The sequence below is a fragment of the Hyalella azteca genome, unplaced genomic scaffold (assembly GCF_000764305.2).
Source record: "Hyalella azteca isolate HAZT.00-mixed unplaced genomic scaffold, Hazt_2.0.2 contig8613, whole genome shotgun sequence".
Taxonomy (NCBI): Eukaryota; Metazoa; Arthropoda; class Malacostraca; order Amphipoda; family Hyalellidae; genus Hyalella; species Hyalella azteca.
This window is the reverse complement of record NW_025938702.1, coordinates 95,060-167,148: the sequence shown is the minus strand read 5'-3', so window position 1 is coordinate 167,148 and position 72,089 is coordinate 95,060. Positions and strand designations below refer to the sequence as shown.

The following is a 72,089-nucleotide window of genomic DNA, read 5'->3' as shown; positions in this document are numbered from 1 at the left end:
AAGGAATACATCTTTGCCATTAACTGTTTTTGTGACATCCCAGTAACATACGCACCTCGGCCAGGGTCGCTTTCTATTTTGATTTATTCCCTATATACGTAACGCATGGAAAAAACATAATGACGCACACTGGGTGAGAGTTTGGCTTAGCGCATTTTCTCATTTATGTAAAAAATGTTATATTGTGCTCGTCATGTCCGTCCGTCCGTCTGTCCGTGACTTCACGTTTTCGTCGACGAGAAAATGCTCTCTCTGTCACTCACTGCAGTGAGTACTGAGTTATATTTTTTATTTTATTGTTGGCATTAAAGCCACATGACTCGTGGCAAGTCTCTGACGTACAAAGACGCGCCACAGGACATGCGTAAGTCTCGGTGACCGGATACGCGGGGGACTTTGGATACGGTTGCCCGCCATCCTGTCACGGGCAGCAAGTCTTGCTGCAGACCGTCCACTTAGTGTGCGTTCTGATCCTGGTCTGTAGGTTGGTCTTGGGCTTTCTTCATAAAAATTTATTTTACCATTAACATTAATTGTGGCATAGTCAAACTTTTTTAATTTGCGCATATATTTTAATAAATTTTCGTAAGGAGGAATCACTCAGTGGGCATAAGGCCAGAGTTTATAACTTTTTTTTCAATTCATCACATCTTTCCAAACACAATCAATTGAAGTGTTTCATGTTCATAATGTATACAACAAACGAATCCACTTCTAATAATCCTAGAGTGTCCTAAATTTTACCTAATTTTCAGTAAAATGCATAAATATTATTTCAATATAATTTTTAATCTTTCAATAAAAATTTTATAGCTTGTCTGGTAGTTATCATAATCTCTAAAGTAGCTACTTCTTGTTTCTTTCTTGCGTCAAATTACATTTACTCTGAAACAAAGGCTTTTAATGTTGTTGTCTAAATGCTATTGGTTTATACTGTAGATTGCACTGCAAAGGTAGTGAAGATGAGGCTGATGTGATGGTATCTAACTAATAGTAATGTCTTGGGTGTGACGTACTTGAACGAATTTTAGCAAAGATCTTTCTTTATCGTTCGAAATTTTTTGTGAGATAATTCTTCAGAGTTCGAAAATTCACGATTGATTTCTGCATAGATGGTTGCAGACTCTAATCAATGGTAAATCATAATATATATTGATATTTATTATTTCTTTATTTTAAACGAATTTATTTGTACCTAAGTTTTCTTACTTCTATGTTCATTCACTTTGTTTTGTGCGAATTTCGTCCAAAGATTTATCACTAATTAAAGCGAAGATGCTCAACAATTAGACTGTTTTCCATAAAACTTATATTACAAAAAGTTTGATATTTTACTGATCTTGTATGTCAAGATATCACTCATCCACCATCATTTATTTCTGTTTTTGCAATTTTTTGAAGTAAATTGGTTTATTGTAGCATTATTATTTTGACCTACATTTTTTATTGGAGAAAATTCTCCCTAAATGTTCATAAAAGTTCTCCTTTTCGTACAATATTGTAGGAATAAAATATTAAGTATAAATTATTGAGCTCCCTGAAGTAATACATTTTGGCCAGAGGCTCTTGAATTCTGTTGTACATCAGGCTGATGTAATATTAATAGGCCTATGTTAGTTCGTTATGGGTCTACGGACTCATCCATCACCAGTGCACGTGTCATGTATACGTCAATCTTACACTGAACTCAATGACAAAAAAGGGACCAATAGAAATGGTTTATTTATTTATAATAACTTGCAATAAAAAGGACAGCTATGCTATTTGTTGTCAGCCAGTCCAATTATTCTCAAATATTGAGGCGTGAATCAAATATTCATAAATAATATACATTATGTATGCCTAAAAGTGATCACTAAAGATTTAAATTGACATTGTTTTGACAACTTTCATTATTTCAATATTTAACTTTTTTAAACTAAGCGCAATAATGTGAAGCGGTGAATCATTGCTCAGCAAGCCCGTATATAAGTTTTGAATTATAATATATTGTTGTGCTCGTAATAATAAATTTAATTCTTTAATATTGATTGTTGTATAATGAATAAATGAATAATTTACGTGCATTGCACACTTAGAAAAAGATTTCATTCTAAAAAAAATTAAATATTGCATTGAAAAAATTATAAACCTTATAATATTTCACTAGCAGAGGAGGCAAGGGTTTGTTGGGTAGACGTTCCCCGAGAGCCATAATACCACATTAAATAACCCATGCAAGAATATAGAAAAGTTATGCAATTTACGTTTATAAATTTGGCTAGTATATTTTATTAGTGACGTCACTGAAGAATAGGCCATGCTTGGACTGTCGCTGATTTCTATAATTTTCGTGGCTTGTTCAAAGAAAATCTACAATCCTTTAGGACTTTTGGCAGGTCTATGAGGACGTATTTTTTAATGCATATCAAGCATACTTATGTAGTGGATTTTTGTGCTTCAGAATCTCATGTTAAGGATGCGTGGATTTTCCGATGATCATGAAAATTATAAATCGATAATTAGTTTAATCGATATACTTCGAATAATATTATATTAATTAATAAACTGGAGGCTCCATCAAAACAAGATTCATGATGAGGGAAAATTCATCACAAATTTACATACCCAGACTCATTGTACATGGTTGGAAAATGAGGAGACAAATGAACCTCTTACTGGATAAAGTTAACGATATACGAAAATGAGTTAATTTGGAAATATCAATCTATTGAAAATAATCCAATAGCCTCAACATTAAACAGTTGAACTTCCTTTTATTTTCCCTGCAATGACCATTGTTATTTCACATTGTTATCCTCATGCAGTATGTTTACTTATTAATTAGTTTATTCGATTATTCATTAGTTATTTGCTGCAATATATAACACTTTTCGCACAGTATATTGACTGTGAGCAATTACGTTAGGACTAACTCTCTCTCTCTCTGCGCACCTACGGCTACCAGATGGAGATACGCAGCCATAATTAATTAAAATTATTGATTAATGACTATAAATATTTTACTAGCTTCAAAATGCTGCTTCTCAAAGTATACGGCATACTTTTGATGACGTTTGGGGTCTTAACACGCCCATATTTTAAAAATAATTCAAACATTTCTTCAACGGCTTCTCATGGTTCAGTTGAAACAACCTTCCAACCAAGGCCACTTCCTCATCCTGCAGGTAACGAAGCAGTTCTTCAAGGTAACTATAATAAATTACAGCTTGTATTGAATTATTGAATGCAAAATCAGTTCCTATTGAATTTTATTTCGTTGATTATAATGGTTCAGTAGGTAGTGATACTTGTCCCAGTTCCACTTAAATTATTGATTTTTCATAAAATAAAGTACATCGATTTTTTAAATTTTATTCTACATTGAATATATTCTTCAGCAATTAGCTTATGCTCGAATACATCATCAGTGCTAAAAAAATTCTCGGACCTTCTTAGACAATGTGAGTGTAAATTTATCTTGCTTCTATGCATCCAGAAATGATTAACAATGAACATTTATTGAAACACACTGAACGATACAAATCGCGATGAACACTCTTGACCAGCTGCAAGGAACCAATAAATGAACTACTGGAAGACAATCTTGAAAACAAACGAAATAAGCATTAGGAGAAAAATGTCAAGAATTTTTTTAACAAAAAAATTTTTGATAATAAATGAAGACTCAAAGTAAACTACCGCAGCCCCTAAAATAATTTAGATAGTCTCCTACATTAAGTGTAAATCTCATGTCGTCACAAACTCATTCAGTTCCATTCAATACTTTAATAAAAAATAACTAACTTTATATTTGTTATATACAAAATTATTCATCATCGTTTCGTCACAGGCTTATAGAAAATGTAAGAAATTTATTCTAAATTACATTTCAGAATAAAATGACTCTGTATATCGTAAAATTCGCATATTTCTGTATAATAATAGGAACATTATTCCTCAGGAAGTGACTCGGTGATTCAGCGAGAGCGTGTTATTGAACAACGCATGTTCTTTTTGTACTTCCAGGAGTAACTGGTGACGGGAGACAACCCACAACGACAGTAATTGAACAAAATCATAGTCATGCGAGTGCAACAGCCAGTTCTCCGAGCGAAGAATCGAGAACAACGAGTACAATAACCAGTTCTCCGAGCGAAGAATCGAGAATAACGAGTGCAACAGCCAGTTCTCCGAGCGAAGAATCGAGAACGAGTACAATAGCCAGTTCTCCGAGCGAAGAATCGAGAACAACGAGTACAACAGCCAGTTCTTCGAGCGAAAAATCGAGAGCAACGAGAACAACAGCTAGCTCTTCGAGCGGAGAATCAAGAACAACGAGCTCAACAGCTAGTTCTTCGAGTGAAGAATCTAGAATATTGAATGCAAAAGCTAGTTTTTCGAGCAAAGAATCGAGAGCTTCAAATATAACCCTCAATTCCACGAGCGATAAAATAAGTAGCTTGAATATAACAATCTCTCCTCTGAAGTATGAGGTACGGCCTCGGAACTCAATAGCCCCTTCAGTGACAGATGGCTCCATGCCTTCCAATAAAACGGTTACTTCTTCAAGCTCTGCTGGTAATCAATCAAGCTCAATTTCTTTGTATTCGAATGGTGTCTTCGGTGTAATCCAAAGTACATCGAGAAATCCAGCTGCGTTGTTGAGAGGAATTATAAATTCATCGAGAAATATAACTAAAATGCCATATGTTAACCAGATTCCCGCAAACAGCTCATTTAATCCGCCAATCCAAAGTTTCCGCTATCCTGATTCTCATACGTCATTCAAAAATGAAGAAGGCTCGGAAAGCGTACGAGCTCATGCCATCTTGCACAACCGAGATGGAAATAATACAAGGAGTTCTCCCTATAGGACGGTTCCTTGGTCAATTAGGCCGGTATATTCTTTTCCTAAGGGAGTGGATAATGTTATGGATAATCGACCTGACAATTCAGCCGGATTCAGAAATTCATATATTTCTAGGGTTCCATCAAGTGAGGATAAGGGCCAGCCTCACAGATCACCGCCAAGCAATCTTGAGACCAGCGGAAACCCGTCTAGTGTACCAACATCCTTTGAAGACAAAACAATGACTTCACCCAACGACGTTGAACCAAAATATCATCATAGAAATCATCCTAATATTCCTACCGTTTTTAACACTATGGAAGCCATTACTGAGCCTGTGACTACGTTATTTTATCCTATTGCAGGCACTGTCGTCAGTGACGCTATGAATATGGTTACCCCGGATGATGTAGCATTGCCAATAATAACCTTGCCCTCATTTGACTTAATGGGCATACATGACGTGCTACCCGATCTCGATAATGATCCACCTGATTATGTAGATCATCAAGCAAACAGAAATTTTTCCTACTCATTGCGAGATTTGAACGAAACGAACATCGGAGATACACCAGAAGTAACTGACGGCAAGCCTACGAGCTCAACGGAAGCTACGATTTTCACTTCAAAACCTCAGCGGAACGCGACACGAATCGATAATATGTTTTTAACTCCCATAGGTCCCATGACCAAAGAAAAAACAAATATGATGCTCTATCTCTTGCTTATTGTTTGTGGAATTTTAATAGTAGGCTTGATTGTAGTTTTAGTTTCGTGGTGCAGAGCAAGAATAGAGGTGCGTAGACTGGACATGGAGATGCGGAGAGCGTGTTTACAAGGTCTCGATCACAGATACGTGGCAAGAGACTAGGGCTAGAATAAGCTGTTATTTGTTTTGCTATCATTATATAGTTGTTAATTTTATGTCAATAATGTGGATCAATGACCCTGTTATTAATGATATGAGGTGTCTCAGAAGTGAAGGAATATATTTTTTTAATTTCAGTTATATATTTCTAAGAATATCGCGAAATTCATATTAAATACTGTAATGCCCCGTATGAGGTTCAAATATAATGTTTTGCATAAAAAATTAAAAATTATAAGAACTCTATAATTGTAATTTTTCTCTATTGCGGATTATCCATCAATACGGCTAATTCGATTTCTTTCTCTATTTTCCTGAAAAAAATGAATACGGAAAAACATAAAACGCAGTACATTAGCGATGGCTTCCTTTAGTATGGAATAAGTTAGGATCAATGTAGGAGTCCGGTTTAATCGAATACAGTTGTGAAGATGTATATAAATTTGCATTATGGATACTTCTACCTTTTGAGATGTAAATTTCCTCATTTTTCTGATTTGTTATTTGCTTACTGCTAATCGCTTGATTGTTATTTGTAACATTTGTAAATTGTTTCCAAGTACTATTAACCAATCCGTCGATCAGTTCTAGCACCATCCAGTTACATACGGAGGTATAAAATAGAAAAGAATAGAAGTGTCGGCGCTGAAGAAATAGGCCCATGGCCTGTTGCCGATTCTTGAACTTTTCGTGACTTGATTCACAAGGGATCCGGCCTTTGGAACCCGCTCTTTCCATATAGACTGAACATATGCTCCTGCATAGCTTCGTCTGGACTTATTGCCTGGTCCGTAATTTGCTAGGCATTTTAAGACTGAACATATGCTTCTCCGTATAAATCTAAAGGAATTAAATGCATCTCGAGACCTTGTTCTGAAACGTTCTCTCGACCGGCCTGAGGGCAGATATAGGAGCTGCTGTGACCGATAAAATATAATTTTTCAATTGCTCGTTGCTCTGTTTTCAAGAATACCTCTCTTCAAGAATCAGGATTTAAAATTGCCGTAATTTCGTGGAAACTGGATTTGTGCAGCTATCCACAAAAAAAATTTTTCAGTGGAAACAGTGTTCAGCAAGCATTCCTTGAGCTCGGCTGTTCTTTCGACAGCCGAGGTCACGCGATTCTCTCTCTAGGAGCTCAATCAGGAGTTCGAATGTCTCTTCCCTAGAACTTTGACTCAAGATTTGACAGTCTAGACTGTTCGTTGCTAAACACTTTTTTTTTTGTTCTATTTTTAGCGCATTTTCTCATTTATGGAAAAAATGCACTATTGTGCTCGCCATGTCCGTCTGCCCGTCCGTCTGTCCGTCCGTCTGTCCGTCCGTGACCACGTTTTCGTCGAAGAGAAAATGCGCTCTCTGTCACTCACTGCAGCGAGTACTGAGTTATATTTTGTTCTATTTTTCGCAAGAAGCCGTGAAAGAACCTATTGAATAACCAAGCATTATTGCAGTTTCTGTAACTCGAGCGCCTGTCACGCATGCAAGCGCCTCTAATTTGCAGTCTGATTGGTTTGAGAGATTCATCATGTGAACAAGTAAATTTATGAATATTTTTAAAAACTGTACGAAATAAACTCGAAATCTGCTGGGCGTTTGTTCTGTCCAACCTTTGAGCAACTCAAAGAATTTGGTTCCGCGACAATGTCAATAGAATAAATCTCAGGACACCTCTTGAAGTAAATAAATGTGTAAATTATAAATCTTCATTATTTCAACAGCATCTTCTTTTTATTAGTACCATATGAATGACTTTTTAGCTTTTTATACATGAACTTTTTGTCGCATAATTTTCCGAAATTTAGGGTTCAAATTATTTATTTTTTCCCTCATTATGCCTAAATTATAAACATTCAAACGCGTGATAAGTATCAACAATTTTTAGTCTTATAAATATCAACAATTTCCGGAAGCGGGCCTGTTCTAAGCAGCGCATCCAGAATAAAAGTTAGCGCAAGGCAAGTTAAGAACATAGATCAAATTAATTATCAAGGCCTCTTAACATAAAATTGTTCTTGTGTCTTCGTACATTTGAAACGGCATAACTTTCAAATTCGACTCCAATTTGTGCAAGTTAAGAAATTAATTAAATTTTAATTCGACCTATCGTATACATGTGACTAGTTGTTCTACTGTGCAGTGCAAGTAAATTAACTTTCAAATTAACTTGCACGTTATTTATCACGTGATTGAAAATTTTACTCTATGTGTTTGTCAATTTATTGAAAAAAACACGTAGCTAACAAAAACTCATGGAACAACGTATTTATATTAATCGATAAATTCTTTTGAACATAAATACACAGACAATTTAATGAAAATAATTATTATAAAATTAATTTGAAATATTTAACTTTGTTTGTATTCAAAACGAGAAAACATTTTCTTTGTTGCTTCCCAAGAAGTTGCCAGGGATAAATTTCGTGAAAAACGGCAAATTTATAACGTAGACTTTCCCGAATTTAAATTTCAATATTTTTTTAGTTTGTCTGCCAGAGACTATAAAGATCAGATAACCGACAACAATGTGCAATTCTACCAAACGTTATGGCCGTAGAAAAAAAACAGCAACAGAGGTTTAATATTAGATTAAATAAGCGATTTTTACGACCTTAATCATCCGAGATACAAATCTCAAGATCGAAAGTTCTCTCATCACGAATCAATTGTTCTTCCTCCGATCCAAAAACTTTAGTGCGCCTTGAACGAAGATGTGCTGGTAATTTTTGTGTCACATTTTTTAATATGACATTACAGGCAGGAGAAATACTTATTACCAAACATTACTTTCATAGCGCCTAAAATATAGTAGTAATTCGAAAACTTTCCTAATGTTAAGTCGTAAGGATAACATGACCATTTAGACGAGTTAAATAGGCTATGTGCTTTATGTTCAAATATTTAGTAATTCAATCAGTCCTAAATTAGTAATTAGCGCACGAGAACTAAAAATTGAAACATAAATTAGGTTTTGACTTCATTTATCCTTCGCTAATTTTTTGACACAACTCAAACTTAACCCTCCTGTTGTCTTCGGGTCAAAATGACCTACAATTGCGACCCTATGCCCGGAGAGCATAAGGCTTATACCGAAATTTAAGACAACAGTAGGGTTAGTAAGGCAATCGTGGATAATTAGTGATCAGTGTTATCTCAAGTGCAGCTTGTCTTTTGAACTGATTAAGGGCAAGTAAATATGTTTCAGAAAATTTTGTGCAGCAGTGTCATTTCAATCTAATGCAATAGGCTTTGTATAGAAGTTATTTAGTTAGTTAGTTGTTATGTTTGTTTCTTGTCTATTAATTTTTATTGGTGAAGCAAGAGTTTAATTAACAAGTCTGCAGTCTAATAGGACGGCGTCAGCTTGCTAAGATATCGAAATTCTCTGAAATTTCCCTGCCCATAAAGAGTGTTACTGGGGCTATGACGAACTATTGATATGATGTGTGACTTAGACTCATTAGAATTAGTCTAATTCCTAACAAATACAATGATTGAAATCGAATATTTGTAACTTTGTAGAGAACGAATTGAGTTGTTCGCTTATTCTCCTATCAGGAGGGAGGCTTGTTTACACCAAAATATGCATGTAACGATTCCTGTATTCATCAGAGGTAACTGTTTATCTTTATAATAATTCATTTAATCTCTGAATTGCTACATATAACTGTCATTTTCGAAAATTTTTATATATAGTTTAATTTATTAGTTACACCAACTCACTCGTACATTCTACCAGACTAGAATTCATACTCTGTATTTAAATGAACGTTCTTTGATTCTATTATTCTTTGGCATCGACTACTGAACATATTTTCAATGAATATGCTATGGTATATTTCAGCGCGTATAATGCACTCGCCTCAGTGAAAGTGGCGCCCGCTGGATTCTGATGCAGGAAATTCCGCTCGCCTCCTGCGTGTGTACCGAGCTCTCCTGTTCAGTGATACTTGGTAGCGTAGTGAACCATTTTGTTTAGTTTATACAAGTAATCGGAATACATTTTTTATTTACTGATAATATTGCCGAAATACAATGAATACATTTGGGAGAATACTATTTATCAATGAAAAATGCTAACTGGATTGATGCTCTTGGTTTATTAAATGTAAGTTTCTCTCATAGTAGACAGACTGGCACTGATAGGAATAGTAGGTGATATGAATACAACAGATTTTACGGCCTAATGGAGAAATAATGGGAAAGCATCTTTAAATAACTGCATTTAATTCACTTAAACCAAATACCGTTCGAAATGTCAATAGATTTGTTTGATGCTAATAAACTCGCTATATATAAGATGAGACACCACTTAATAGGGCCGACCTCAAGCATAAGATTACGAACGGACGACATTGCCTCCAATAGGACCATTGTTTCGAGACTGGACTAACATGATTCAGTGATCGTTCAAAAGCGATCAAATGTAAACGGTGTGCATATGGAACAAAATAGTTCCAGAAATTCGTTACGCTATAAATGTTTGAGACTTTCTGTTAACACAGCTTGGCGGGTTCTCCATCTTAACCCTCTTAGGAGTGCGGACTCGGTAACTCTCCGATGCTGGGACTTCACAGTTGAAACGGTCTGGCGAGGTCAATCGTCCAAATGGCGTAATAATATTCTTAATATTTGAATGAGTTTACACTAATAACATTTCGTGGTCCGGTTACCCTAATAACCCTGCATGGAAAGGTTATCCATAAATTGCCTGGAGAGGTCATCTCTTGAGACTGTAATCGTCGGTGAAAGTCTTGCACAGGATGGCCTGATGGTGCAGCACAAACGCTATAATGGACCAGTGGGAGGAAGGCTGCAGGAATGTTTTGGTTGAGGAATGGCTTCGTGGGCGAAGGGCTTGGTGGAGGAATGGCTTGGTTGAGGAATGGCTTGGTGGGCGAATGGTTTTTTGAGGGAAGGCCTTGGTGGAAGACTGGCTTAGTGGGGAATGAATTCTATTGAAAATGTGGCTAAGGACATGTTCGATAAATGCATTGATCAAAGGCATGAAAAAGGAGTAATACACAGATACTAGTTTTGTTAATGTTGGTGGAGACTTTTCCGTCGAAGAGGAACTGGTTTAACAGTAAATGTTGCACCATTTTAAAATGTTTTATGAATATCTATTCAATAAATAATCTTATGAACCTAATAGTATCTCGTTGAAAAATGACGAGGTATTGCTACTGCCTGTTGGAGGTAGCTTGGTAAAAATGGAGTATCCGAACGCACAGGGGTTAGCAAAAATAAGGAAAACACCCAAAATATCCATAAAATATATTTGAGTATGGAAAAAATCCACTTATTACGACTACATTCGCAATTCTCGGAGGTATTGTTTCATAAAAAATTTGAATTGCTTTCAAAGGAATTTAATCCATTCTTCAGTTGAAACTCCGTCCAGCTTGTTTACAGACGATGACACGGGAAGCGACTTCTGACCTGCATCAGTAAAGTCGACCATAAATGGTCGATAATATTTAGTTCTGGTGATTGTGGTGGCCAAATGAGATACTCAACTTCATTCGAATATTCATCGTGCCATTTTTAACAATTCCAGCTGCATGGATCGGAGCATTTTCATCTTGACAGATGATGTTACACTGCGGTAACTGTGCTTGAAGCATTGGATGAACTTGGTCCTCCAAAATTCCTAAATAGTTGCGGCTGTTGATTCTTCCATGAAGAGAAATCATTGGTCCGCCAGATTTTCAAGAAATTGCGCCCAAAATCATTTCAGTTTCCCTGCTAAGTTTTACGGCTGGGAGGAGGCAGTCGGGATTAAGAGACTGTCTTACTCTATAGACTGTCTTACTCTGACAGTAACTCTATATGCGTCATGCATTCGGGAAATTTCTGTCACACTATGCACCTGCCATACGAGCACCAATAATTTCGCCTCTTTGAAAGTCAGAGAGGTTTGCCACTTATAGGTTATAGGTTAGGTTATAGACACAGACATTTACTAAAAATATTGGCGCAACTATAAAATATCAATTATCAGCGAAAATAAACAATGAAACCTAAAAATATTTCACCTTTTTATTCTTTACGAAGTACTACGAAATCAAAATGACTAGCGTTTCCCTTATTTTATCGAACCCCTGTAGATATTGACATCTGATATAAGTGGCAGTACTTCACTGCATGAGTTGCCACGAGAAGCAGGTAATAAAAAGATTCATAATCAGTTATAAACTTTCTAGCCTTAGACAGAACTCGCGCAGCCCAAAGTTAGTCACGGAAATGACACGCAGTAACCTCCTCACACGATTTAACCCCAAACAATTGAACACAAAATTACTATTCTACATGATTGCCGCTTCGGGAGATTGTGTACGAACCTGAGGGCTCGAAATTATGGCCAAGCTCTGGTCGGCATTTCTGAACTCGCTCTGAGCGCCTCAGGTTAATTCAAGTCTAAAAATTTGTTCGCAATCCGCGTATTCACTTATTAGTTATTATTAGTACAATAAGCATGTTATAATACGATTCAAATGGCTCTAATGTCCTATTCTGTCCTAGGTACAACAACGACATTAATTATTCCGAAATCGTTATGCTTCATCATTTTCTCTCGAAAGTCTTAATAGTTCATGTCAGTTTATTAGAGCCAAGCTCGGACTCAATCTCATCAAAAAGCTATAGAACTTGTTTTTTAAGGCTCTATAACTCAACCATTCAACGCTCCATAACGTAGGACTGAAGCCACTGCAGGAATTGAGGGTGTTATTTATCAAATAAGCCAATAGGGCTCTCAGGCCAAGGGACTCAAGCATTTATAACTCACGCCTTCTGGATTCCAGCGTTTAGGAATACAACCTCTGGTACTTTAGTCTCTAGTAGTTAACTCTAGAACTCCAACCTCTAGAACTCCAACTTCTAGAACTCCAACCTCTAGAACTCCAACTTCTAGAACTCCATCCTCTATAACTCCAACCTCTAGAACTCCAACCTCTAGAACTCCAATCTCTAGAACTCCAACCTCTAGAACTCCAACCTCTAGAACTCCAATCTCTAGAACTCCAACCTCTAGAACTCCAACCTTTAGAACTCCAACTTCTGGAACTCCAACCTCTGGAGCTTCAACCTCTAGAACTCCACCCAAGGTTCCAGGAGTTTGCGGTATCCATGCTACGTAATGTTACCCATCAATCCCTTCAGTTCGGGACTGACATCGTCGCGATTACAATATTTTGTCTCGGCAAAACATGTCCTTGTTTGTGAGCTTTCCTTTGCAGTGCACGAGCGGCTGAGCTGATCGTTCAGTAGACACGAACTTGCATTCAATACAATGCATGTAATTTAGCATTCATGTTCAGATTATTTTAGTAGTGGGTCACTCAACCGGCAACAAAGAAAACGATATTAGGCTTGTAAATTTATGCATCGCTTCTTCTTGAATAGAACAGAAAAAAATGTTAAGGAATATCAAAATAATTTCTCATTCTCCAAGCGAACTTTACTAGTTTAAGAAAGAGCCATTCTCCAAGTAAACATTTTCTTTTTTTTTGTCAATAATTCCAATAACAGAGTTAGTAAAGGAGTATAACAGTGAAGCTTAGCACTTAAAAACTTATTTTAAACTTGAATAAAACCTAATTTTGGCTCAGTAACGTGATTATCGAATTATGACATTTCATTTATATGATGGAGAATGTCATAGTTCTTAGTGGGAGAGCGTAATTTTCCACAAAATGGGACCGGAATTTGTAAAACTTATTTTACAAGTTTTTGTTTTACGTTCTATTAGAATAATCGAAATCTGTGAAATTCGTCCCATGAATCAATAAAGAATTCAACTGATCACACGTGCTTCACCAGGCTGTAAGCTTTGGCAGGACCAAGTTCCATAAGATTTTTAATCATACATGAGTTGGTAATGACATGTATTTAATTAATAATTATTTAAACCGATTTTGAGGCCACATTATATTGAATTTATTGGCATGTATTTTGTTAAAAGAATAATTTTATTAAAACCTATTGCCACATTATATTGAATTTATTGGCATGTATTCTAATAAAAGAAAAAAATTTTATAAATGAACGTAAAATTATTTAGGAGGGCTCAATAATATTTTAGAAAGTCTGAAGCTCTCCTAAAATAAATGACAACAATTATTGGACGATGAAGAGAAAGGGAGGAATAGAGGAAACGACCTGTTAAAGAGAAAGCCAAACACTAAACAAAATTGAAAGGTAGAGAATGAAGAGAGCAGAAAAGGATCCGTAGTTCGGAAAGGAGAAATTAATGAGAAGAATTGGAATAATTGAAAAAGAGGGGCGGGAACAGGCATGGAGAGATGAAGTGATATAAGGATGGATGAACAGGGACAGGGAGGGATAAAGAAGTTAACGGTATAGGAGGGAGGGACAGAGAGGAGTGAAGGGAGAGAGAGGGATGAAGGGACAGAGTAAGAGGATAGAAGAATAGAGGGATGAATTGGGACAGGGAGGGATGAAGAGGGACATAGATGGATGAAGAGGGACAGAGAGTGATGAACATGGACAAAGAGGGATGGACAGGAACAGAAAGGGATGAAGAAGGACAGGGAGGGATGAACAGAGACAAGGAGGGATGAACAGGGACAGGGAGGGATGAAGGGACAGAGAGGGATGAAGGGACAGGGACGGCTGAGTAGAGAGGTTATGTCGTGACTGAAGGAAGACGTTATGTCTCTCATAAGTGCAGGGGAGGCTGCCTAACCACCGCGACAGGGCTTGGCGCATCCAACGAGAAGAATCGCTGGGAACTGAGTACAAAATATCCTCGAGGCTCTCATTGCATTACGGAATATGAAATCAACAGAAGTTATCGAAAAAATATAACTCAGTGACAAATATAACTCAGTGTCACTAAGTGGGTGATAGATAGAGCATTTTATCGTCGACGAAAACGTGAAGGCACGGACGGACAGACAGATGGATGGACGAACAGAGGTCAGACAGACAGACGGACAGACGGACGGCAGACAGACGGACAGACGGACGGCAGACAGACGGACAGACGGACGGACGGACGGACAGACAGACGGACAGACGGACGGACAGACGGTCGTAGTGCGCACAATAGTGCATTTTTTCATAAATGAGAAAATGCGTTAAAAATATCGTGGTGAAATTTAGGCCAAGATATCTCACCTTAGTATATGAATTTTCTGCAGTAGACAAACTTGGAGGAGCTGGGAAAAAAATTGTGACCTCTATATCAGGTCCAAAAGTCTGAAAATGATTTAAAAATTCTAAAAAAAAAACATCTCTTGTGCGTGCAAAATAGTTTGTAGTAATTTGCAGTCGACTATATTAAAGATAAAAATTACCGTTGACTCGTGTTTAACTTCTTTTACAATGAAAAATGTTGCAAGAAATGCTTTCGAATTTTGAAAAATGAAGAAGGAATGATATAATTATGAGCTCATTCGTGGAATGCATGTATAAGAGGTATTTTAATAATTACGGGTATTATAGTTTCCTTGCATGAACATATAAAACGAATGGATCCTAAATTGATTATATTTTACAGCGGTTTACAGACAAGTGTATTCAGACTGTAATGACAAATTGAAATGAAAGTTTCATTTTAACCGATGTATTCCAACCTTTAGTTGGTTGCAACCATCCCAGGCGATGGTCTTTACGTTTTCTGACTATAGTTTATTTCACACAAGTTCATGGCCAAAGAAAACTGTTTAAACGTAAGGAGAAAATTAATTTCAATGAACAGAAAACATATATTCGTCAACAAAGTCACAGGCCTCCAGCCACAGCTGTCATATTGGCCTCAAGCCGTAGCTATAATTATGGAGAAAATGCTATATTTCTAGGGCCCAAAACCACTGTCACAGGTCGGAATCAGTTTGCAATTTAGATCTGCAAAATTTAAGATAGACAATTGCGTATAGTACTAATTCCTATTACAAATTGATATCAGACATTGTAGCTTAATACTAACACAATGTGTTAGAGTAATATACATTTTGTCAGTATAGTAACCTAAACTATGTACTATATATTAGTACTATTAGTAATTATTTCTAATAGTAGTAATACTAATAATAGTAGGAATACTATTCATTAGTATTAGTAATTGTAGTATACTATTTGTCATAAATGTGTTTCTCGTGATTTTTTTTTAAACTTGCATAGAATAATTTTTTTACGTTGGGAATAATTTAAAGTTTGATAATTTTTTGATGCAGGAAATGGAAGGTTGACCGACTCACTGTCAGATTAAAAGGCCATGAGAAGCTAAGCGTTCCACTTTCAACTTTTAAGACCAGAAGTCTGTGTGCTTACAAGTTGGGCAAGCTTATTATGCAACTCAAAAGCTAGTTCCTTGAATCAACCTTTCACACCGACGGGACAACTTTTTTATCTTATTCAGGCACGATATTCTGGGACCGATATCAGGCAACCATTGCAGTTTATTGCAAGTCATCCACAGACACGCGAAAAATGCTGTATTTTTATGATAACTGTAATTCATTGCGTGTGACTCTCTGAGGTTTATAAACTATTAAATTAAGATCCTTTGAAAATATTTCTCCAGTACTTTGAATGGTCCTAGTTTCCATATCGCTGCACAATTCCAGGAACCCATGATAAATTCATGGAATTATACCACACATTTCGATCTATCTGATCTTCGAAGGATTTTTCAAAATTATAGTTAGTATAAAATGAGAATTTTATTGATCAATCGATGTACGAGTTTTCAATATATAATAAATGTTGAGTCATTCATTATCACCTCATCTGTCAATATGTGCCAAAAAGTTAGATACTTGGTCAGAAGCCAAAGAATTCTTATCTATCAAGCGTAGTTCAACTGAGACAAAAAATTATCATTTTGATTTGAACATTTTTGAAGATGAACATTTTTGACCACCATATTGGGGATGAGATATACCCATCGGCTGAAAATATGCTAATAAAATCGTTAGGGTTTCAATAAATACAAGAGGTAATGTTAGATACATGTCTTCTCGCTCTCATCATAAAATGTGAGATATGGAGAGACAAAATGTGACCCATCAAGTCAGTAAACCTGCATATGGTCCCTAAATTTTCGGCAAAATATTTTGTTGATTTTTTTGTCTCCTTTCTACGTATTTCTCGAATTTTAGATCAAAGTAATCTGTTATTGCAAGTAATTCTCAATAAAATAAAAAAAACACACCATGTCAATCAAAGAGCGACCTCTGAGTGGGTCAAAGAGATCGAACTCCGTTCAGAATTTGGCCTGACAATTCCTTGTTCATTGACGCCAGTGCAGCTGTAATAACGGAGACCCTGATGATATTGTGTTCGTTCTGTTCAATTTCATCGTTCTGTGTCCGTTCTGTTCACAGATGCAAACTAATCGGTTTCCTCGTATGCAGACTCAGCGGCTACCACAGTACAGACCAATCGGTAGCCACAGATTCAGATTCACACATTTATGCAGACTCAGCGGCTACCGCAGTGCAGACCAATCGGTAGCCACAGATTCAGAGTCACACATTTATGCAGACTCAGCGGCTACCACATGTACAGACTCATCGATAGCCACAGATTCAGATCCACACATTTATGCAGACTCAGCGGCAATAACAGATTCGACTCATCAGTCACCACGGAATTAATGCATCACATTATACGATCAAATCGGTAACCGCCGCAGACGCTGCCCCGTATCATGTCACTTGTATCGTGCCAGGCGCCGATATATCAGCCACATTTCACAACATGGGATCATGTACACCGACCAGAAATCGACGCACAGTTAACAAAAAAGCCCAGGGTTCAGCTGGCGCAAAAAAGCAGTGAGAGTACTGAGAGTTGGCAGGAATATCCTTCAATAATTCCGGTTATCTCGGCAGGACCTGTCCCTTGCTGCGGCCAATCGCAGTCCCGCTTCACTTTCTTATCCTTTGGTCGAGGTCCTGCTGCTGGCACAGCCTCATTGCCTTATTGTTTCTTGTGTGGTGGTGTAGTGAGGTGGTGTGGTGGGGTATAGTGTGGTGTGCTTGTTTCTTGGTGTGATGGTGTGGTAATGTAATGTGGTGGTGGATATGTGGTGCAATGGTAGGTATATTGGTGTAGCGTGGTTGTAATGCGTTGGTGCATTATAGTATATGGTGTGGCACAATGATGTAGTGTGGGGTATAGTGTAGTGGTGTCGTGTGATTGTATTTTAATGACTGTAGTGCGGTGTTGTAGTATAGGATGTGTTTTGGTGACGTATCGGGTTGTGGTGCAGTGTATTATGGTGATGCGATGTGGGAGATGTGATAAGGTTGTGGTGGTGTAGCGGTAAAGTCCGGTCATGATGGTGCAGAGGATTGGTGTAGTAAAGTATAGTGTGATGAGGGCCAGGGTTGCTCATGCAGTAGTGATGAGAGACAATCCAAGCGTGAAAGCCAAAATAAAAGTTAAACGAAGAAATTGAGTGATTTTGAACTGATATTTGCTGCTACGATCTTTTTTTGGCATGAGTCACGTATATTTAATTCCGAAGACAATTTAATTTTAGCGTATAAATATACCGGTTAGGCAGGTACTAAATTAATTTCGAAATAATGAGTAGGGTGAGCATATTAGATGATCGATGATGACAATTCAAATTTTTCAGTTCAAATTTCTGCATGACCTATCGTGCACAGGGCAAATTAAAGTAAAAGTTTTAATTAATGTTCTTGACTAAAATTTAAAAATAAAATCAATTATTCACGTAAGTTTAACTGATGAAAATTATTTAATTCTCATTTAAAAAATTAATTAATTATTCTCAATTCAATACACATTATTGTCCGAGAAACTTGGATTCTGCAGTTTGTCTTGCATCCCAACTAACAGCGTATAAGCTTCCATACTTTAAAACATTTCCACATTCTACTCGGAAGCTTTCGCCTTCGAATAAATATGGAATTAAGATATGCGAATCAAAACTTAAATACATGCAGTTCAAATATCGTTCTAAATATATTTTTAATTAGTAATTTAAATTAATGATATTCCATGTATATATATGATATTTAATTCTGGTAATCAAAAATTTCATTGCATTTGTTATCCCTAAAATATAAAAACATGATGAAATGAGTTTAAGAATTTTTTTTTATTCCAGGCACTAAAATATGAAGAATGTGACATTATCCCAAATGCAGACAATTTTGCTAATAACGAATTAGAGCACAACTAGTGAACGCATCCACAGTGAAGACAAAATCAAGTTATCAGTGCAACCAAACAGCACCAGCACCATGCAGTCCATAGGTGAGTGGGTAGATGGTACTTATACATCTAGATGGTAGAACTTATGCATCTAGTTGAAAGATGTTACTTATACGTACTTGTATGTACACACATATCTGTAGTTAATACATTCACACAAGATTTTGCATCTCAGATCTGGGATCTGCTATACACAAGGCAAGCATGCATGATAGCCACAAAAGATATTTCATAGCTACAGATTTGATTGCGGAACGAGATAATACTCGTTTAATCATAAATAAGCTATAATGATGCTCTTATCATAAATAAGCCAAGTTAATTTATTAATATAAGATCAAAGTGATCATAAAATATGCTAGTATTGATGAATTTTTTATTTTGTTTCCCGAGGCTGTGCAGTCCTTCATAAAATTTATTCCTTGAGTAGTATAATTAATGACGGTCCCAGAGATGATTGGTGTTCAGTTGATAGGATGCATGCAATTAAACGAGAGCATCAGATAATTGAAAACGTTTAATAGTTCCTACCATTCTTTTGTGATAAGAGCATCAGTAATTTTCTTGTTAGTAGCTTGAGCGCATCGAACTTCACCTAAAGGACTAAAGAACTAGCAGCGTTCCTGCTAGTCCCCTAAAGCTTAACGTACTTCACCTAAAGAACTAGCTGCGTTCGTGCTAGTCCCCTAAAGCTTAACGTACTTCACCTAAAAGACTAGCAGCGTTCGTGCTAGTGCCCTAAAGCTTAACATACTTCACCTAAAGAACTAGCAGCGTTCGAGCTAGTGCCCTAAAGCTTTACATACTTCACCTAAAGAACTAGCAGCGTTCGAGCTAGTCCCCTAAAGGCTAACACACTTCACCTAAAGAACTGGCAGCGTTCGAGCTAGTCCCCTAAAGGCTAACACACTTCACCTAAAGAACTGGCAGCGTTCGAGCTAGTCCCCTAAAGGCTAACATACTCCAACTAAAGCACTAGCAGCGGTCGAGCTAGTCCCCTAAAGCTTAACACACTTCACCTAAAGAACTGGCAGCCGCCGAGCTAGTCCCCTAAAGCTTAACATACTTCACCTAAAGAACTAGCAGCGTTCGTGCTAGTCCCCTAAAGCTTTACATACTCCACCTAAAGACCTAGCAGCGGTCGAGCTAGTCCCGTATGGCGTCAGCTTCAAGACGCGGTTTCTGGTGACACTAACAAGTCATTGTGAGTCAACTCGGGAATTAATTCTGCGCATCAGCGACTCAGTAGATCCTTATCTGCTTTTAAGGGACTTTAATAAGTAATAAAAAGTCAGTTGTAGCTCAATTTGGTTTTTGAGCGGAGCCTATTATGCTAATTTATTTTTATTTGTGACGTTAATTGGACTTGGAATGTCCAGTTAAGCATAAATTGGTGCCTAGCCGCTCAAAGGTGCTGTTAATAAAGCCAAGATTTTCATTTAAGGTGTAAGAAAAGTAGGTGTATTGCAGGAATTTTCTTGCTTCTCATGTATCAACAGTATATACTCACCGATTCACTGTGGGCCAAATGTTTTCTGGTCAATCTGGTAGGATGAAGCCTATTGCTTACATAGGTTCATGATCTATGTGGTTACATACATTATAGCCTCGTCATATGTTGGGATATATACACGATTTGCTGCATGGAAGAAGAATTAAATTCTGTAGCCGCGATGCGTCAATATCTAAGTCTTATATAATTTCAAACTAAATGAACGTAAGCGAAAGACGCTCCTACCCAACGTCGTGCAAGCAGTTTTCGGAACACGAGATCTGAGAGCGATCGTTAGATGTAATTACTTCGCAATCGAGAAACAACTAACTATTGTTGGCTTCCAGTGGGCCTATACTTTCAAAAAAAGTTAAGAGATCGTAAGTTCATCAGCCAATCATTGACGGTATATCGAGCAAAATCCACCAATCATTGATAAGAAAATAGGTCGTAAGTACTTACGTTCACTTAGCGAGTTTTGAAAGTATGGCCCTGTAGTAAGTTTTATCGAAAAATTTTCAAAGTTAAGATTATTCGATGGAAGGGTTCACGTGGAAGGCATGTTTAGAGAATAGAAAGGGTTCGACTACAAGTATGTAGTGTAAACAAATAACGCTTAAAATGTAGTTTATAACCTGCCAGCTATTTACACGTGAAAGCACGTGTAAATATACGCAAATGTAGAAACGCGGCGATGATAAATATTGATAATTCAATAATCTTTTTGAAATCCACTGATGATACAGATGACTAGGTCATTCACATATTTAAAGAAAAATTTTAGACAAATATAAATATTTCACTTGAGAAGAATAACAGTGAATAAATTAAAAAAATTATCAAGCCATAACATGATGCTGAACATTTGTAGAATCAACAGTAAATTGTATTGTCAGCAGTATACTGCATTCTCCATTGTGTACTTCAAGATATGTATACTGTATTTTCAACGGAATCACAGAGGTTTAGAATAAGCATAATGAAGAGAAACGAAGGAATGTTTTGGCATACGAAAAAATTTACTAATTTTATCATTAATTTCCTAATTGGCTTACTTCTAGTTAACACTTGCGGAAAATTAAAAGGAATCAGAGATTAGCGCAGGAAGAGTTGAAGACTGCTGGTGTAACGGTAGCGACCAACTGAAAACATCGCACGACGTTAATCAGGCTTACAAATACACAATTCTTTATTCCAGGCTAGATATTTTTCTAAAGTCTAGGCAATAAGCAGCACCGTCATACCTTGAAAAAAGCATGAGCAGCATTGGCATACCTCAAAGAAAGCAGTGAGCAGAACCACCATACCTTTAAAAAGGTAATGAGCAGCATTGACATACCTCAAAGAAAGCAGTGAGCAGCACGTCAAAGAGCAAACTATATTAAGAAAGAAAATGCACACACTCGAATTTCGAAATAAATAAGTTATTTGCTGCATTTGGAGTTGACCGAAAAACTTCTCCGATGGTACACTCAATAATTGTAACCTGTTAAGCTGATCTAAATTGAAAAAATACTTCAAATTACAAAGTTTCAATCTCAAGTTTATTTTTTAATGTCCAAAGTTAACCAAAAAAGTTATTGAATCAGTAGAATCAAACTGAACGTATTTTTCAATTGAAACCGAAAAGAAATTGCCTCGTATCTTCTCTGAAGAGACCGTATGTCGGCAGTAGAAGCCAGACTTTCATCCTTAGGGGCTGAATAAATTGCAGGACCGTGTTTTAAAGGCCAATCCTTCAGACCACCAGACCTGTCCTTATTGACAGAAACCTGTCCTAGTCGATCCTCAAACTGCAGCTTGCTGCGACTTCTCTATTTTCAGAATCATATGTTGCCTCTGTACTTCTAACCAAACTTGTTATCCTCTTTGCATTATTTTTTAATCTAAACCGAAATTTGTGTGGCTTTTTATCTGTATGATTTTTTATGTGAAAAAACTTCCCACGATGCGGCAAAATTCAACTTCGGTTGTTTGATAGATTTATTACGGAATTTGCTTGAAAGATTATTTTCAAGCGTTATTCACTAACACACAGTTTGCTAAAAAACATAATAATCTGCAAAAACATTAATCATTACTAACACAACGACTTCAGAACGTTTCTATTAACATGCCTCACCACGACCAATGCTCAAAGGCCTATAGTATCTACTGCTATTAATAAGATAACGACTCGACAACGATTTAAAAACCACACTATTGCTAGTATTCGGAGGCCACACCACATTCAATATCTAAAGGCCATATTTTATGGTCACTATTTAAATACCACACTATTTAAGTATTTAAGGACAGTATTATATAAAGGTCCGCTATTTTAAAGACTAAACTTCTGCCGCTATTTGAAGGATGCGCTAAGGCTCGCCGCATTTGAAGGCCGCCTTAAGGGTACTACTTAAAAGACCGATATGATTTAAAGACCACTCAGAGGCCAGGACTGGAGGCAGGATAAGCTGGCGGCTCACAAGACATGCTAATATCCTGCATATCAAACCAAGGCTTCACTTTCTATTCTTAAGACTGAGCCTCGCCTTATATGTCCCGCACTCCAGATGATTCACTTCTTCTTCGTATCTGAATTGAGCTTTGATTGCGAATTGTTGTTATTTTTTATAATAGTAGATGAGAATGTATTGTTGTGCTGAATCATGAGAACCTCAAATGTAATTGCGTTAGAGCAAAACTTGCTGTAGGTGATGGAACAATGCGCGTCAACTTTTACTTGACGGAAAATAGTTATACTAGTAACATAAAATGATTAAAAATGGATTAAATATTTCAATATATTATTAGTGGGGAACAAAAACATGAGTAAAAATACTCCACGGAATTTCTTTCGTGGACAGATATATTATACTAGACTGCGTTCATTATACTGGATTACGTATATTATTCTAGACTGCATATATTATACCAAACTTCGTATATGATACTAGATTGCGTATATATCACTAGACTGCGTATGCTGGACTGCGTATATCATACTAGACTGCGTATATTTTATAGACTGCGTATAATATGCCAGACTGCGTATAATATGCTAGACTGCGTATAATATGCTAGACTGCGTATACTGCTAAACCCAATCATATAGCAATAATGAATACGCATATTTTACTTGATTTTATTGTTGTAACGTGAATGAATTTCGTGATAAGAACTTTTAGCGAACTAACCATCTATTACGAGATTTTTGCACATATATTCCGCACTATGAATATTTCTTCAGGATAAAGGTTATGCATTATTCATGGCTTTTGCGCAGTAATAACAAACAATAATTATCAACTTGCTTCTGATGAAAGCAATTAAGGCACCGCAGAATATTGCCTCGCTACACCAACAAATTATTGACTATAATATTGATAATTCCTTGCAAGTGGAACTGTAGGTAAATTTCCTGGGAGAGATGAATCAGATCCCAGATAATTAAAAATAAAAGAAGAGAATAATTAAGACAACAAATCGGTTGAAAATCTAAGAAGAAGATCGGCATGATCAGTTAAGCTTGTTTAATTCACGCCAGAAAAAAAAACATATTTTCTGAGTAAAAACTAATATTAAACATCAAATTCAGCACTTGATGAGAAATAATGCATGGGGATTATAAAGATACATAAAATATATTTATAAAGGTAATGGCTCTGGTAGTGAAGGTAGGGTAAAGTAGTGGTGTCTGGTAGTGAGGGTAGGGTAAAGTAGTGGTGTCTGGTAGTGAGGGTAGGGTAAAGTAGTGATGTCTGGTAGTGAGGGTAGGGTAAAGTAGTGGTGTCTGGTAGTGAAGGTAGGGTAAAGTAGTGGTGTCTGGTAGTGCGGGTAGGGTAAATTAGTGGTGTCTGGTAGTGAGGGTAGGGTAATGTAGTGGTGTCTGGTAGTGAGGGTAGGGTGAAGTAGTGGTGTCTGGTAATAAGAGTTTCAGTATCAGAAGTATGAGATTCGGGAATTCAGGCAGGAATAGCTCCGGTCGGCAGCAAATTGGTATGTTCAGTTTATCATTGCATCACCAAGTGAATTTAAGTGAGAGAAAGCACGTGCCAACTTCATGGCGCTCGGCTCTGCGCGTAAACATCCGTCACAATTAATAACTAATTTCACAGTTGACTTAGCCGCGATTATTACATGACATCAAATTTCATGCAACAAAAATTGAATTTCATGCTGAATAATTTAAAAAGTTGATTAGCAAAATTCGACGATTATTCGAATTAGTTATGGTCAGTGAACTTCTGTTGGCTCACCAAAACCTGTTTCAGATTCTGCATACGATGCAATGGACCGTGATAATTGAGAAAAAGCTATACTAGTGTGAGGGAAAATAAGGTACAATTCCCTAAGAAAATTCACAACGAACGAAACTTGAAAATTATCTCTAGCGAAAGAATTGGAAATTTTTTAGCGGAATCCAAAATCTTTTAATAGAATTACACTAAATGTTGTCTTCAATTCCTTGCTTCTAACACCAAATATAGACGACAGATGCAAAAGATTCACGTTAAATATTATTTTGTATTTGTTAGATACCACAACAAGCCAGGCAATAAGTTCAGACGATTAACATACAAGCATGAAAACAAAACTAAATGCCCATTGAAGCGCAGTGAAAATAACCCATGCATAAAATTGAAAAAAATCAAAGGCCATAAAAAAAGCTGCCTACACACCTTAAAACGAAATAAAATACTGAAAAGGCTCGCAGCGCTGTAAAAACTTACTCTTATCTAATTTATTCTTATCAAAACGTACCGAAAAAGAATAAAATCTAGCCCAAGATTCAACTAAACGTTCGAAACTCCTCATAAAATCGGATGAAAATCAATCGAGATAAATATAATATAAGAAGCAAGACCTGAGGTAATGGCGCGTTTTACATAGCGCGGCTCGAGACCCACGTAAGCCGAGGAGGAGTAATGGTCTTAATGATACGATCTGTACTCCGCAAATCCTTGTATCGAATTAATTAGCATTCGTAAGCTTTGGATCAGCATTCGTAAGCCCAGTCTCTGGAGAGCAGAGAGACAGGGAAAGGCTGCTAGTGAGGAGATCTCAATATTGTCCGAGTCACGGGTCCAGAGCACAGTATCACTCTGCATGGTTCGGGCTTCTTAAAAGTATCAGGGTTAAACACGAAAATAAATTTTGTCTACTTATTATTTTCTGCTGATAATTACTGGCAAATTGACGGGAGAAGGAATTCTGATTAGAGTGTATAAATTGAATATGCTTATTTGTGTATAATGTATTTCCAAAATGTCACCATTTGATATAGTAAAAAACACTTTGCGCATCTAAGGAGTTATTAGAATTTCAATTGGCATTTCCTTAGAAGGAAAGCAATAAATCACCAGTACGTTTTAAATAGAATACAGTCGTATTATAATGATTTAATTTAAAAAGTTAATCTTCACTATCTAGATGCTCGTGTAACCAGTGCCACCGTATAATTATCGTTAAAACACCGCATAATTATTGTACCATCAGTGACCATCACAAAACCAAATTACTTTTTAATGTTTATATCCGGCATATGCATTTAGGCAAAAGTTTGCTACATATTTTGTATGCAATATGGTGACGCTTGAGCTCATTCAGGGGTCGTTGGTAACGGTGATGAACGGCTTAGTAAGTTGAGATTAATAAATATTGTTCTTAGTAAATCATTTGCAATGTACCATTTTTAAAGTCGTCTTTATCTAATTGCGTGATCGCTCATAATTAATCGATTCAACCCTTGAATAAAAATTAATACCATTTACAACTTCAAAAAATATTAAATCTGATAAATTATGTACAAAATTTTCAGACACTAACATAGGCCTCTCAAAACTTTTGTCATACAAATGAAAATGTTTTAAACATTTTTTTAGTGTATTTCATTTTTGTAATGAAATGTCTCAACATTTTTACGGGGAATACCAAATGCTAACGGTTATTGAAAAAATCAAGTCTTGAATTTAAATACACTTTTAAATTCAGTCTTAGTTCAAGGACAGCAAGTCCTGCCTTCATTCGCGTGGCCCAGCTCCCTCCTTCATAATTTGCACGGCAGGACAACTGCCCGTAGAAACTTTCCCTGCCCCAACTGGCGGCCAGCAGCCACTGGCCTGGAACGCTGCATGCATGGAAATGCTGAACGCTGTTATTAGGGACGCGATTTGTATGTAATTGTTGTAATTTGTAATTCAATACAATGTATTTGTATGTAATTGTTGTAATTTGTAATTCAATTCAATGTATTTGTATGTAATTGTTGTAATTNCTGTCTCTTATACACATCTAGATGTGTATAAGAGACAGGTTATTAGGGATGCAATTTGTATGTAATTAGCAGCGTTTGTATGATCTTTCTAAGATAACTTAAACGCTGTTATTAGGGACGCGATTTGTATGTAATTAGCAGCGTTTGTATGATCTTTCTATGGTAACTTAAACGCTGTTATTAGGCACGCGATTTGCATGTATGTAATTAGCAAGGTTTGCAAGATATTTCTAAGATAACTTAAACGCTGTTATTAGGAAAGCTATTTGTATAAAATTAGCAACGTTAGTGCGATCTGAATAGATGTTTCTATCCTGTAGATAATTAGCGTGATCAGTTGAAAGTTTTTAGCAGCTAGAATCTTAGTGGGAAAAATGTTTGAATTGCAGCGAAAACAATGACAATTGTGGCGAAAATAATCAGTAGAAAACTGTAATAAAACATGAACTTAAATTAAAGTTCATCAACGACGTTTTTCTACTAAATCTCTGAAGCAAGTTTTTATTCGCAGCACTCTGTTAGTAAATTAAGTTAATCGGGATCAATTTCACCTCTAAATATTCGAGGGGCATTCGTAATTCAATTCAATTGATTCATATTCGCGTTAATTCACTTCGCATTTGATATTTTTACAATACAGGTAAGAAAATTCAATTTAATCTCTAATTTTTACAAATGTATACGTTTTCAAATTAAGACGGTGATTTCATTGAACAAATTCTGGAAAATCACACCTTTTTGATTTTAATCCGTGCAAAATTTTTAAGAAAACGTTACAAATTGGTCCATTTCTTTCGTTTTTATCGACATGAAAAAAGACAGATGATCTCTGAGTTTAGAGTATTCGCTATCTATAATACAATTTTTTTTAATAAAATTCGAGGGATTTTTTCAGTAAAACTCCAATTAATATTCCTATATCCCAATTCACAAAGTTTCTCCCAACAACGATGCTATAGACTTTAAACAACCACACACTCTTAACACAATATAATATAGAAAAACTCAGGGCTGAGTATTTACATTTTATTTTCATGGATATCTTACAATAATACCTAATTACTGCTTCCAGCATCGAAATATGATAATATTTGTGCTTATAGAATTACAGCAAAATGATCTTGACTGCTTGTATATTAGAGAAAAAAACATTTTGCCTTATCATAATATTTTAGTGGAAGAAATTATGTACTATATCGTTAAATGCAATACATTTATCCCAGAATTTACTGAGAATAATTACCATGTCGTTTTTATAACTGAAGGTTTATATTCACAAGTGTACGTCAATTTCTCAGATAAATTTTATTTTATAACTTATTGAGAGATAGTAAGAGGTTTTCATTACTCACAGAGGTCACTCGATACATTCAACAAGTCAAATTCAACTCATGAATTTAAATGAATAATTTATGACAACGAATGCGATACTGACCACGAAAACTTTTTTTTACCGACATTTCAGTTGAAGAATCTCATAACATATTTAGAATTTGAATAAATCGTTCTATTAAAGAATTATATTAGATTACAATTAATCTTCACAGTCATGCTCGCCGTATGCATTAAACAAAATCATGGATTGGTTGGCTTTGCGCTATAGAAACATTTCAACATTTATATTGAAGCTACAAATGTTATTATTCACAACAGTAGCGCACAGACGTTCAATATTATTTGATTATTAATAGAAGAATCACAGCGTCGCGTGATTATTGGAATATTTAAATGACTTGCATAAATCTCGAGAGACTTCTGTTCATATTGAAACATACTATGATAATTTCGATACTTTTTATTCTCAAGTAATGTCTTCAATAAGTATTTAAATTTAAAATTTCTTACATGCTTCTGTGAACACTAAAATTGATTTGATGACTTGAATGATATTCAGATGATTTGCAAAACTGTGGCAGAGCAAGAACACACTTTAAAATAAATCAATATTCGAGAGATCAATAAAATTGATTGGATACTCAACTGCTTAACTTTTTAAAAATTTCCATTAACACCCATTCGGAAAAATACTCAGAAATTCAGTAAGTCCGGTCTTGCGACGAATATCAGACATCAATGAATTTCTTGCCCGAACAATAATATAAATCTTTGAATAATAGACAATGAAGTATAAAATATATCATGGACACTTGCCATAATGATTTGATGGATAACTACATTAAATCATGTATACCGAGCATAGAAATAACAGAAAACGGCAACTAAATAAATTGCTCTTGGCGGACAAGCAAGCGGAAAACAATTCGGGCAATGCTAATAAATAACTAGTTACTTAATGGAATTCATTGCCTAATAAATGTCTTGTACTAAACTGCGGCTGAATAAATTACGTGTTGCATGCCAAGCATAAATGCGATCTGCGCCGAATGACTTCCAGGAATCCTGGAATGCTGCTGCTGGTATCGCTGCCGCAATCAAGGCATAAAACATGAATAAATTGCCGGCGCTGAACGGCTGGAATTCTGCTGTCGTCGCCATATTGCAACACTGCCCCACCGACGCTCTGCAGTCAACTAATTGAAGGGGACATGTTATGCTCTGCAGTCAACTAATTGAAGGGGACATGTTATGCTCTGCAGTCAACTAATTGAAGGGGACATGTTATGCTCTGCAGTCAACTAATTGAAGGGGACTTCACTATTGAGAATATCTTCACTATTGAGATTAGTGAAGATTTTAGCACTGATAAGTACTTTTGCTGGGGTAAACTGGGTCAGGATTACCCACACAGGTGGAAAAAAGTGCTTCACTTTTTACACATTTATTATTCATATTACTGAGCATGTGCAGGGCTGCGTACCACGAAGAAAGGTTTTATCGTCGATGTTATTTACCTAATATTTAATCTCTAGAAAGATGAGGAAATATGTTGCTCTATAATTTAGATTTGCAATAACATTTGCTGTGGGAAACTTCTTTAAAGAACGTGATAACCTTTTTATAGCGCGTTGATAATTTTTTATGATGAATACTTGTTTTTTGTGCGTGAATAATATTCGTACTGAAGATGAAACATCTTTTATTATTTATTTGAAGAAAACTTACTTGAGATGAACATTTATTTTGTCTCTTCCAACACATAATTTGATAACAATGAATACTGTTGTTACTTTATTTTAAATGTGAGCTTCCTTATCTCGCGAAATATTTTTGGGGTAGAGAGACCTCGGGCGGCGTTTAACCTTGGTATTTTATGATGATTAACTTTAATCACTACATATAATTACATATTAGAACTAGAGACGATTAGAACTTTAATCGATATTTTACAATTTAAGATTAGAGACGATTTTTAACCTTGGTGTTTTATGGTGATAAACTTTACTCGATATTTTACAAATTAAGATGTTCTCTTCAGTTTGATATGATTTTTTTCGAACCATGCAACTTAATAGATATAAAGGAAACTTTTGTAATTATTCCTTATTTCACCGCCCACAATATTTAAATTTGGTAAGTATTTGAATGCAGATCAGAAATTTAGGTAAGTTGAATGTAGAGCAGAAACTAAACTTCTCTGCGCTGACGTTCAATTCTTTCAATATTTTAACAAATTTTAGCATAAGATTAAAAATATAACTCAGTACTCACTGCAGTGAGTGACAGAGAGCGCATTTTCTCGTCGACGAAAACTTGAGGTCACGGACGGACGGACAGACGGACGGACGGACAAACTGACATGGACAATAGTGTATTTTTTCCATACAATGAGAAAATGCGCTAAAAAGACGTGGTTCGCCTTCTATTCTTGGTCAAACCTCATATAAAATTATACTTCTATAGGTTTGTAAGAAAAAAAATCGTTTTTCGAATTCATGATCAGTTCAGTTTTGTTACCAACTCTTCATCAATACTCATAATAACCCAAAAAATCTCTATAAATGTGCAGAAGAATTTTCTCTCGATCCGACAGGAGGCCGGCTATACTCCAGTGAATTCCTAGCCGCTTTCTTGTCCTATGCAAATTTGTCCCTAACAAGACATGGACGGCGCAGATTAAGGGAGGTGTCGAGAGGCTACACTTGCTCTGTAGATAACAACAACCTCATAAACGCGAGAGAAAGCATTTAAAATAATGTTAAACTTACTTAAATAACATGTTAAAACAACAAGTGGCATTAATAGAAAGAGATATATCAGTATTGAAGTATTTTGTAATAGTTTCAAATATCCATTGATAAATCTAAATTAGAAACATTATGGTAAGCTCTCGTAATAACCATGAATTTGCTGTTGAGAATTGTTAAGTTTTATTTAAATTAAGCATACACAATAAATCGTTTAAATCTAATAAAACCGTCGTCCGCCATCATTAAAGTCACAAAAAGTCGATAAACTCGTCAGCTGTTACCATGAAATTCTACTTAAGCGATAAAGCCTGACAATTTCTTGCCTCGAAAGCGTTTTGATATCAAACTTTCGATGGGTCGGAATAAACGTTTTAAAGTTAAAGCATTGAGTGTCCCTGTGCAGAGGCAGGGAATATATTAAATGACGAATAAACCACAACGCAAACGTTAACAATGTAAGAAGTAAAGAAGTATGTGTACAAAAGATGACCAAAATACTGGGTTTATGGATAGGGTCAACCAATGCTTGCATAAGGTAAAGAATGGTGAAAGTCTACTAAAAAAATGAGTGAATGAATGAACGGGCACGATTCAAACGGGAGTTAGGGTTCCACTCGTACAATACACAAAAAGCTTACATGAATATATACAGGACAGGCGAGAGAGTTACAGTGAATAATGGGATCTGTTCGACGAAAGTGTTGGACAAAAATACAGACCCTTCCCCCACAATTGCGAACAAACATACAAAAACCAAATGCAAAGAAATCTCCGTATCTGCTGGCAATGATTGATTGATTAAATAAATACAAAATACAACCTTTAAATGGGATAAAATAGGACCCTTAACGCAAAGGATGAAGTATAAAGGAATAAAATCGTTGGCTGGACATTACGCCGAGGTAGACAAGCTAGGCGCTCATTGGTAGATGTCGTAGCAGGACTTTCACCCGGACGGTGAAACCTGCGGCCACTCGGCCTGCCCATGCTTTTACTCACCAACGATTTCCTCTCTCAGTTTAAAAATAAGTTGAAACATTTCGAATTTAAGTTGTATTACAAGTTTTTCTGAACTTTCAGAACTTGTTATAAGTGTTTGATAATATGATTTTGTTCAGAATTTTGAAGTGAATGTGAAATTTAAAAATGTCTGTTGGTAGCTGAGAAAAAATAGATAGACTCATGTATTTATCTGTATAAAATTGAGCTCAAAATTTCTAATTTTTTTTTTACACTCGAATCGACAAATGGCAAAATGGTGAGTGGAATTTGTGAGGAAAACATCCTGCGATCCTGTAACTGATGTGATTAAAATTACGCGACTTAGAGAATATAGTTTGAATTCGCGCAGATTTAAGGATTTCAAAACTTTTTTCCTGAAAAGACAGCCTCGTGGGGCAAAAGTTTGCAGGCGAGTAGTGGCGATACGCATGCAAGATGATTGATCGAATTTTCGACGACATTGTCAGTGTTCAAACATGTTACATGTAGAATATATAACTTGTTATATGCACCGTACATATAATTAACACCAACATATATGTAAAATGTTGCATGTAACTGACTTTCATGTAGGCTGATCTTTTGAGAACGTTTACTAAGAAATTCGAAGACGACCTGCCATGACTGGATAAAAAACAAGCGGTCCAAGACATTCGCTTTCTAAAAAGAAATGACAAAAAATACACAAGACAAATATACAATCATACGGTAATTAATAAATAAATCTAATAATCAGAGCTAAATCACACGAACCGAACAACTTGATTCCTCGCTGTGCAAACAGGCATCTCTGGCAAGATCTTTACAATTAATGGTGCCGGAGTCTAAGACGTTAACTACGTTCGAAAGTACTTCTTTCTACGAGATTAATAATTCCCAGCATGGAAAATTAAATTAAGCTTGCTGAAACAGCGGCTGCATTACATATTTTGGGATTAACCAAGTGATTATATACACTTGAACAAAAGACATCAAACAGGACATTACAAAATTGCACTGTTAATGGTAAAAGCATCAGGCATCGCAAAACGAAGGTTAGGTGAAATTAAGTTTTAGGTAGTTCTTAATTTACTTCAGTATTTATGTACAATGAGTGTTGAATATACACATATACTTTAAAAGATGATATTCCTATTTCTGAAAAATTTCGAAATGGGACAGAATGGAGCTTTGTAAAATAAATGGTTTGAACAAGCCTATCTTACGTCGAATGAATGCAGTTGGGAAATTATTAGGACAGCAGGAACAACGATTATTAATAGTATGGTGAATATCAAATCCATTGCGCCAGAAGAGGTCTGCTTTATCTAGAGGGTCATCTATACCTAATAACACTGAGGTCAAATACCACCACATTTTAATATCTGGTGAACGAAAAACTTAAAAATATCGAACGAAGTTATTTGCATTTAGGTGTATAATAGTTTCTCACGTAACAGAAGTATATCAATTCAATGGAAGATTTGTAGATTCAAGACTTCAATTAGGATGAAAGCAAATTCCAAAATGGGCGGCAAATCTGGATGCAGTTAAGAGTTGTCGCGCTGTCGCTCCTTTACAAGCGGTGGTCGGTACGTGGACCACAAAGAAACAATACAGAGATTGCAATAGATGATGCAAGTCCGTAGGAATTCTAATGAGATCGTAAGTCACACCTCCTCAGTAACGTTCACTTTTAGACCTTGGGACATCATTTATGTTTACTATAACAGTTATTAGGTTACGATTGTACGATGCCACGTTAATTAACAACACACTTTTTGTTAAATTAGTAATTGTAGTTGCATTAATGATTTGAGGCCGCCATTGATCAGTCTACTTCTCCACCGACAGTAAAGGAGTCAAGAAAAAGAAGTAATCGTAGTAAGAAAGAAGATGCATGGTTCCGGGGGACTTTTATAGTGTACACGAGGCTCCAGTTATCTTGCGTTGGCACACATCGAAGGCATACACGGACAGAAGCGGTAATTATGGTGCATTGAACAATTAAATTGCAGCTATAGTTGAACGTCAAGTATAATTGTACGTCGAGTACAGAAGAACATCAAGCACAATAGTATTTTAATTACAATTGAATTTCAAACATAATTGAACTTCTAGCACAATTGTATTTCAAGTACAGATGAAATTTGGTGAAATAAATCCGTAAAAAAACAGTGGCACGCTTCCAACACTCGCAGACATACAGGGTAATCATGTATTTTTTAAAACATGAAATAGGAAAAATAAATGAATTTTGAATGTATTTCATCGTTTCGATGGTTAAAATCCTGGCTAGTAATAGATATTAACAATTAGATGTCTTACAATAACATTTTATTAATTTTCACCAGGTAATCTCTCTCTTAGATATAGGAATAACACAACAAGACAAAAACATTAAAACACACTATAATATCACTAATATCATGTATATAAATGGGATTATTTTTTGTTCGTGTTACCGAGATAGTTTCAGCATGGAAATAAAGTGCATTCATTTTTTCAGATCGCCTCGTGGTGTGGGCACTGCTGGTCGTGTGCCTGCTGCTAGTGTCAGCCCACGTCAAGGCGGATTCTTTATTTGGTGGCGGCAGAAAACTGTCCGTAAGCCTGACGGAAATCACGGATCACGGATCAAGAATCACGATCGATGAGTCACCGTCACTTAAAAATCGTGGGCAGAAAAGTCTGCAACCCGAATCCCGGACTTCAAATCTTCGACCAGCAATGAGAAGCAAAATCTCCAGAGGCAACGCAGGAGGAAACTCTAACAAAGAAGGATCGCTTTTCGACGATATCGCGCCTCAGATGCCAGTGGACTATGAAATTGTGAAGCTTTCTGATAATTTGAAGGATAACGGAAAAGTTGAAACTAAGTCCCTCTTTGATGAGATCAGCACCACAGGAAAAGAAATAAATAATTCAAAAATTTCATCATCAAATCGGCTTCCCAAACGACCATCTACAAGCTCCTCACAACAGCACAAATCATCTTTATTTGATCAAATTCATGCCCAAAAGGGCAAAACACCCTCATTACCGAACGGAAATACCAAAACAACCGAAAGGAATAACCTACGCAACGAAGTTGCTCGCACAAAGATTAATTCGATTCGAGAAAACAAAAAGCAGGATGTGGCTAAGCCCACCAGGTTCGACGAACACACAATCAATGATCAAGAGCAAAAAGCGGGAACTCTCTTCACCAAATCAAACACATTTCAAGACAAGGAAACTGAAGATTTGAATGTCAAAATGATGCAACTGCCTGGAGAAGTTTGGAATGAAATACTGAACGTTAGTTACCGAAACATTACCTATACTATCGTATTGATACCAACTGAAATTAACTAACCTTCCTAAAAGTTTTCTATCTATCTATTATGTAGAGTTTTTATGTGAAGTTTTCTTTGCATCTTTCAACAATCATGCATGAAAAATTGAATATTTTATTGCACAAAGCGTTTTAGCACAAAGAAAAATGTGTTGGCATCATTCCTGCTAGAAACAAATATAGTACAAATTTATACAAAGTATTTCCTTACAATTAAGGCTGTTTTTCATTTATATTATTATGTATTAATTGTTTTTAAACTGCAGGGATCTTGGATTGGTTCTCATGGACCGAATAACAAAGACACAGCGGCTCTCGAAACACTGGCCAGATCGGCGTTGGAACTTCGGTCCAAGCGCGGATCTTCATCTCTACCAGACGGTCTAGAAGAATCACTGAGAAAATTTCTAGAGGAATCAAGAACAATAGATCCATCAAATAAAGATGACAACAGACGTACAGATCTCTTTGATAGATCTAGACTGCGAGATTTGTCTGATATCCTCCAGCTGTTCCAAGAAGCGGAAAGTGAAACAGATGACCTCGATATTGGAAGAAGTGATGAATTTTTTTCAATGGATTTCACGAACAGGGACTCCTTCGACCGAATTCGTAGACGTCGCTTGGAGGACCTAAAATTAGCCTTGGAATTGATACAGGTTCTGGAATCTCCAAAGAAAGGTTCGTCAAGGCCGAGGCAAAAGAACAAGTTGCGAGACAGAGATTTTGAACTCATGATGGCTCGAGCTTTGTTTGGCGATTCCTTACGCAGCTTGAATAGCTTGAGTCGACGCCAAAGAGGTACTCTGTCATCGGTGATGGCAACTATGGCGAGGTTCCAAGATTCACGAGAAAGTTTTGAGGATGACGACGATCATGACTTTGATCTTCCAGATAATTTTGATATTTCAGGTTTATCTTTTCCGCTAACAAGATTTCCTCCTGTATCACCGTCACCTCCGGCTCCTCCACCTTCAATTATCCCCTCTTCTGTTCGTCCTCCAACAGTGGGGCCTCCCAGTATTACTGGTCGTCCCGGCCCAGTAGGTCCACCTGGCCCACCTCAGCAGCTCTATCAGCTTCCAGTTGAAAATCAAGTATTTCAATCACCGCCTTCTATTTCTCCCCCATCGCCTCCAGTTCAGCCTCCATCACCACCTCCGTCTATTCCTTCGCCGCCAAATGGCCTTTACTCTCTGCCAGCTCAGAGCAATCCTCCAAGTTCGCGTCCATTTGACTCTACGTCAGATCCTGTACATTCCCTACCAACTCTATATGTTCAACCAGATGGAAGCTTGGACGTCAACCCACCCACCACGTTTGTTGATCCTCTGCCTCCATTACACCAGCTAGCAGACGGTACATTATCTCTTAATCCTCCAACGTCTATTCACAATCCGTCAACTAATCCAGTAATCACTCAGAGCAGCCCAACGATTACCGTAAGTGATCCAGTAAACACCTACCAGATTCCTACAAGGAACCCAGTTTCTCCTATAACCTCAGTAAAGGAACCAGTTAATTTATATCAGACACCTTCAAGAAGACCTACAGGTGACACATTTAGCGTCTCAAACTTCATACATCCTTCATTGTTAGATTCAAATACAGCTTCGCCGCCATCGTTTAATCTTCTGCCGCTTGAAAGTGCCGAAGATGATAACCCATGGACTCCAATTAGTCAGAAGCCGACTGTGCCTAATCCACCTGCTTCAAATCCACCGAATAACGACAAAGAAGTTTATAACTACCATTATCATTATCACCTATCTGGGTCCCATGGTGGAATACTAGCAAGTTTACTAGGTCAATCTAACGTCACAGCAAGCTCTCCCTCTTCACCCACGTCTTCGGACAACATCGGTGGTAGATATGGGGGTGTGCGAGATGTCAGACGAGGTCCCGCACAATCATCACCGGCGAATCCCCCTTCGATAAGCTTTTCGCTAGTCAATCCTTCACAGTCTTCATATTCCTCTGTAGAATCAAGCGATAACAATGTAAATTCTTTCAGAGACCCTCTTCCTCCTGCTCCACCTCCTTCTTCTCCATCAATTCAATCGTACGTCACTCCACGGCCAGCAAGTCCGCAGATGGAGCCGCCTCCTCCACGGACGATGTACGGGTCTCCACCAGTTCGCACTCCTCCTTCCATACCTCCAGAAACTTACGGTCCTCCTCCACCGCGTGGTCCTCCTGCTTCCCCTCCTGAATCTTATAGTCCTCCACCAAGACCTCCTCCTCGTGACCCTCTACCTCCAGCAACTTACGGGCCTCCTCCACCACTTGATCCTCCGGCTCCACCTCCTGCTTCTTATGGTCCTCCACCAACACCTCCTCCAAGTGATCCCCTTCCTCCAGCAAGTTATCGGTCTCCTCCTCCTCGTGATCCTCCAGCTCAACCACCTGTATCGTATGGTACTATAAATTTCGATCCCCCACCTTCTGCATACAGTTTTCCAACGGCTCGTGATCCTCTTCCTCCTATGCAAGTTAATATCCGGGTTGAAAGAGATCGGCCAGTTGCTTCGCCCATCGCACCTGCTCCTCCTCCGTTTCCAGCACCAGCTCCTCCACCACCTCCTCTTCCACCACGACCTGCACCTTTGCCGACTTATGGCACACCTACTTTTGATCCAGTTCCTGCACCAGCCACTCCAGTTCAATCGTATGCACCACCCCCAGCTGAACCCACCCAGTCATATGGACCTCCACCTGCTGTTCCACCTCAGTCATACGGACCCCCTCCTGCTACTCCACCTCAGTCATACGGACCTCCTCCTGCCGCTCCACCTACGTCATACGGACCTCCGCCTGCTGAACCTACCCAGTCATACGGACCTCCACCTGCTGCTCCACCTCAGTCATACGGACCTCCTCCTGCCGCTCCACCAATGTCATACGGACCTCCACCTGCTGCTCCACCTGCATCTCCTCCATCTTTGGCTCCAATTTATCTACTCAGAGAAGAAAGGACCAAAAAGAAGGAAAAGAAGGAGAAAGAAGATGGATTCTTCAAGAAGATGATTAAAAAGTATATCGGGAAACACAAGGACAGCAAAGAGAAAACTGAAGTTCGGACCACGATATTACAAGCCATACCTCTAGTTCCGGGAACTCCTAGGGATTCACAAAGAGATTCATTTTCCAGCGATGTTTACAGGCAGCAAGATGATCTACAAAGGGAGTATATACGGAACCGGAATGAGCTGCGACAGCAAGAGCAGCGCTTACTTGAGGTCTCCAGATTAGAAGACCAGATCAGACTTCAAGAATTGCAGCGGGAGAATCTAAAGAAGAAACTCTTGAAAGGACTTTCTGAAGACAAGAAACATGACAAGAAGTTCAAAGACTTGTTCTATACGGGAGCCATGGCTTTAGGAGCCATGTCTTTAGCACCTATGGCTATGGGTTACGGCAGGAAGAAGCGAGATATCATGAACGAGAACAGTACTCCAGTCCAAACGATATTTCTTGATGCCGGAGGATCGTTTACTTTCACAAATTCCCTCTCTGAGGGCACAAGATATTTTCCCGCGCAGACAACTGATTTCATCAATGGAAATGCATATTCGATCGCCCCGAATCTCACTTCATTATTTATATCTAACAATACACTAGCTAGTGATATTATCCCCAACAATCATGCGCATGCTAGAAAATTGCCCTCCCAGCATAAAGAAATTATTTCAGCATCTTCCGCTGTTGGTAAATCAGTAACATCGGGAACGCGTGACATGGATACTCATGAAATTCAAATGCTTCAGAAGCTGTACTTGGGTTACACTGATATTTCGCCGTCAGTTCTTCAGGACTTGAGGTCTGCCATGCCACCGAAGTCTATCATAGGTAAACCTTCGTGTCTTCTCAAATCTTTCTGTCTGCTGATGGAGTCTGCGGCGCGCACGGTTTACTTCGACGAGCTACTCCTGGAGTTTAGCATGTGAGTTATGGAACGCCGCAACAAAAAAAATAGTTGCTGCTAACATTAAAATCGCCATTTTTATAGTGAGCATTTTTCATTGGAAGTTTTAGAAATTGATCATTATGTTTGACCATGATTCATATCGTTACGTACACTAACTATCGCAAAATAATTTCCACCATAACATGAGATTATTCACCGACACATCGCTTTCTTTCTTAAATTTATGTTTTAAAATGTTTTTAACTGAAGTGACCAACTTTCTCTCAATTTCCAGGTTATACCCTGAAGTGATGAGCAGCTCGCCAATCCAAAAAGTTTTCCGTCAAGTCAACGAAGATTTGGAAGCTGAAGACGACATTCATCAGAAAGAAGACTCAAAGACGCCGGTAATTCACCCACGACTTATGATCTCTAAAAACTTTTCCTCGGCATCTCATGAAATCCAAAATGCTTTTCCTGCCTACCATGGACGACATGATGGTTTCTATGGTGAAACATGGAATTTTACAAACAACTTAGAGGATTTTTACCTTAAAGCGGCAAATTCTACGATAAAATCATATTATTTTCCAGTTGATCCCTTGAATTCGACTACCAATTTAGAAGGGCGTGTTTATGGGAAATCTTCCGAAGTTCCAAAGAACTTTGCTGGAAAGAAGAAATTCAACTCCAGTAATGAAAATTGTTCAACGTTTGATTGTGACGTTCCCAACTCTGTGCTGATCAAAGGCATCGGCACTTATTAATGAATCTTCACAAATGTATACAAAAAGTTTTTTAAAATTATTTATTAATGAATCTTCACAAATGTATACAAAAAAGTTTTTTAAATTATTTTTATTTAAATAAAAACGCAAGATGATGCAATAACAGCCATGAAGGAAATTTATATCAATAGTAAATAAAATTGAACGATCGTCTCTATGGATTAACGTATACATTATTATTAGTTTTCTAAATAATATCTCTACACAATTGGATTTATTGGTTGTTTATAAGTTCATTTTTCATGTAAAAATAAATAGACCTGTTATAAATTAATAGCTCTTAAACAGATCTATTTGTCGGAAGAACTTCGATGAATGAAAGTATAAGTCAACTCTTGTTTAATTAGAAGCCTGAAATAATATAGGTTCGTAGTGTAGTGTTGAGTACCTCACCATATATGTTTAAGGAAAACGTATAATACTTTAGGAAACTCTGGAACAAAACTATGACCGCTAAAATATCAAGTAAAGTTAAATTCGTGAGATTTATGTTTGAAGACAATCAAGTGTAACGTTTAATATTTTTTATAGAGACTTGAGGACCGCAATTACTATATCAGAATCTATAATATATATTATATTTATAATTCAATTTACGTTTCATCAGCGTTACCGTAAATTAACGTAACGCAAAAATCGATGTGTAAATTTTGCCAGCTACAAAACGTCACTAAGCGAAAGATTTGAAGGATTTATCGTAAATCTTTAGCTTAGTATCGTAAATCGTAAAACACTTAAAGATTTATCGTAACAAATCATTATTCCACTAGTGCTTGTCAGAAGCAACTAAGACCAGAAAATACCCAAACATGACACAATTCCAAAGGCCATATTTAAATTGATCCAGATAATAAATTAATTATAATGATATTATAGGAGCGTTTTTCTGTAAGTGTTCGATTTTTTCCATGTGGAGTGAAATTAGCGATGAAATGAGTTGAATATTCCTTCGAAGTTGAGATGAAATTTCATATTTAGTGAAATAGGTTAAATCCAAAGCCCCTATCATTGCTTCAACGAATGTTTTTTTTTTTCAATTCGTTTTGTAATAATTGCATACAGAAATATTTGGGAAATAACGAGGTGTCAAATTTTTCAACGTGATTATTTTTATTAAATAGGTATTTAAAGGTTGATCTGTTCACGTGCGTATAATGTTTAAATTAAAATAATTTTAATTACAATCTATATTTTTATACAATAAAAATGTTTTGAGTATTTTCTAGTCCTTTTAATTAAATTCCTGGGAATGAAGTATACAAAATGAAGTTTATTTGTTTATTATCTGATCGATTATAAGAAGTAATTAATAAAAAAATATTTTAGCTATTTAAACAATCGTGTCCTGAATTTACAAATAATCCTAATGGTTACAGTTAACCTTATCTACTGGTAATAATTGGCTATATGGTTAAATTTGAACGCCTTATTTACACAATTAAATTAAAATTCGAAGAATTCGAAGTTATGAATACTTAATGAGATAAATAAAAACTTTGGAAGCTATCCAACGTACAAGCAATAGAATAACTTCTTATATGCAAACAGCACTCGTCGAACTAAACAAATAAAGTATTTCGCCGATAATGAAATGTTTTTGTCACGCTTCTTTTCAATCGAAGAACCAAATTCCAATAAATCATTACTCGAAATTACCAAAAAATTATCAACGAGCAGCAAGAAATTCAAACACTTTATCGTGTTTTTGCAATAGAACACCGACGAGCAATAACTAAGAATAAGTAATTAATTAACGATCCTCAGTCTCACCGATGTCTGGTATCCTTCTCACCAGACATAGACCTTCTGGTATCGAAGGATACCAGAAGGATACCATGATAAAACTTAGACTTTATTTATGGCTATAAGATGGGTTCAGCTTCATAAAGAGCATGCCTGTTGCATGCTGACGCCTAGAGTACTGCTAACTAAATTTTTCTCTTTCTCAATAAGATGAAATTAATTAATATCGGACACATAAATGATTAAAGTATTGTCCTTACTCTTCCAATTTCCATTGATATTATCATGAAAATAAATTATGTAATGTACAGAATCTGTCCAACTTATTTATTACTAACTTTATTAAATTATTGGACCTTTGAATCATTGGAATATTCATAACAATCTTAAAATTCAAGAAATTTTACACGATTTTTGCAATTCTAGTTAATTAAAACTTTTATATTTTCTCACAGGCGGTAAAAAAAGTTTTCCTTAATTTAATCTTATCATAATTTCAGCTACAACTTTTCAAGATCACATAAATTCCTGGAGGGCTTTCGTTGGCCATACCCAATTTAACCCTCGATTCGTAATTCTCAGTTTAGCGCATTTACTTTCGTTAATAAATTTATTTATAAGTTCATCGGGAATAAATAAATATTTGTGGAATGCTGCATACATGGAATTAGCGGTATCGAAGTAATGAGAGACTCTATATCGTATATATATGTGAACAATAGAAGGCAGCATTTCTCCATTCCTCGCTGACGTGGCACCACTCATGGAGACGCGAGACGCAGGTTCATTTCTGAAAAAGAAAAAAATTAGCTTAATTTGTCTTTTCAATATTGCGAGTGATTGAAATGAAGTTAAATCAAAGTCAAACTGATTAAATATTTCAATATTGCGAGTAATTGAAATGAAGTTAAATCAAAGTCAAAATAATTAATAATCGATGTCATAGCCTATATGTATTTAAATATCATGAATTTTTACATTTTAATTCCACTCGTTTTATTTATTTAATTAATACAGAAAAAAATCAATTGCTAGCAAATCAAAATGATGAATAGCTTAAGCTGTGAATTTGTTTTTAGAATTTATTAGCTATTATTTTATTTATTTTTAGATTGACGAAAAGTCTTTAATTCATAGCTTTTCCTTTAGCCAACTCTCGGGCATTTGCCATGAAGCAAATGACTTGATCTTTTTGATTAATATCTAAAAGAATTATTTTACAACAGCAATAATCTTCAATTCCATAAACTGTCGAATGAATTGCAAGTTAATACATTATCTTTCAGTTAGCTGAAGCCATCCTTTAGTTTGCTGAAGCTTCTTTCAGTTAAATGAATTTATCTTTCGGGTAGCTGAAGCTATCTTTCTTCCAGTTAGCTGAAGCTCTCTAAGGTAACTGAAGCTATCTTAAATTAGCAGTAGCTATCTTAAGTTAACTGTAGCTATCTGAAGTTATCTGTTGCTATCTTAAGTTAACTGTAGTTATCTTAAGTTATCTGCAGCTATCTTAAATTAGCAGTAGCTATCTTAAGTCAACTGTAGCTATCTGAAGTTATCTGTTGCTATCTTTAGTTAGTTGTAGCTATCTTAAGTTAACTACAGCTGTCTTAAGTTAGTTCTAGCTATCTTAAGTTATTTGTAGCTACCTTAAGTTAGCAGCAGCTATCTTAAGTTAACTGTAGCTATCTTAAATTATTTGTTGCTATCTTAAGTTGGTTGTAGCTATCTTAAGTTAACTACAGCTGTTTTAAGTTAGCTGCAGCTATCTTAAGTTAGGAGTAGGTATCTTAAGTTACATTCAGAGAAATTAATGCGATGCCCAAAACACATACTAAAGATGCTAAGAAGCATGACCTGACATCAGTTGTCGCGCTTGATGAAAGATTTATGATGGTTAGCTGTTAGTGTCATCAGTCAGCTGTAGCTAGGTTGATATTAAGGTTAGTATGGATTATAGTATTTTAAGCAGAACAAGTTAGGGTTTAAGTATTAAAATCACTTGGCTGCTTAAGTCGCAAATTTACCAGGAATTTAAAAGCAAAGAAAATAGCCAAAAATTAGCTAGCTGGACTCCGAAACGTTTTCTCTTATAAGAAATGGTGAAATTTTTGGCTATTTTCTTTGCTTTTAAATTCCTGGTAAGTTAGGCTTTAGTTGAAGTATTATTATATGTTGAAATTGTTGTTTGCTGAAGATTTTATCGTATATTAGATGGCGCTTTAAGTCTCACTTGGCAATACTTGACGCGCTTCCCGTATTTGCTGTAGAAAGTGACGGGACATTTGCTGGGGGTGCCTGTGCGCTCGTCGAACACTTGGCAGGCGCTGAAGGGAGGACAGTAGAGGTGCAGGCTAACCGCAGGGTCGCTGTCCGACGGGTTACATACGCGGTGTAAACCCAGCGAATCTGCTAACGCAAAATTAATTACTTCAGATATTAATATTATGTATTAATATTATTAATATATTATTATTATTATTTAATTTTAATATTTTAATAAATTATAATAAATTAATAAATAAATTATTAATATTTCATTAAAATATTAATATTATTAATATATTATGAGCTTGATACTATATTAAGATATTGAAGATATTTATCCAGAGAGTCTGGATTGATATCTTGGTGATAGTAATCTGAATACACGCGGAACATCTGAACGAAATTGTAATCCTTGAAAATGTTGGTTCACAATATTTTAAATTTTTTTGAAAGACTTGAATATTTCCAAGTGATTTTGGAAATGGATTTTTACCAGTTTTCATGGAGTTAATCCCAATTGTGCGAGAAATTATGGGTAATTATCGTTACTCTCGAAACGAACAGCATAGACATCAGACAATGCTTATATGCTTCAGCATAGGTAATGCTTATAACATTGTATATCGGAACTGCGGATATTCATTTAGTTCATTCATTATTTCATGGTGCAGTGGGACTGTGTTCACTGCAAATATTTAGTTGATTTACTCGTGATTAATGCATGTATGCCAGAACAATTTTCTGTTATTGCTCTGTGACGTAATTTTTAGGTCATATATCTACCGTTCTGTTAAACGAATATATCACAGATTTCTACTTATATCATTAGTCTGCTTAAATAGCAATTTTGCCAAGAATTTTAAAAGAAAAACGCTAAGTAAATTCACCATGTCTTCAAAGATGAATTCAACTTATATTTCATTTAAGATTAAAAGAATCAATAAACTGGACACGATAGATTTATTTTAAATAATTGCTGATAGGTCATTGTGGATGTCACTCTATGTTAATTAACTACAAATAAGAAATAGTGATTATTATATTATTATTTTCAGTTTCAATGAAGCCATAACGCACCATTAATATAGCAGACGCCATTATTATATTATTAATTTCAGTTTCAATGAAGCCATAACGCACCATTAATATAGCAGACGCCATTATTATATTAATAAATGAAGCCAGAACGCACCATTAATATAGCAGACGTCATTATTATATTAATAAATGAAGCCAGAACGCACCATTAATATAGCAGACGTCATTATTATATTAATAAATGAAGCCAGAACGCACCATTAATATAGCAGACGTCATTACTATATTAATAAATGAAGCCAGAACGCACCATTAATATAGCAGACGTCATTATTATATTAATAAATGAAGCCAGAACGCACCATTAATATAGCAGACGCCATTATTATATTAATAAATGAAGCCATAACGCACCATTAATATAGCAGACGCCGTTGGTGGGTAGAGGGGTTCGCCCCACTGCCCTCATACCCTCGCCACTGCAGCTTCCCTCGGGCCACTCATACCTCATCTCCTCCAGCTCCCCTGACAGCACCTGGGCACACAATCCTTCAGTTTTAGAAGAAATCATTAATTCAGATTATTATCAATAATTATCAATTCACGCAATTAATTAATTAATGTACACACAAGCATTATTTCAGATTATTTTTTTCCTGTAAATATTAGTTTGAGAATGATCATATTAAGAGGCATCAGTTTGAAAAAATATGATAATTATTTAGAATAAATTCATCTTGTATTGGTTAAATTTTAACAAAAAAGAACACAAGCAAATTTTTTTGGGGGGGAAGTAGGCGCGTGACAATATTGCTCGGGTTACTCATGTCAGGCGGTAGAGGGTTAAAAGTAGATAAAGTAGATAGGAACCTTCATGAAGCAGTGGGCGTCTGTGTGGTCGTGAATGGTAGATGCCTGTGAAGGCCCCCAGCACAACAACATCAGGTTAAACCTGCCGTTGCCTTCATCCACCAGGTTACGAGTGTACCTGCAAGGTTGCAATGAGGGTTGTTAAAAGCATTAGAAGCATCCTCATATATCTTTTACGCCGACTACTATAGAGTAAAAGTTTGCTTGTATATTCTAACTCATTTATTAGTCGTTTGTTAGCTGAGCTATATGCACGTGCCGAACCCACATTAATTTGAAAAATCATCAAAAACCTTAATCAAGGTTTTTGTCCGTGTTAAAAAAATTAACGAAAAAAATTATCAAAGGAACCGTGTGTTCATTTACTGTTCTCTACGACCTTGAAGACCTACAACAAGGATCTTTATAAGGGGAACATGTTAAATGTAACACCTGCAGATTATGGAAAAATGTTTAAACCTGGCTGCATGTACTCTCACTCACCAGGTTACGCATTGAGTGGCTGAGTCTGTTCTCCGGAATAGAGCATTAAAGACATAATTCTATGTTAATTAAGTACAGAAAATAAATATTGATTGACATTATTAAGCGCTGAAAGATGAAACTTTAAGGAATCGCAGGTTAGTTGCCTGGAAATAATATTCATGATTGAATAACTGCTGGGAAATGACATTCGATATCACCGACGCAATGTTAATTAATAAGTCACATTAATTTTTCTTTTGATATTGAAACCCATGTATGCTCGCATAGAAAATTCATCTTAAAATTGCGCCCTGACGATACAAGAAATGAACCCAGAGACCCCTGCATAAAGATGTGCCTCAGAAAATGCAGAATGATAATTCGGGACATTTGCGAGAAGAACGTTATCAGTACGAGAAGCGCAATGCGCTCGTTCTTATCATTTATCTGTATTTATCGCTTAATTTTCGCCGACTCCGTCATCACATCGAGACCAGCTACAACCTTTCGACGTTTCTGGTTCGATTATTATTCAAGCTAAAAGCCACAATTTCATCAAAGATCTTCAGTAAAAGCTGCATTCCACACTTCCCTACAAAGGCCTAAAAATCAGTTAGATTTGTTATTATCTCTGACGCAATCGTCGCTATAGTGGGTGATACGATCCAGCTTTGTCTCTGTCTTAAATAAAAACAGATTTTATTTGTCCAGCTAATCATTTCGTCTTTGTGAACCTCCACCATGGAAGTACAAAGTCCGATCTCATATACTTTTGTTTTCCATTTTTATGCGTTTCTGGCATGTCAATTATTTTTTTCAGTGTAATACTATAGCTGGTAAGTTGAATTTGAACAAATTGTCCCATAGAATAACTCTAGTTACGCGCTATATGTAATTATATATAATATAATTAGAAAGATAACAAAACATAATTATAGATGATTTTTCTCGATTATGGATTATTTACAAATGAGATATTCAGAATCATTATTGAAATTATTAATTTATCGTACATTTATGTCAAACTTTATAAATGATGACGTAGACGTGATGAAAGTTGCGGTTAAACAGAAAAACAACGATTTGAAGACTCATAGAAAGAATTTGGCTAGGCCTACATCGCAGAAATAATAGGGATACCAGTACATGATTTAAATAAAACATCAGCAGAGATTAGAAGACGCAATTCATCGGAATTCAGAAAAAGAAGTAATGAAAGGAACAGATTCAACAGAACTCTGTTGAATCTGTTATAATAATTTAATTAAATATAATTTGATTACAAATTTGATTAAAAAATAATTCAAATCGATCTAATATAATATAATTAAAAAACATAGTAAAAGTATTATGATGATATAAAAAGAAAATATTATAGGGGAAGGTGAACACGATTCCTCGATAAATAGAACTTGAAGGTAAACAACGAGTCTATTTAGGCCTAAGCAAATATATAGGCTAACTTGAAGGTAAAACCTATTTAGGACCATGCGATAAGACAGCGTTTATCACCGTAATGCGTGCTGCGTCGTACCCAAGCTTACGTCAAAACTCACACTTTAGCTCAGGGCGCCATTGGAATTTAAATGATGGCACTAAAAGCATTTCCAAAGGCAATGTTAAGCTTTGTTCTTGCGTAGCTGCCATTTTTTCGGATACTGACATCAAAAGTTTCAATATATAAATAAATGTAGCTATTTACCGGTTATTATATTTTGATGCATCTTGTGCAAAATTACTAAATTTTGTAGTGCATTAATATCTATTCCTGCTGTCCATTATTTAGACATAAATGATTCATTGTGACTGAATATAAATATATAGTAAATACATAACCAGGAAATTTATTTAAAACCGAAACTTCTCTCGCATTTCACTACCATGTTTGGTGACAAATAATGTTCAAATTATATATATATATTATATATATAGAATCTATGTGTAAATATTTTGTTATATCATTTGTTGTTTATAAAAATATAGAATATCTATGCATTTTTTGTTATTTTATTTGTCGTTAACTGCACTCACTTGTAACGGTCGAATTTAGTGAACATTATATAAATATAGGAATATTTGTATATATTTTGTTATTTTTTTGCCGTTAACTGCACTCACTTGTAACGGTCGAATTTAGTGAACATTATATAAATATAGGAATATTTGTATATATTTTGTTATTTCATTTGTCGTTAACTGCACTCACTTGTAACGGTCGAATTTAGCGAACTTCCTCCAGTGCGCGGGGTTGGTGTCGTAGGCAGCGAGTATGGCAGAGATGAGGTCCACGTCCACAGAGTCGCTGTCGAACGCAGCGTGTATTTGCCGGATGAGGTCGTCGAGGTCGCGGACGGTCACATTCCGCAACTGCGGACGATTTGACGGCTTTTGCGGATACTCGAAGGCCTGGCCGAATGAGACGGACGGAGCGGCGTAGTCCATTTGTGTGATGTCCATCGTTCTAATGCGTGTGTTATTTATTTATTTATTGGAGATTATAGATTGTTTTGTTTGTTATAACGTTATGCTTATTAGTGTAGCTTTGATACTATTTGATAATTATTCGACTAGATTGATTATTATATGATGCCGTATGCTTGGAAGAAATGGCGCGTCTGAAATAAGAATTTCCTTTTAAATTTATTAATAAAATTACTATTTTAAAATTATTGGAACCGCTATAAATTCACTTCTTAGACAAGTAAGCGAAATATTTTTTTATATTTCGATATATTACACCTATAAATCATTGGCTGGGTCGATGATGATTTTTGTAAGCAATCATTGGTAAAGGTTCCTTAGATAATAAATAAATTCCTGTTTTATATTTATGAATGATAGATTATAACGTAATGAATTTAAATAAGTCCCCCTGGATGTATTATTGATATGAAGGGCATCGCATCCTAAACTTAAAATTGAGTATTGAGCATTGAGTAAAATTTTAATTAATAAAATTGAATGGAATAATAACATACGCTCAGAAAATGTATGGACCACATTGTCCAAATAGTGACACACTACCTGCGTGCACCACAGATATTTCACTCATTTTTACGGACAAAACTGGGTCAATTTTACCCACATAAAGGCAAAAGTGCTTCGATATTTGGACAAAGACACATCAAGTTCTCTGAGTGTTCCTTGTCCCAATGACAATTATTGAGGCCAGTCTATGCAGTTTTAGATATGAATCTCAGTCGCAAGTGTGAAGATATTTGGGCTTATAGAAGATGGGGGAACTGCAATGGATTGATGACGTATATATATAAATAAATATACATAAATATTAAATAAAATATGAATTTATATAAATATAAAAAGAACGCAAAAGAGATTCGTGCCCGTGTCAGGCTACTGGAATTTTTAGGAAATTTTATGTATAATTATATTACTTTCACTTAGGAAGATGCAAAACTATAAATTTTAATAGATAATCATGCCCATTGGATTCAGTGAATCATGCTCATTGTAGATTTTATTAGCAATTTAAGCAGAAATTCTGATATGTAAACCAATAAGTTCAATAACATTTGAATAATTTTAAATAACATAGTCAAACGTTGCAACAAAAAAATAAATTTAATTTTTTAGTATTTGTATAAATTATCAGCGCGTTAGAGTCGTCTCGTTGTCCACGAGTTTGGCCGCCTATACGCCGCCCATGGATTCGTGGAACTCATTCACCTGAGTAACTGACCTCAACTTTCTCAAGAATTCTCGTGCAAAGTGTACCGAGGTTTAAGCCTAACGCTTTGCTACGCGTTGACGTGACCGCGACACGTAGTTGTCTTAGGAGGTCGCGGCGCGTCAATCGGTCTCTTCTTGTGTCAACCTCCTACTGAAATACATGTGCGTGTCCCTGATCGTGTTTCACTGACTCGAAGACTGATACACAAAGAAAACTGCTTTATATTCTAAATAATAAATTACTTTTATCACACACAAATATAAGTAATATAATATACAATATAATATAAACATCATAATAAAAACGATCGTAATTCGACGTAATTATGAATAGAATTTTTTGTTCGTGCTCTGATTGAACATATGTTAACACTGATGCAGTATGAATTGTAGAGTAAAAGAATATCAACTAAAGTCGCAAAGTATTCAAAAAAAAGGGAATTACGTAGCATTATAATTCTCACACAAAAAAAACGAAAAATACAAGGGGCACACAAACTAAACCGTCTTCTCTTAACGGAGATCGATGCGCACTGACCGCCCGAGTGTCCTGGACCGGCGTATTTATAGGGTACGTGAGGAGAGGGAGGTGGGGGACGGGGGGCAAGATGGGGGGTATGAAGCATGGGCATGTTATTGTTGATGGGGAGGTGATGGGGAGGTGATGGGGAGGTGATGGGGAGGTGGTGGGGAGGTTTTATTATCCAAGTTTTATACGAAATTAAAATTTAAGAAGAGACCAGATGCCAGGTTATGGGTAGCAGGGAACTGAAGGGTTATTCATAGCTGTGGCTTAGGTGATGTGATGTAAGTTGTGCATCAAGTGATGCATCAATGACTATGTAAGTTGCTTAACTAAACTCTAGGCTAAAGAAAAAAATTGGAGTAAAATATAAAATATATAGAATAAAATACACCAGACAAATTAAGTTGAAACAACGTTTACTTAACATTGATTATAGAAAAAAAACTGTTAATTCAATACTGTTATTTTACTCGTCTGCTTATTATTATTTAATACACGGGAACCTCAATACTTGTTCCTCACATGCTTGAAGGAAGAGCGACTTTTACAATATAAAGATTACGTGAAATGTGTCTTCGGGTGTTCGAATTTTATGATGACATTACTTCGATTAAGCATTAGATCACGCATAGGTGACAACAGGGAAACTTGCCATGTTTGGCTATTGTCTTTACAAAAACATTTGGAAATTTTTGAATATTTAACTCTGTTTTCAACATTATTCCAAACCTTTCACGATGGTCGGGCAGCAGAATGCCCACAGGTGTACGTATCAAGACTTAACACCGAGAAACACTTCAAATAAAACGTTCTCAGTAACTAATATTCTTGCCCGTATAAGTGACACCTTTATTTCCTGAAATTATTACTCATAATTACCTGTATATTTAACTCATGATTCCTCCAAATATAAGAATCTGTTCCGAAATAATATTGGCAAAATAAATCAAAATGTGAAATGCATCATGAGTATGAATTTTGAATTCACCGAGCGAATCATCAAGCAACTCAAACGTCAGTGTAAATTAGCTGCAGTTCAAATTTTCTCCTACAGAGGGCGCGGGTGATTTTTATTCAGGCAATAAAGTGTGAACTATTCGTCGCAGGCCTGCTATGTTTTTTTTATGTTGGCCACGAGGCCTTAAATTCCAGTGCATTCTAGGCGAGGTAAAATTAGAGGAAAAAATTGAGCAGCGTATAGAGGAGAACCAGCCAGCTGCTGCGCAATTGTAATATAAAAATTTTGGAGATAAACCTCGAACTTGAGACTCGATATCACTAAATGCAGCTTATACACTAACGAAAATGGATTTGATTGACAGACGTAAGAGTTGTAACTGTTGTAAACGTAACAGAGTGCGTAACAGTACGTAACAGTAAGTAACAGAGTTAGGTGCTGTTGAAAAGCCCCATATATACAAGACTCACATGCACACTCTCCGACCTCACATGTTGTCATTAACAGACTCATGCATATTCTGTTGTTACGATACATGCCTCACAAAACCGGTATTTTTTTTTATAAGAAGCAAGCATATACTAGACGGACCTTGACAGGCTTTTTCATCGTGTCTAATAATTATACTAAATGTGCTTAATAAGCAGGCTGATCGCTCTGCTGTTATAAGACATGTGCCTAATATGGAACATGTCATGTTGTTGTGTGCCATACATTACATGTGTTATGGCACATGTTAAAGACATGTGTTTTGGCACATGTTCAGACATGTGTTAAAGACATGTGTTTTGGCACATGTTCAGACATATGTTAAAGACATGTGTTTTGGCACATGTTCAGACATATGTTAAAGACATGTGTTTTGGCACATGTTCAGACATGTGCCATACCCAGTTTTTAAGACTCATGTCTATTCAAAATTTCATTGCAGTATTATTACGACACGCGTCTAATCAGTAGACTCCTTGCACGTTTTTTACACATGACTGATTAGATCACCTATATCAAAGGGTTCTTACGATCACCTATGCACAGTTCTTACGACACGTGCCTAATAAATAAACCCTATGCCCCTGACATATTTCTTATTATTATTCTCATTTATATAGTCAGTATTTTAACTAGTACATCTATTGAAACTGCTAGTTGCAACCGAGCACCTGTCTTTATCTAAGAAAATACAAGGTTGAGAATAGTGATTAAGAAAAAGCTAGAAAAAATGAAGCCGTTGCTTCTCTACGGATGGCAACGAGAAATGAAACAATACGTATAACAAACTATACTCTGACACATATACGAAGCATGCTTAAAATAAATCACATGACTGAACGTATGAATATCAATGAAAATAGACGATCACATCACTGGCCACGTCTCAACAAACATGTTGTCTTATAACTAAGGCTGCTGTGAATTTTCGGGCGTGACTGGGTCAAAACCAGAAGTTATTGCTGTGGCTACACTGAAGTCCATTATGCTGATGGTAAAATAGTTTTTTTCGCATTGAACAATATACCAAAAAATCTATGGGCAATTATGAACGATGCAACGAAATTTGAAGGAAACACTGACAATGCGACCATGTCGGTGCCTTTGATACTGTAGTAGCTGGTCCCGTCTTACAGCTGACGTCGCTCTACATATAAAAATATTATTATTTTACTTACTGTAGTCGCAATTTATATGGATGACTCAGTACTGCAGAGCAGTTCTCAGGGACGCTTGGGCCACATCCATCTATTATGTTAACTCACCCTGAGAACCCAACTGAAATTAAAAAAATATAACTCAGTACTCACTGCAGTGCGTGACAGAGAGCGCATTTTCTCGTCGACGAAAACGTGAAGTCACGGACAGAAGGACGGACATGACGTGCACAATAGCACCTTTTTTCCATAAATGAGAGAATGCGCTAAAAAGTTTCATTTACTAGCCATACCAATAAACTATTTCCCCTTTGAGATTGTCTATCATTTACTAGTTCACAATTTTCCTCATGAATTTGACAGTTTTTTTTATATCAACATTTTATGTATCAATCCAAAAAAGTAACTGACTCACTCGAAGAGCTTTGATTTTGAGCCATAACTTTGATCGCTATCGCGCTTCAGTTTTGCGTCATGAAAATGAACCACGTTGGCTGTGGCTATCTTTGAACACTAACTCTAAAGAAACGCAATCGCGGAATAATTTGGCTGGTGGCGTAAAAACTTTTTTTAATGGATACAGAAGCCAGTGTTGGTAACAGCAACGGCTCTGTCAGCATACACAGCAGTATCCCGCTCCCATGCAGTTGCATTGTTATTTCTTTGTAAACGTCGCTCTATGATTGTATTTATCAGTGTATTTATCTGTCTAATATATCCGTTTTTTTGTAACTAATCATTATCTGATTGCTTGACAATTACTTTTAAATGATATCGTCAGTTTCATTTCAAAAAGAAAAAGAAGCATTAAAAGTAACGTAACAAAATACTAACGAAACTATAGCCTAAACTATGTAACATATTGACTATCCATCTGTTGCTTCAATGATTATAATCAATGTCTTGTTACAACCAACACAAGCACGATCAGGAAATCTGAGCTCAACATATATTTTCAGCTGCGCCACAGTCCATTTGAGCCTAAAGGCACCAAAAGACCTTTCATGCAGGGCTAAAAACATAACTTGCTGAACCTGCAGAGACACTTACTTCGTTATGGCAAGTGAATACCGGGAGATGTTGGTGTATTGGAGCTTCAATCACTAGCAATAAATGCCAACTGGTTCTGAGAACACTGAGAACAAGTTCTGAGAACACTGAGAACAGGTTCTTAGAACACTGAAAGCAAGTTCTGAAAACCCTGAGAACAGGTTCTGAGAACACTGAGAACAGGTTCTGAGAACACTGAGAACTTGTTCCGAGAACACTGAGAACAGGTTCTGAGAAATTTTTACGTATAGATGCGTTCTCGACGACCATATGCCGGCTGAACTAAACTGTAAGAGCCACAATCAATTGCTCCATGTTTGACAAGAACCTCGAACAGCTCGTGAGGGTAGCTATGTATTTCCGAAGGCGCCGTTAGTCGATGTGCGCAGGAGGATGTCAGATACAAATATTATATATTTTTACTATTTATTATATTATAGCGGTTTCAGCGTTTAACAGGCCGCAGGCCTGACGCCGATTCTTAACATTGCAGAACATCTACAGCTTGTTGAGGTCTCGAACTCACAACTCACTACTACAATTCTGCTGTGCTTAACCGCCCGGCCTCCTTGCCAATTCTGACCAGAAACTGGCGCACAGAGCTGGGATCGAACCCGCACCTCTCTGCGCCAATCTTGGTACTCTGAACTTTAACCACTGGGCCACCCTGGTATATGATAATTATATGGTAATTATGGTATTTGGCAGTAGCCCCTGGAATCACGAATACCGCGTACGGAAATCTTAGAAATCTCTTAATTTCTTTGACTAAGCTTTCTGAGATGTGTAGTCCCGTCACTCCCCCGACGTTTTGAACTATTTTGTGTAGGATGTAACTAAGCGGCAGGCAGTTGACACTCCTAGCAAGGACAAGACAAACGTGATACTGCAGATCAATTACGACCTCAATAACCTCATTGAGAAGTTTATGCATGTACGGGAAATGAACGTCAAACTTCCATATCACTGCGGAGAGCCTATAGACTACAAGGTTAGATAATAGACGCAAAAGGAATTTTGAAACCCATGCCCATTTGCTTCTGCTAATCAGTTCATTTACTACTAAGGTTTCACTTTGTGTAAAAGCCGCAGAAACAAAACTATTACCATAGGCGCCCGATATCGAGGGCTGTGAAAATTTCTCTTGACTATAATAGAATGCTCCGTTAGTTTGAGAACGGTAATTTCCTATCAGTGGGGCTCTAAGAAAAGCTACTACAAGAAAAGTATTGTTGCAATCGCTGGAAGTGCTAGTATCCATAAGTTTATATGGCTCATGGACGATTTATTATTTGGATGAGCTACAGCAATATCATCAACATTGTATGAGTAGAAATTTTTAACATTTACTCTCCTTTCGCTCCTTTGCATTTTACCTTAAGGCCCATTATTGTGGTCTTCCAAAGCCTTCTAAACTAAACTTTTCTTTTCGAAGCTGGACAGGAAAAAATGTCCTAAATTAGCTCATGATTGCGGAAAATTCTAGACGCGGCTCCATGCGTCATCAGGCAGTTAACTGCTTGCCCTGAAGACTAGCAAATCATCTACCAGGCAGGCAAGGTTATTATTGAAACGTTCCCATCTTCTTCCTAGTCCTGACTCAGACGTTCCCATCTTCTTCCTAGTCCTGACTCAGACGTTCCCATCTTCTTCCTAGTCCTGACTCAGACGTTCCTATCTTCTTCCTAGTCCTGACTCAGACGTTCCTATCTTCCTAGTCCTGACTCAGACGTTCCTATCTTCTTCCTAGTCCTGACTCAGACGTTCCTATCTTCTTCCTAGTCCTGGCTCAGACGTTCCTATCTTCCTAGTCCTGACTCAGAAGTTCCCATCTTCCTAGTCCTGATTCACAACTCAGTCCTTGCAGCTCTCCCACGAAGTGCTCAATTCATTAGTCGTAGCCTCGTAAGCGTCAGACCACGCCATTGTTATCGAGGTCACGGTCTAAGTTAACCGTAATCTATGCATCGTGAGATAACGCAGTTAGCAACGAGGCCTTAACAACTGCTACGTAATATTTTGCCCCACTTTAACAATTGAGTTTGATTGGCAATCAATCCCAATGATTTCCACGCCAGGGTCTTCACAAACGCCCCTGCCCTACAGGAGGCAGTAACCGGTTCTGGCGAGATCATTCCGACACACACGTGCTTTTATGCACCATATGCGCCTGCCCGGGGCATCTAGGCACAAACCTTGTGCGCACCTCGACTATTTGCACTGTGCATCTGGGCAGCCTAATGCGCACCTCGACTATTTGCACTGTGCATCTGGGCAGCCTAATGCGCACCGCGACTATTTGCTCTGTGCATCTAGGCAGCCTAATGTGCATCACGACTATTTGCTCTGTGCATCTGGGCAGCCTAATGTGCATCNTTACACATCTGGTGCAGCAAGACAGAGCAACACCTGCCATCACAACTCACATTACACATCTGGTGCAGCAAGACAGAGCAACACCTGCCATCACAACTCACATTACACATCTGGTGCAGCAAGACAGAGCAACACCTGCCATCACAACTCACATTACACATCTGGTGCAGCAAGACAGAGCAACACCTGTCTCTTATACACATCTAGATGTGTATAAGAGACATCACATGCACACAGTACACACATGTACAGCCCCACGCAACACTCACATGCACACAGTACACACATGCACAGCCCCACGCAAGACACACACGCACACTCTCTGACCTCGCATGGTAACACACGCTAATAAAAACATATAAGTTTAATTCCTGAGAGATGCACGAGTATCAGGCCCCTATTTTACTGAGCTCTGATTGGCTGACGAGGGACACACCCGTGTAGGCTGCACCAATCACAGGAGTCAAGGAAAACTCCTCTATCTCTATGTGCTGAATTTAAATGATTTAATTTTACCAGTGAATTCTAGGAGATTCTATTAGGTTCTGTAGGTTTGACTCAGTTATGAGCATTAGTTTAACTCTAGAATAATCTTATGGAAACTAGAATCGACTGTGAATATTCTATAAATAATTATAACTGTTTTACATGTATTTGAAACTATCTTGAATTTAAGTTAGCAAAATTTATATTGAAGTCGAATTTTTTTAATTAAAGTTGGAAGATTTTTCTTTCAATCCACATTGTTTTGAATTGAAGTTTTGCGTTTGATACGCTGTTCAGATCGTTTAAGTTACAAATGAAATAACAGTGTTGATGGTAATATTTTTATTTATTAATGCAATGCAACAGTTGCAACATAATGACATATTTTCTACGTACCGCAAAACACGATATCTTATGAAAGTAAATAAGATTCAAATTATGAGAGCTAAATTATAATTTTTTAGATTCATGTTATTATAGGTTTAAATGATAATTTATTTAACCGCTGATGAACAAATGTTTTGGGGAATATTCATTAAATTAATTAGAGGAACATAATCGCTAAATTGAGGCCTTTATATTGCTACCATTAATTCATTATCATTCATTTGAATAATTATGACGATTTATAATCATTAACTTGAAAAATACTATTTTCATGACACAAATAAAGAATTTATTTTGTAATTAAAATATAAATTAGGTATGTACTAATGAAACAATTAATTTAATCAATTTTATATTTTCTAACTCATTTAATTAGCCACGTGTAGCTCTCAAGATTGTTGTTATTTATGATGTTAGTGAAGCTTGAAGGCAATTGGCGGGTAAACCTTCTGACTATTCTTATTAAGCTCAGTGATAAAGATAAAGATAAGGAAAACATTTGATTTCACTTCGACTTTCGTTGCTACTCGCATCCTGTTGCTGCACGCCACATGTTTTATTATCGCTGCATCTTGAACTTATCGTTGATTGTGCCGCGACTTCTGCTGCCGGTAATTATCGTAGTTTATCGGAACTTATCGTAGCTTATCGGAACTTATCGTAGCTTATCGCTGCCAGCCATTTTGACTATCCTGACCTCTGCTTGCAATTACTTATCGTAGCTAAACTTATCGTGATGATCAATCGTAGATGATCGTCACTCGTCCGTGCTTGGCGTAAATGATCGTTACCGATCGAAGCTGATACGACTTATCGTCTAGAGTTGAAACGATCTTCAACTTTGAGACACTTGCATTTTTCGATATGGGAATTGCCCATGAAAATTTCTTTCCTGTAGTAAATATTGTCGGATAAGTTTATTACAAAAACTTCGTTAAAAGGAATCCAAAAGGAAGTCTGGCTAATTATGATTCGACATTGCAGGTAAATGGATGTTACATCATGGCATTGGCGCGTTGCTCACATTTTTTTACAGTATTTGTTACATTAACTGCAATGCTTCTGTAGTTCCTCAGCCAGTGCGACTATGGCTCTACCATAAATTTGAGAATTAATTCAAAGGACGCCATGTCAAGGACATAAAATGCGTGAATAGCGCCCCCATCAATGCGGAGCTTCCTTATGAAACTGTGTTGAAGTGTAGAACATTGATGTTATAAAATTAAAATAATAGGTTAATAATAAAAATAAATAAAATACAAGTCTCCTTACTTCTCTACCACACCTCGTATTCATAATCAGATATCGTTGGGTATCGTTTGTAATTTTGTATGCATACCTTATCATCAATGTTATCATGGAGCATCATTGATATCTAAGTATGTGTAAGTTGTGTGTTTTATCTGAGTAAAGTGTGACCTGAATGTGGCCAAGGCATGGTCGCTTCTCAAGGACAAGTTTATGTATGCAGTTGATGCATGTTTATGCATGCAGTTGATGCATGTGTACCTATAAGATCAAGCTTGGTTCATGCAAAAAGACATAGTTGATGAACAGTATATAGTTCTAGCTAAGCTAAAGACCAAGAAGGATGCTTGCAAGCTTTATTTACAGACTCGTACTTGTGCTGACTATATCTTGTACACAAGAGCTCGAAATCAAGCTAAAGAATATCTGTCACACCACAGTGAAGAACTTATGAAAATATATTGCCAAAATTACGAAAAGGAATCTGAAAGCCTTTTTTTGTACGCTAGTTCGAAGTAAGACAAACGACGGTATTTCTGATCTGGAAGTAGATCACGAAAAGATATCCTCTGATGAGGGCAAGGCTAACGTTCTTCATCAGTTTTTTAGTAGCGTGTTCACAGATGAGGACTTGAACAGCATTCCAGATATTGAGGAGCGCCCAGTCGGCTCGAAGCTAACAGGTTCTGAAATACACGAAGAAGAGGTTCTCAAGCGCCTGGTAGCTCTAAATCCCAACAAGTCATGTGGACCAGACGGCTTCCATCCCACATTGGTCAAAGAATTACCATCCGTTCTGGCCGGCCCATTGACAGTATTCTTTCAAAAACCTTGAACCAAGGAATTACCAATCGATTGCAAAGAAGCTCAAGTAACACCATTACTCGACAAAGGTGACATGATCGAATAGGCCCCCGGTAACTATCGCCCTGTCATTCTCACAAGTGTTGTTTATAAGGCAATGGAGTTTATGACATGACATTATCGATCAGTCGACTGTTAACCATCCTAGTCATCATGACTTCGTTGCCATGACTGTCAACATGGCTTTGGTGTCGGCAGTCATGCACCACTAACCTGTTGTCGACCTTGGAAAAGTTGGACTCGCCTGTTGGACGAAATGAGCCAGTGGATAAATTGTACCTCGATTTTGTCAAAGCATTTGAGCGGCTGTTGCGTAAAGTGAAGTTTTTGGAAACAGAGGGAAATGTAATCCAATAAATCAGCGTTTTCTTAAAAGGTAGACGACAACGTGTTAGTATAAACGGGGCCGCATCAGACTGGGAAACAGTACGCAGTGGCGTGCCACAAAGAGGCGTTTTTAGCATATTTTTATTCGTTAAGTATTTTTTATCATTTTAGCAGCTAAGCGACCCCTCAAAACATCATCTAAGTGAGTAAATACTTCTAACACAAATGATATAACATAAAATAGCATCACATAAAGATCTCGGAGTTTATGTCGACAAGGAGCTGAAATTTTCTAAGCATGTTGAAAAGCAAGCTAACACATCCAACAAACTTCTTGGACTAATCAGACGCTCATACGAGTTCCTAGATGCAGAAACGATATGAAGCAGTTCACTATGTTATGTGATGTTATGTTATAAATGCTGTTGGAATGCATCCTTAGAAAAAATTTCTTTCCACTCAATGTACATACAAATTTTTTCTATCCTTCAGAGACTGCTGCTATAGAGGGCTGCGAGGGTACATATAAGTTCACGGGAACGTCTCGCCTCATGCATTTATGGAGGGAGTTTTGTGCAACACTGTCCTCTAGTAAGCATTGCAATAAGCCATAAAATGTCTTATATTTGGACACCGTTAGAGGGACTTATGCAGCGATTTTCACTGCATTTCTCTGTCACAATTCAGCAGAACACTTTTACGACCAAGAGACTGTGTCGAGATGCAACTGGAATTTATGTTGAATTAATTCATGTGAATTTGCACCTGTAATCCATTTTCAACGATATACTGAGATAACTCGCTCCAATTTCACGAGCTTATGAATAGTTCAATTTATTTTCCCCATTCGTCTAAGCAGTGCAACAATATTTCTATAGTAAGGCTCCAGAGAAACTTTTTTTTTCTGACCACAGTATTTCTATATTATTATAATTGTTTATTCAGATAGTTTAGTTCATTTTTTTGAATGTCAACACGCGTGCAATTTTCGATAATCACAATAACAAGGGCACGTAAAATACGATTAGTTTTCTCATAGTCCGTTTTATTTTAAAAATTTCTTTACAATTCCAGCCTTAACAAGTGCTCTGTAAAATGTACAAAATATAAATTTTCGTACATTCCAACGAAACTAAAACAATACAACTTAAAAAAAGCTACCGAGAAAGACTAAACAAATTAAATGACAAACAATACTATATAAAATACAATACATAATTTTCCAGCGTAAATTAATGTATTTTCATTAAAAATTAATGAACCTCAGATCTTAAAATATCAAGACGTCAGATAGAAGAGGGATTGAGAAATTTTCTCGCTAGAAATTGGTATATTCACGATGAAAATGTGCTGCCCAATTTCAAATTGAGAGTTTAAGAAAATAGTATTCATAGGAAATTACTATCAATACTGACGGTAACGAGAAATGAATGAGAGAACAGCAAGATATGAATGAAGCGATACGTGCGTGACTAGTTAGGCATGACACCTAATATATAGTTCTGATACTCACCTACATATAATACTAATATTCATCTACATATAATACTAATATTGACCGACATATATCACCTATACATTACACCTATTGCCAGCATAGGCAATATTCTGCGCGCAGCAAAAACGCTTCCGTGACACGCGACTGCGTGACGCCTTAACTGCGTACGCTGTACATTTGTTATTAGGGCTGTACTACTGCTGGGCCACTGCACTGCACTGCACTGTACATGTACAGTAATACACTGCACATATAATGCAGTACACTGCACTTAATGTAGTACACTTCACATATACTGCAATATACATCATATACTGCAATACACTGCATATAATGCAGTAAACTTCACATATACTACAATATACAGCATATACTGCAATATACAGCATATACTGCAATACACTGCACATGTAATGCAATATACTGTGGTGCGTTGCATAACAGTGCGCCCTGTAACAGGACACGGCAACACTGGTGGTCACTGCAGAGCAACACTCTGCAACACAGAGCAACACTCTGCAAGACAGAGCAACACTCTGCAACACAGAGCAACACTCTGCAACACAGAGCAACACTCTGCAAGACAGAGCAACACTCTGCAAGACAGAGCAACACTCTGCAAGACAGAGCAACACTCTGCAAGACAGAGCAACACTCTGCAAGACAGAGCAACACTCTGCAAGACAGAGCAACACTCTGCAAGACAGAGCAACACTCTGCAAGACAGAGCAACACTCTGCAAGACAGAGCAACACTCTGCAAGACAGAGCAACACTCTGCAAGACAGAGCAACACTCTGCAAGACAGAGCAACACTCTGCAAGACAGAGCAACACTCTGCAAGACAGAGCAACACTCTGCAAGACAGAGCAACACTCTGCAAGACAGAGCAACACTCTGCAAGACAGAGCAACACTCTGCAAGACAGAGCAACACTCTGCAAGACAGAGCAACACTCTGCAAGACAGAGCAACACTCTGCAAGACAGAGCAACACTCTGCAAGACAGAGCAACACTCTGCAAGACAGAGCAACACTCTGCAAGACAGAGCAACACTCTGCAAGACAGAGCAACACTCTGCAAGACAGAGCAACACTCTGCAAGACAGAGCAACACTCTGCAAGACAGAGCAACACTCTGCAAGACAGAGCAACACTCTGCAAGACAGAGCAACACTCTGCAAGACAGAGCAACACTCTGCAAGACAGAGCAACACTCTNACGAGCTGAGAGGAGTAGATGAGCTGAGAGGAGTAGATGAGCTGAGAGGAGTAGATGAGCTGAGAGGAGTAGATGAGCTAAGGCAATACAATTCATTGTATTATATAATTGCACAAAACAACACACAGGAGGCCGGCGGTAGACAAACTCTATTGAGCAAAACTTTTTTAAGGTAGATTAGGATCAGCGTTAATGACTTCCTACTCCATTATCTTGCTTTCCTCCTCTTCCATCTTACTTTCCTACTCTATCTAACTTTCCTACTCCAATATATTACTCTCATTTCCATATACTATCTTGCTTTCCTACTCTAACGTCTTAATTTCCAGCTCGATAATATAACTTATACATACTCATTATTCATACTCCATCTTACTCATGTACATCATCATCAATTTTCCTACATAATCATCCAACATCCCACATAAACTAAATTACTACATAGCAGTTAGTGTATAACTCAGTAATATAAATACATTGCAGACATTCAATATAAGATCATATTTATATCACTAAAGTCACCCTGCCTACAGGTTGACATAACAACGACCGAAGCAAGCGTCCGTTAATTTATTTTTTCTTAATTAATAGAAGTTCTTTTTTTGAACTTCTATTAACGTCTTCCCAAGTTATTATACGTAATAATTATACATAATTATTATATGTAATTATTTACATGAATTTCCTAACAGAAAATGTAATATATATTAAGGTGCAGGATTGGTCGGTCAATTCTTAATCGAATTTTACAAATAATTTGATTAAGAGCGCGTGATCCGTTGTCTGCCAAGGCGGTGAAGGCCGTCAAGGCGGTGAAGGCCGTCAAGGCGGTGAAGGCCGTCAAGGCGGTGAAGACCGTCAAGGCGGTGAAGGCCGTCAAGGCGGTGAAGACCGTCAAGGCGGTGAAGGCCGTCAAGGCGGTGAAGACCGTCAAGGCGGTGAAGGCCGTCAAGGCGGTGAAGACCGTCAAGGCGGTGAAGGCCGTCAAGGCGGTCTTCACTGCGCCAAGGAGAAGATATCAAGGCTGAACTTGCCGGCACGCTTCCTGACGAGCGACACCGCCACTGTGGAGGGAAGGCACCTTACAGCCACACGTGCCACAGCAGCCACACGCCACAGCAGCCACACGCCACAGCAGCCACACGCCACAGCAGCCACACGCCACAGCAGCCACACGCCACAGCAGCCACACGCCACAGCAGCCACACGCCACAGCAGCCACACGCCACAGCAGCCACACGCCACAGCAGCCACACGCCACAGCAGCCACACGCCACAGCAGCCACACGCCACAGCAGCCACACGCCACAGCAGCCACACGCCACAGCAGCCACACGCCACAGCAGCCACACGCCACAGCAGCCACACGCCACAGCAGCCACACACGCCACAGCAGCCACACACGCCACAGCAGCCACACACGCCACAGCAGCCACACGCGCCACAGCAGCCACACGCGCCACAGCAGCCACACGCGCCACAGCAGCCACACGCGCCACAGCAGCCACACGCGCCACAGCAGCCACACACGCCACACCAAACATGCACGCGGCGCATACAAATGTTTTTTCTTTACTATAAATGTTAAATAATTAACAGGTAAATCATCAAGTTTTTCTTGTCGGTAAATTGAAAAAAATGTACAAGTTCCTAAAACCAACTGTGAATAAAATTTCGTTTTCCTATATTAAAAAATATAATTATTTATCAATTAATTTTGACTGACATACAATTTAGGACTAAGGGTCCGCTCCAAAGAAACATTAATTAATTAATAAATGCTATTATGCAAGCTGGGATGAAATTATTTTCAATATATCCGTAGAAAACTCCTGTGTGAATTTCCTCTGTGTGAATTTCCTCTGTGTGAATATCCTCTGTGTGAATATCCTCTGTGTGAATTTCCTCTGTGTGAATTTCCTCTGTGCGAATATCCTCTGTGTGAATATCCTCTGTGTGAGTATCCTCTGTGTGAATATCTTCTGTGTGAATATCCTCTGTGTGAATATCCTCTGTGTGAATTTCCTCTGTGTGAATTCCTCTGTGTGAATATCCTCTGTGTGAATTTCCTCTGTGTGAATTTCCTCTGTGTGAATTTCCTGTGTGTGAATATCCTCTGTGTGAATATCCTGTGTGTGAATATCCTGTGTGTGAATATCCTGTGTGTGAATGCTGCGCAGATATAATTAATAAATACCTATATTATGAATATAAATATTTTCGAATACCATATATATATACCCACAACCAAGTTAAGAATTTCAGGAATTGGGGAATCAAGAAAGCCATGCAAAAGAAACGTTTTAATTACGTAATAGAAAAAAGAACACCATGAAGCAATAACATGCACAGCAAACTTATGATCAGGTTGAGAGGAACTGTAGGAAGCAGGACATCACACATATACAAAATACACAGGAAGTGAAATGATTATTATAAATCAAAAGCACACACATTAAATAGGCAATGTATTGTCTAGACTGTAAACCGTTATTACTGAGAGGTGTGTTCTATTTACACATTATCAATTCTCGTTGAAGTTATACTATTATTTCAATATTATTGAACGTTTTCCTTCTTCTTTGCTATAAACACAATGGCAATTAAATCTACAAGATCTAATTAATATCTGAAATATATTTATCATTTGAGAATTAATGTGTTTAAAAGAAGTGAGCTCGAGCAATGTGGTGCGTGTTGCCTTGAAAGGATAACTTAATTACGCTAAATTGTTATGCTATATCAACTCAAAACTGCATTACTTTAAATTATATCAAAGCTCACAAGTAGAACATACAAATTCTTTTACAGAAAAATTATCAATTTTTGAACTTAAATTTGAAAATTTGCTGAAAAAATCCCCCAAAAATTAAAAAAAAAACAAAGAAAAATAACAAGAAATCTAATTTCAAAATTCCCAGTAAATCATACTCATTTCTTTAGTAATGTAGAAGTCATTAATTCTGAAATACAAAAGTTGAAAAACAATAACTTCAGAAATGTTAGATGATGCTAAGTCAAATCAGCAAGATAAAAAAGATAAAAAAAGTACCGCGTGCATTTAACGAGCGTTGTTTCATTTATTTCATTGCCATGCATATCACCATACATGTTAATAATGAAACGCGTACGCATAATGACCAAAGAATGCATTACATTACAATGACCAGAGAATGCATTACATTACAATGACCAGAGAATGCATGACATTACAATGACCAGAGAATGCAACAGGTTTAATGATACCTTTGACTACAACGTTAAACTCCGGACTATCCGCAACAATGGACCTCGCAAATAAAGCATAAGTTCTCCAAGAATGCGATGTTATCTGTACATTTTGCATCAAAGAGAAGATTGTAGATTTGTTCATCATTTGCACTACATTACAGTAATTGGAGTAACAACCAGGACGTTGAGACCGTCTCACTTGCCACCTACAGTCTGGAGGATACATATTAAAATATCTTGTTTGATTTAATCCCAAGTTAACCAGGAATTTAAAAGCAAAGAAATACCACAAAAATTCACCTTATCTTTATAAGAGATATGGTGAATTTTGTGGTGAATCCAGCATCATGCAGTGCTGTGGCCATCATCAATGGCGACTGAACTCCAGCATCCATTTGAAAACAAATGAAATTTTATGAACTTTGAGAAAATTTTCAGAACCATTTTCCACTTCAAAAAATTTCATGCTGTACCCTATATTCATGTATTATGTACTTTAACTAACAAAAATTCATTGTTAAATGCTTCTTTGAATATAGATAGTACATTCGAAACGTCATTAAATATATTATAGGTACTTGCCGAGGCCTGCCGTTTGATTTGTTAACGTCATCTGAAGAAATTTTTATTCCCTGAAAATTTGACTATAATGCAGTCTTTGGTCATTATTCGCACGCTTTTCAAGAAAAAAATACTGCCATGTAATGCTAAGATATGAATATACATATCGCCATGTATACACACAGCTTTTATTTTGCACACAATATAACGCAGTACTCGCTGCAATGAGTGACAGAGAGCGCATTTTCTCGTCGACGAAAACTTGAGGTCACGGACGGACGGACAGACAGACAGACAGACAGATAGACGGACGGACGGACAGACGGACAGACGGACAGACAGACAGACGGACAAACGGACGGACAGACAGACAGACAGACAGACGGACAGACGGACGGACAGACGGACGGACAGACAGACAGACGGACGGAAAGACGGAAGGACGGACGGACATGGCGAGCACAATAGCGCTGTTTTTCCATAAATGAGAAAATGCGCTAAAAATGGCGACTTAAGTGCAGCTACAGCAAATAAATGACAGAAGCCAAGAGACGAAAGCTTGGCATTCGAACATAATAACTTTAACACAAGTTATCTACTAAAACATCAAAATACAGATGCACACCGACAAATATTTACAATAATAAACCAACAGAAAACATTTATTGAGAAAATTATTACTTATAATTTGTGCAAAGATTAATAAACGACGTATAATTCTGGAGAGAAAAATATGTTTATGTGACTTAATGAAAGCACATTCAACGCAAAATCTACACAAATGCAATTTTACAAAGTAAGCTTCATGCAAAAGTCTTCAAATACATTAGATTGTATAATTACAGAACATATTGTATTAATATAATCCAATTAATACAAACAGAATGTATCAATACAATCCACACATGGCAGGAATAAGGGACATCTCAATCACTCATAAATCAAAAGACAAGAAAAAAAACAGTAAAAAGCTTTAAATCAAGACAATACAAATTAAAATTAGATTAAAAAAGAACCACATGCCCCAACATCAATAGAGCATTGAAGTCAACTAACTATATTTATAAGGACAGATTTACCCCAAATAAAATTAACACGTTGACTACGATTGCTTCATCTTGTACTATTATTTCATTTTTTGTAGTTTTTCAGCAGGGTTGCCAGACGGTAATTTTTCCGGACATATTCCGTGATTTAGTTTTTCTCAATTGCGTTGGGCGGCTAAAAATTATGATAAGGGTACTAGCTAATTGAATTTCAAATACTGCAAAAAGAAAATAAAAGAAATTTTTATAGCGGAACCTACAAATAAAATAGTATATATTGAGTTATCGGCCTTTTTTGTTCTCAAATCTGGCCGATTTTAGGCAACCTAAATTTGGTATGTACCTACCACTGCATCCTGGAAAAATACATTTCGTGGTACGCATATCTACCACTTCGTAGTCAACGTGTTAAATTATTAACGGAACAGAAGAAAGACAAGCCACATCATTTTTTGCATAGAAAAAGCCTGTACAGCGAGTTGAAAAAAGCCAAGTTGATTAACTCTGAACAAAACCGATGAAAAACCCACAGACTCGGACTAAATAAACTAGCGTGGGGTTGAATTATCAGAACCAGGAGTGCCACGACCATCAATAATAAGCAAATTCAACCAGCAGGAAATAAGGGTTGAATTATCTGAACCAGGAGTGTCGGCTGGCGCGGTTGGTGGAGGCTAGGGCCGCCTTACTGAGGTTGTCCTGAGGGCGCAGCGGCCGCGCCAGCACCGCAGTCAGCGCAGCCATCCACGCGTCCCGCTCCTCCCGGCAGCTCGCGGAGAACACGAACGTCCGCTCCGGCGTCACCAGGTGGAAGGTGAACCCCTGTGAACCAGGGAGAGGTTAGTGAACCCCTGTGAACCAGGGGGTTAATTAGCCCCTGCAGGAGGGAGTTAGTGAACCCCTACACGAACGTCCGCTCCGGCGTCACCAGGTGGAATGTGAACCCCTGTAGGAAGGGGTTAATTAGATCTAGTAGGAGGGAGGGGGTTAGTGAACCCCTACACGAACGTCCGCTCCGGCGTCACCAGGTGGAATGTGAACCCCTGTAGGAAGGGGTTAATTAGATCTAGTAGGAGGGAGGGGGTTAGTGAACCCCTACACGAACGTCCGCTCCGGCGTCACCAGGTGGAATGTGAACCCCTGTAGGAAGGGGTTAATTAGATCTAGTAGGAGGGAGGGGGTTAGTGAACCCCTACACGAACGTCCGCTCCGGCGTCACCAGGTGGAATGTGAACCCCTGTAGGAAGGGGTTAATTAGATCTAGTAGGAGGGAGGGGGTTAGTGAACCCCTACACGAACGTCCGCTCCGGCGTCACCAGGTGGAATGTGAACCCCTGTAGGAAGGGGTTAATTAGATCTAGTAGGAGGGAGGGGGTTAGTGAACCCCTACACGAACGTCCGCTCCGGCGTCACCAGGTGGAATGTGAACCCCTGTAGGAAGGGGTTAATTAGATCTAGTAGGAGGGAGGGGGTTAGTGAACCCCTACACGAACGTCCGCTCCGGCGTCACCAGGTGGAATGTGAACCCCTGTAGGAAGGGGTTAATTAGATCTAGTAGGAGGGAGGGGGTTAGTGAACCCCTACACGAACGTCCGCTCCGGCGTCACCAGGTGGAATGTGAACCCCTGTAGGAAGGGGTTAATTAGATCTAGTAGGAGGGAGGGGGTTAGTGAACCCCTACACGAACGTCCGCTCCGGCGTCACCAGGTGGAATGTGAACCCCTGTAGGAAGGGGTTAATTAGATCTAGTAGGAGGGAGGGGGTTAGTGAACCCCTACACGAACGTCCGCTCCGGCGTCACCAGGTGGAATGTGAACCCCTGTAGGAAGGGGTTAATTAGATCTAGTAGGAGGGAGGGGGTTAGTGAACCCCTACACGAACGTCCGCTCCGGCGTCACCAGGTGGAATGTGAACCCCTGTAGGAAGGGGTTAATTAGATCTAGTAGGAGGGAGGGGGTTAGTGAACCCCTACACGAACGTCCGCTCCGGCGTCACCAGGTGGAATGTGAACCCCTGTAGGAAGGGGTTAATTAGATCTAGTAGGAGGGAGGGGGTTAGTGAACCCCTACACGAACGTCCGCTCCGGCGTCACCAGGTGGAATGTGAACCCCTGTAGGAAGGGGTTAATTAGATCTAGTAGGAGGGAGGGGGTTAGTGAACNAAAGGCATTACCTGGTCTTTACAGGTAAGGTAAAGGCATTACCTGGTCTTTACAGGTAAGGTAAAGGCATTACCTGGTCTTTACAGGCAAGGTAAAGGCATTACCTGGTCTTTACAGGCAAGGTAAAGGCATTACCTGGTCTTTACAGGTAAGGTAAAGGCATTACCTGGTCTTTACAGTTCTTGGGCGCCCCCAGCTCAACTGCGTACCCGTCGTCCTTGTGCCCAAGGAAGATCTCACCCTTCGGGTACGCGTCCTGTCAGGAAATTAGGAGATAAATTGAAATGATAATCAAAAATTAATATTAGTACCTACACAGGACTGTTTATATTTGAACAGTCAAGAAAGGCAAGAAATCAGGAGCTTAAGTAACAAGAAATCAGAAATTAATTCTAAATAAGTACACAGTAATGTGTACATACCTATAGGTATTCATTTGAGCAAATTCAGTTAACAGTTTAAAGCGAGTAGAAAAAAAAACAAGTACATGAACTGCCTTCACAACTTGACCACAAAACTAACATAAAATTTAGAGAATAGCTAAATCAACTTATCACCTTTGAGGAATTTGCATGACTAATAACAGCTAAATCAATGGACATTTTCTACAAGAATCTTACCATCTGTCCGGTGTGGTACATGAGCTTGCGATGGTCTAGTATGAACCATCTTTTCCGGTAGCCGTCTGCCTCAGAGGGCCCGGTCTTGCTGAGGTAGCCCTCCAGGGCGAAGTCCGTACACAGGAAAGGCACCAGCTGTGCAAATTATTCAAGTTAATATGATAAATTTCTTGCAAAATGATACCCTTATTACTTGACATCAGTAATATTGAGAACATACTCGTATTTTCAAGTAAAAACAAATGTGGTTGTCAAAAATAGTCAAATATATCACAATAAACAAGGGCAGACTTGTAAAAAGCAAGACAATGATTATTGATTATTATCCACCTAGGAGACACATCTTACACTAACATCTAGTGGGGTATGTCAAAATAAACAAATTAAACAAATGCAAATTTATCAAAGAAATGTCTTGACATAATTACGGTATTAGTGTTAAGATAATAGACTAATAAATAAATGTATTAGTCTATTATCTTTATTTATTTATTATTAGTGACACTACACTATTAAAAAATTAATAAATAAATAATTATCATTATAGAAGCACCTCAGTAATAAATAAATAAAGAAATGAATAATTGAATAAACCATAAACATAATAAACGCAATTCACAAATTATAAATAAATAATGTAATAAGCAATAAAGATAATAGACGCACCTCAGTTTCAGATGCACTAGGGTATGCTACCATGAACCTGTTGAGCTTGGCCGACCTGATGGCCATGTACCAGTTGATGATGACGTGACCGCTCTCATGGTACAAGTAGACGTGTCGTGTCGACCCCTCGACGATGTAGGAGATCTGCAGCCCGTTGTCCTGGTGCATCTTGGCGGGGGCGAGACATACGTTCATCTCGGAGAGAGGGATGGTCGCTTTAGGCTCCTTGGCACCCTGCACGACACAATAAGATAAGATAGTTGTCCTGGTGCATCTTGGCGGGGGCGAGACAAACGTTCATCTCAGAGAGAGGGATGGTTGCTTTAGGTTCCTTGGCACCCTGCACGACACAATAAGATAAGATAAGATAGTTGTCCTGGTGCATCTTGGCGGGGGCGAGACATACGTTCATCTCAGAGAGAGGGATGGTTGCTTTAGGCTCCTTGGCACCCTGCACGACACAATAAGATAAGATAGTTGTCCTGGTGCATCTTGGCGGGGGCGAGACATACGTTCATCTCGGAGAGAGGGATGGTTGCTTTAGGCTCCTTGGCACCCTGCACGACACAATAAGATAAGATAGTTGTCCTGGTGCATCTTGGCGGGGGCGAGACATACGTTCATCTCAGAGAGAGGGATGGTTGCTTTAGGCTCCTTTGCACCCTGCACGACACAATGAGTTAAGGAAAGTGCACATTTGTTGTTGTAAGATAAGAAATTTGCACATTTGTTGTTGTAAGATAAGAAAATTGCACATTTTTTGTTTTAAGATAAGATAATTGCAGGTTTGTTATCTTAGGATAAGAAAATTGGAAGTATGGTACGGTATCTTAAGATAAGAAAAGTGGAAGTGTGTTATTCTAAGATAAGAAAATTGCAAGTTTGTTATCTTAGGATAAGAAATTTGGAAGTCTGTTATCATAAGATAAGTGAAAATTTGTTATCATAAAAATAGTTACAAGATTCAACACTAACCATTCCATGGTATAGCTGCTAGGAAACCTAAAGGCATTATCTCAGACAGCATGTTCATTTCTAGGAGAAAAAAAGTGACTTATGCTACATTGATTTATTAAGATGTCACATTTGGAAAAGTATCTATCATTATAAATGATCGCAATAGGGAAAAAAATTCAAATAAATTTCAGTAGGAGAGATGCATGCATGGAGGATCCTCCATTGTAATGAAGTATAGAAGACTTCTTCAACATTATCCCAGTTGAATTTAAATAGAATAACTTAGCACTTATTTCCAAGAAATTACTTCTTTAGGGAAATATTTGAGGCAGTTTTCAGCCTCTGAGAGAATAAAATAGCGAGGAAAGTATTTATTTTCATCCTTGGCTTTCTTCATGAGGTGTCCTCGCATTTCCCCCCTC

General features: G+C 37.4%; 4 protein-coding genes across 5 annotated transcripts in view; 2 read left to right on the top strand and 2 right to left on the bottom strand.

Moving 5' to 3' along the window:
• The first annotated feature begins 2,893 nt into the window (after window positions 1-2,893).
• LOC108680781 (A-agglutinin anchorage subunit-like) lies at window positions 2,894-6,359 on the top strand. 2 transcript variants are annotated; one of them, XM_018169679.2, is made up of 2 exons: window positions 2,894-3,167; window positions 4,009-6,359. In XM_018169679.2, the coding sequence occupies exons 1-2, from the start codon at window positions 3,017-3,019 to the stop codon at window positions 5,700-5,702; spliced, it is 1,845 nt and encodes a 614-aa protein (XP_018025168.2). In that variant the 5' UTR covers window positions 2,894-3,016; the 3' UTR covers window positions 5,703-6,359. The 2 variants fall into 2 exon arrangements, with proteins under 2 accessions (XP_018025168.2, XP_047737650.1); XM_047881694.1 differs by having other exon boundaries at window positions 2,894-3,188.
• A 12,456-nt stretch (window positions 6,360-18,815) lies between these two features.
• LOC108680783 lies at window positions 18,816-40,803 on the top strand. The gene is made up of 4 exons (XM_018169682.2): window positions 18,816-18,959; window positions 34,247-35,037; window positions 35,341-39,017; window positions 39,277-40,803. The coding sequence occupies exons 1-4, from the start codon at window positions 18,947-18,949 to the stop codon at window positions 39,746-39,748; spliced, it is 4,953 nt and encodes a 1,650-aa protein (XP_018025171.1). The 5' UTR covers window positions 18,816-18,946; the 3' UTR covers window positions 39,749-40,803.
• A 654-nt stretch (window positions 40,804-41,457) lies between these two features.
• On the bottom strand, window positions 41,458-48,805 carry LOC108680784 (cysteine dioxygenase type 1). The gene is made up of 5 exons (XM_018169683.2): window positions 48,357-48,805; window positions 45,686-45,803; window positions 45,230-45,350; window positions 43,743-43,918; window positions 41,458-42,302 (listed from the first exon to the last, which is right to left on the bottom strand). The coding sequence occupies exons 1-5, from the start codon at window positions 48,605-48,607 to the stop codon at window positions 42,297-42,299; spliced, it is 672 nt and encodes a 223-aa protein (XP_018025172.1). The 5' UTR covers window positions 48,608-48,805; the 3' UTR covers window positions 41,458-42,296.
• Window positions 48,806-62,431: 13,626 nt separating this feature from the next.
• Window positions 62,432-72,089, bottom strand: part of LOC108680779 (arf-GAP with dual PH domain-containing protein 1) — a 13,515-nt gene continuing 3,857 nt past the window's right edge. The window contains exons 4-9 of the mRNA XM_018169677.2: window positions 71,975-72,089; window positions 70,711-70,944; window positions 70,045-70,179; window positions 69,591-69,680; window positions 67,953-68,085; window positions 62,432-63,489 (exon numbers count right to left, since the gene is read on the bottom strand). The exon at window positions 71,975-72,089 is cut by the window's right edge and continues 75 nt beyond it. Of these exons, the coding sequence (XP_018025166.2) occupies window positions 63,422-63,489; window positions 67,953-68,085; window positions 69,591-69,680; window positions 70,045-70,179; window positions 70,711-70,944; window positions 71,975-72,089 (775 nt within the window). The 3' untranslated portion in view covers window positions 62,432-63,421. The remainder of the gene's footprint in view (window positions 63,490-67,952; window positions 68,086-69,590; window positions 69,681-70,044; window positions 70,180-70,710; window positions 70,945-71,974) is intronic.

What these genes read in the sequence shown, in the direction of transcription:
- LOC108680784 (XM_018169683.2), bottom strand. Translation starts at nt 48,607, where the DNA reads ATGGACATCACACAAATGGACTACGCCGCTCCGTCCGTCTCATTCGGC. An exon ending in GCTAAATTCGACCGTTACAA is followed by an intron (nt 45,804 to 48,356) that starts GTGAGTGCAGTT and finishes GCAACCTTGCAG; the next exon opens with GTACACTCGTAACCTGGTGG. An exon ending in ACGCCCACTGCTTCATGAAG is followed by an intron (nt 45,351 to 45,685) that starts GTTCCTATCTAC and finishes TTGTGTGCCCAG; the next exon opens with GTGCTGTCAGGGGAGCTGGA.
- LOC108680781 (XM_047881694.1), top strand. Translation starts at nt 3,017, where the DNA reads ATGCTGCTTCTCAAAGTATACGGCATACTTTTGATGACGTTTGGGGTC. An exon ending in TAACGAAGCAGTTCTTCAAG is followed by an intron (nt 3,189 to 4,008) that starts GTAACTATAATA and finishes TTGTACTTCCAG; the next exon opens with GAGTAACTGGTGACGGGAGA.
- LOC108680783 (XM_018169682.2), top strand. An exon ending in TTTGGAATGAAATACTGAAC is followed by an intron (nt 35,038 to 35,340) that starts GTTAGTTACCGA and finishes TTTAAACTGCAG; the next exon opens with GGATCTTGGATTGGTTCTCA. An exon ending in CTACTCCTGGAGTTTAGCAT is followed by an intron (nt 39,018 to 39,276) that starts GTGAGTTATGGA and finishes CTCAATTTCCAG; the next exon opens with GTTATACCCTGAAGTGATGA.